The 72,089-nt window shown below is 38.2% G+C and overlaps 2 protein-coding genes across 2 annotated transcripts in view; both read right to left on the bottom strand.

Moving 5' to 3' along the window:
• LOC139712737 (scavenger receptor cysteine-rich domain-containing group B protein-like) overlaps positions 1-27,308 on the bottom strand; it is a 27,652-nt gene extending 344 nt beyond the window's left edge. The window contains exons 1-8 of the mRNA XM_071624533.1: positions 27,266-27,308; positions 23,956-24,276; positions 6,852-7,193; positions 6,333-6,641; positions 5,218-5,541; positions 3,127-3,456; positions 2,287-2,417; positions 1,511-1,760 (exon numbers count right to left, since the gene is read on the bottom strand). Of these exons, the coding sequence (XP_071480634.1) occupies positions 1,511-1,760; positions 2,287-2,417; positions 3,127-3,456; positions 5,218-5,541; positions 6,333-6,641; positions 6,852-7,193; positions 23,956-24,276; positions 27,266-27,308 (2,050 nt within the window). The remainder of the gene's footprint in view (positions 1-1,510; positions 1,761-2,286; positions 2,418-3,126; positions 3,457-5,217; positions 5,542-6,332; positions 6,642-6,851; positions 7,194-23,955; positions 24,277-27,265) is intronic.
• Positions 27,309-35,253: 7,945 nt separating this feature from the next.
• On the bottom strand, positions 35,254-67,067 carry LOC139712736 (C2 domain-containing protein 5-like). Its single transcript, XM_071624532.1, has 32 exons — positions 67,015-67,067; positions 65,730-65,931; positions 65,068-65,154; positions 64,653-64,693; positions 63,812-63,857; positions 63,148-63,328; positions 62,522-62,607; positions 61,364-61,494; positions 59,743-59,856; positions 58,852-59,012; positions 58,256-58,356; positions 54,202-54,310; positions 53,442-53,556; positions 52,421-52,588; positions 51,446-51,562; positions 50,915-51,004; positions 49,526-49,583; positions 48,617-48,670; positions 47,726-47,800; positions 46,851-46,913; positions 46,061-46,162; positions 45,378-45,485; positions 44,448-44,508; positions 44,130-44,191; positions 43,366-43,452; positions 42,422-42,511; positions 41,851-41,914; positions 41,150-41,239; positions 39,694-39,734; positions 38,614-38,739; positions 36,724-36,870; positions 35,254-35,382 (listed from the first exon to the last, which is right to left on the bottom strand). The coding sequence occupies exons 2-32, from the start codon at positions 65,817-65,819 to the stop codon at positions 35,254-35,256; spliced, it is 2,994 nt and encodes a 997-aa protein (XP_071480633.1). The 5' UTR covers positions 65,820-65,931; positions 67,015-67,067.
• Between the last annotated feature and the right edge of the window lie 5,022 nt (positions 67,068-72,089).

The raw sequence follows: 72,089 nt of genomic DNA, 5'->3' as shown, positions 1-72,089 counted from the left end.
CGGGTAATCAAGAGACAAAGAATTTTGTAACGACCGTAGTTGAGGGGAAACACGATGATATATCGATAGACTTTGAACTTGAAAATAGATGATTCTTGATAGAACCTTGCCTGGCGCTAGTACCCTTCGTAGACATATCATAGCACTCACTCACCCTTCGTAGACATGTCATTGCACTCACTTTCCACTGGACAAATGCGTGTATGGTTATCTGACCCATATTTTTGTGATGATAAGGAATATACGATTATGTCTTTAACAAAGGAATTTTGATTGTATCCTTCCTGGTGCTGAAACCTTTGGGAAAACATGTTTGCTCTCATTATGTGCCACTGGACAAAAGCGCACATGCGTGTATCTGTAATGTCCCACTGAGCATAGGTGAATGCATGGGTGTCCACTGGGCAAAGGCGTATGTATGGGTATAAGCCTCCAATAATTATGCTGGGGTAATCACAAATGAAAACACTCTCTGGAAAAATAATCATAATACTGCAGAGGAAGATTAAACCAAAGGAATAATAATTTCTTATCTCACTGATAAAAATTATAGTCTTCTTTTCCATTGTATAGCCTCTACAGTGTTGACATTATTCTACTAGGACATGTCATTATCATTACCCTAAGGTTGCCAGGAATTAATCTATTCATGTTGGTGTAGTGGGTCATAGTGATTGGTAGAACTTATTGTGCAAGGACGTATACTAAGCTGGACTGAATTTCAACTTGGATCATCCGACCGGTAGTCAGGAGTCTTATCCACCATGCAACATTCAATGCCAGCAATCCATCATTTTCTTTTTATTCTCTCGTTCTCTCCACTTAATCATTATCTCAGGCCTGTTTCAACATTTTGAAGTCATGTTCATTGCAATTGTCTTCTTTGACTTCGTTCCCATACTGTTTAAAAGAAACGAGATTTTTACAACTGCAGTTAAAGCAGAGTGAAAATCACATAACATTAATTTATGTCTGTCATTGTGTGAAATTGGTCTTTTGTCATCATTGTTATCTTGAAGGGAATTTGCAAATTCTGCAATTTTTACTTTGCGCTTTGAAAGACAAAAACGAACGTGGTCAATAATGATCAAAATTTCCCTTTGTATTAACCTTTCCGGTCGGTTGAATAACATTTAATATGGTATATGACACAAAGATTTTTGTCAAAATCTTCTGTGAAAAATATGCACTGGAAAAGGCGCTTATTTATCTTTTTTCTGAGTGTAGATTCCCAACTGAAATATCTGTACGTAACTGGCAGTGTTTATAATGTTATCCAATGTTAAACACTGTTAAATAGTTTGGAGATTTCATTTACTTCAATATGTAAGTTTTGATGACCGTTCGTAGATAATGTTGATATTCACCCCTCCCATCCATTCACACTAATATCTTCACAAACATATCGAGCACAACATTTATTAGGAAATCTTAGGTCTTTGCAACCTTATACTGGTCAATAAAACAAGATCTTTTGTACAATTTTTCCCTTGCTATATAGCTTTCATACCTGAGGTAGGATTAGTTACAGGATCAGTGTTGGCAACGCACGTAACGAAGGCTAAGGAGTTGATGTCGGAGCACCCACTGGTGTGGCCCCACGGGTCATGGTAGCATTCGAAAATCTTGTCGACGTTAGATTGGCAATAGGAAAATTCGAACCAAACCCTAGGGTATCGCCACTTCGTTGAGTCGTACTCGTAGCTATAGAGGTACCTCGAGTCATCTGTGTTGAGATGGCCAAGCTCCCTACACAGAACCTAGGATAACAATGCATGATAGATTATGTTTTCATCTGGAACAATAATGATAATTGATTAACATGTCTGACATGGTACAGACGTCCAGGATACGGAGGGTATTTTATCTTCTAAACATTTTCATTTCATTACATTTTATATATTTTCATTTTCAACAAAGAGTATCAGTGTACATAACATAGCATGGAACAGAGCAAGATGCATGTATACACAATCTACATAGATCGAAATATAATGCAAATACAATCAAATGAGAAGGCTATAGATACATGTTATTTGATGAAAATGATGAAAATGGACAGTGATGGAGGGGAAGCATTATTGAATTATTGAAGTGTGGAGGGATTTGTTCGACCGTCATGTAGTTATAATATTATGTTATATATATATATATATATATATGTGTGTGTGTGCGTGTGTGTGTGTGTGTGTGTGTGTGTGTGTGTGTGTATGATATCATCATTTTAGCATAGATAGATTAGGTTTCCGCTTATGAAAACAATAGGCCAGTCTAATACATGCTCACATCTGTTCCGGTGAAAGTGGAGTCACATACAGCACCCCAGTGGCCATCATTAAATATTTGAACCATTCCGAAGTTTTCATTACTGTTTCCATCGGCGTCAATCAATCTCACAGGATGATTTGCAACAGACTCTACCACAGGGAACAATGAAACGGAATGGGAAGAAAGAGAGGACCATATCATTCTTCATGTTTTGTTATCTTACTTTCAATTTATATGACATTCTTATTGTTTATATTGTATGCTTTCATTCTAGTTTGTATAATTGATTGATACATGTGCATGTGTTTCTGAGACACGGACATATACTTGAATAAGCCACAGGCTCATGTTAGTAATTGTCAGTAAATAGAATGACAAGTAAAAACATGAATTGTTATACTATAGTATTTGTAGAGTGCACTCCCGTCATAACAAACGCGGTTATAGCAAAATTCAAGTTACAATGAAGTAAAAATTCAGGTTCCAACATTCTTATCTATATACACCTTTATTTCTTTTGCTGTTGTGGCACAACGAAAATTTGATATAACGAAAGAAATCTGCCGGACCCCGTTGATTAGACGGGACGACTGATGACGTGTTAATTATCATTAAAAAATGAGTAAACGATTATTAATGTGCCTTTCAGCACGTGGCTGAGAGTTTGTGCGAGCCCGCACTTGTGCACATATTTGTGTAAGTAGCTTATTGATGGAGAATAACACGATAACACATTGGTCATTCATAACATACAAGATACCTCTGCATACTTATGCATGAACCTACATTCCCACCCGCAATGGGTAGACATATACACAGGAGTATCAAGTTGAATGGTATACTGCTTCATATACTCACCATATGGATAGCATACCACTTCGATGGCGTCATCAGGGGTAGTAAACCCAAAGCCGTCACTAACCAGATCCACCCTATAGCAATCCTGGATGCGTTTTTCGGAGCCCAAACATCCCATGTTTCTGATAAGAATATTGCCAACTCCTCGCTGAAAAGCGTTTTCGTCAAGATATCGAACAGTAGATCCGGCGTAGCCCAGATGACGGCAACAAACTTCGCGGATGCTGGCACTCAAAGACCAAGAGGTGAGCAAGCCCCACTCTCCGTCCAGAAAGACGTCCACACGACCCTGCTCGGGAAACTCGCTGCCGTCCAGTCGAATATCGAAATCTAGACATCATTCATCGTGAAATACAGTAAAGATTATTATTATTAGAATTCGAAGGCCTTTTGGAGTTGTGTCTGAGATCATCTTCTTTCAACATAATACATATCTTTATAAGTTTGAGGCTCATTCGTAATTTCATCACTTCAACCGTGGAACAAATAAGACAAATAGAATCACCTCATGAGATCGTTAACAACCACTTCGTCTTTTTGATTTTGCTCTAACATGACCTCCACGATAGCGACTTTGAGTAGCTCGGTTTGAAGTCGACAACTTAATACCTATGAGCAGTAGAAATGAAAATCACGAACTATCGACAAATGTCTTGAATGAGAACCTGTTCCATTCTGTTTACTTTCTCCATGGACCTAATATACATGGACTGTTCTTTCTTTGATGTAAGAATCGTCGCCGACACCTGATTATGTGCATCTTAATGAGTACATTCAGGCGTTTGGACAGTAACAATTGTGTGATCATGTATCGTCACTAACACAAGAATATTTTTCCTCATTTCAGTCTTGTTTCGATGATGTGCCGTTTTCAGACCGAAATGTCTTTGAATAAATACAGATGATGAGGAGTAGCAAACTTGAAATCATTACAAATTTTGTGTCAAAAGATGGGTAATTGCTGATTCGCACATTTTCGTACACGCATAAGACGTTGCCTAATGGCATATCTGTTCTCTACCATTACCGTCCCTTTTTGCTCTGGAATTAGCCGGAGAAAAGTTAGATATTGAGATAACAAATGACAATCATTCTGCCAAAATGTTAGCTTTCTTTTTAACACTGCCTGCTTCTCCCAAGCGAAATTGTTTGAGGTATGATTTCCTAACATGCACCACAACTGCACGTTCACTTTACTTATTTTTTTTTGTGAGTTATTTTCTTCTGCGCATATAGTTTTAGATTTGTCGAATCTCCGTCTTGTTCTTCTCCCGGCTTGCTGGCGGTGACGATCATGGGATCAAAGCAGCGAAGCATGCTAAAAATGTCTTTGTGGCGCTTTTGAGATGGACGGGTGCATGAATTAATTAACGATACCATGAATGTCCATGTGTATTAGGTCCATGCTTTCTCCCAACCTGTCTGATCCTCCATGGCGGTTTTATTTGTAGATTACGGGAATCTGGAATCGTGTGAGTAAAACGCATTTCATAGCTATGAAGTGACTGTATTGATCCTGGCTGCGTGCGCAACTCCGGCTTTAGATACTGTATTGGATACGGAATTATCCAATTGCCAAATTTGACAAATAGACTTCCGGTATAAAAGGGACTAGACAATCACGGATTCAGTGATAGAAGACGCAAATTGGAACGTGATGTATTATGGGATATCCACCGGTACGAACAACATTGTTATAACATGGTCCCTGAGTCAGCGTGTATATCCGAAACAAATATTTGATTCCAATAGAGAATATAGTAGTCATGCCGAAAATGAATCACTTCAATGACTTAAACAGAACGGTCATTGCAGGTAATGAAATTTGTGCATTTTTGGGTGATTGTTGCAGCATTAAGATGAGGTTCGATTTTGCCATGGTTGTGCTATAAGAGTTAAGAAAACGGCAAGTTAATAGATGAACTACTTTGCAGCCAGGTGTGCTGATTTACATACAGCTGTGTACGATGTTTCGACACAAGCAGTATGAACATAGGCACACCATTTATGGCTTACCAAAGACCAAAAAAGCAATAGAAGACTGGTTGATTAAGTTATTATTGTCACTTAAATAGGGAGACTGGATTTTACCTTTTGGAGGTCCACACGTGATTTGTGCAATGTGATCAGAATCACACTCCGCGAAATTTAAAGTCCTGTAGGCGCACTCGCTTAATTGAGATTCCGTTCCCTCACATTGGTAATCCCTGTAAAAGATCGTCCCCTTCACAGTCCCAAGCGAGACTGGTTTCGAGCTGGCAGCTTCCGTGTATCCCAGCTGGCGACAGACAACGGTTGCTTCCCTGTCCCCCCAGTCCTCGTCACAGATCAAACCGCTAGTAGTGTCTTCTCGATATCTCACGACCCCTTCAAAGGAGCTCGATCCACTGAGTAAGTCTATGACAATTGTTGGCACTGGGGATAAAAAGGTAAACCAAACAAAGCAACGCTAAAAATTGTTATAGGACACGTATAGATAGATAAGTCCCTAATAAGACTTAAAGAGATGGTATACTTTTGGTTAAGACGGGGATTCAGATTTTAACTTTTTGCGAGATGATTAGAAACCACTTATGAAATATTAAAGAACATACAATTTTAAGAGGTAATCAAAGTATTATTTGACGAAAATCTGTTTTGAAAAAGCTGAATCTGAGATATCAAAAAAAGATAAAACAAAATTTCGTTCTCAGATGAGTCTCACCTTTTATTAGGATCTCTCTGTTTCTAGATATCTCAGCCATTTCAAAGCCAATTTTCATCAAATACACTTCCCCCTTACCATGCTTACGATTGTATACACTTTCATATTTCATACCTTTTCACATAAAGCGGTTTCTTATTATCTCACAAAAAGTTAAAACCCGAAGCCCCATCTTAACCAGAACTACACCATTCCAATAGCGGATAGTACATTTAACCCAAACAGGCCAGACGTGAAACAATTATCATTTTGATCTAATTCCTTTAAGTCTTTGCCGCAGGGTTCTTGTGTACCGTAAATTACATTATGTGGCCTACGTCATACAACATGAACTGTTATCGAGGACTGATATACAAAATGAATAGTATTTGTCAGTTCGTCTTTGAATAAAATGTCATTCTCTTTACAGGACGAATACGATATTGAGAGACCTACACATTATTATGCGAATAAAAGGTGTATTGTTTATGATAATGTATAGGGGGAGGTGTGGTCGTCCTACCGTTACATACGACCCCTGCCGACTGAGATGACTCCAGATCACAGTTTTCATTGTTGGCCCATCCACTTGACGGACAGTCGAAAAGACTAGCCTCACTTCCGTTACATTGCAAACCATCTAGTAACACGGGTAAACCATTACTCGGCACAGACTTTATCGAGCGAGCTCCTAGTGGATGTCCCAACTGTTTACAGAATACGTGCGCGTCTTCGATGCTCCACTCGTGTGTGCAGATCGTCCCCCACGTGCCTCCGTAGAAAACTTCTACTCGACCCTCATCCGGGTACTCTCCGTCCACCATACGAATTCCTAAGAACCGATAAATTGAGCGATAAAAGTGACAAAGAAAATATTAGCACAGAACTGTAATTGATATTGAAATAAACGGATGAGGAGACCAACATGAGCAAACGAACATAATTATAACTAAACGACGGACCAATAAATTGTATTGGTAAGCGACTCATTGCGTATCGGAGTTGTGACTGGAGAGGGGTAAGAAACAATTCCCAAGCTTACTTGTGTCGTCGCACACCACTCCTGCGTCTTCTTCGTGAGAACAATCATGGATGCCCCACCCCTTTGCCACAGGACAATCTCTCAGAAGTCTCTGTCGGGTGCCACACGTGACTTCATCAAGCAGAATCGGGCCTGTTCCTTGACCGAAAGGTGGTCCAAAGCGAGATAAAAAAGGATTTGTACGAGCCTCTAGCGCGTCAGGATATCCCAACTCTCGGCATGCGACCCGAGCGTCGGAGATATCCCAGCCGTCGTCACACACAGTTCCCCATTCTCCAGATTCGGTGAGAACTTCTATGCGTCCCTCAGAAGGTGCTGAGCCGTTGACCAGCCGAAGGCTTCCTAGGGATAACATTGGATAAAATTACAACCCACAAATGAAAAAAAAAAATCGTACATGATGGATGATTACAGTATGATGGGAGTGTTGGAAAGATTGAATAAGTTATCGCTTATATCTCTCTCGATATGTAGCATACAAAATACACAACTTAAAAGTCACAGCCCCCCCCCCCCCCAAAAAAAAAAATAAAGGCATCAAGTTACATCATGTATCAAATTCATACTCTACAGATAATCTGCCAAATTAAGATGTCCCATAGGTTTGTGAGAGTCAGTAAGTCTCATTTACCTCTTCACTTTTGGAGTCACACACACACACACACACACATCACTGCAAGATACGAAAATAAGCAGATTCGTGTCCATCATAAGTGGACAGGGGTGCTGGAATAGTAGCGGCGAAAGACCTACTGGCTTCTGTTTACATAATATCATGATTATGCCTTCATAAACTTGGAGACGTAAAATCAATAAGAAGATGACTATGTTCAAGAATTGAGACCCAATTCGCTCTTTACCTCGAGTCGTGCACGTTACGGCGGCTATTTTAGATTCGTGACAACTCTTGACGCCTCCACCGGTATACTGACATGTTGATATGTTTGATTCAAGGCCATTACATTGCACTTTATCCAGGAGTACGGGGTTATTTCCTCGCCCAAATGGCGAAGCTACCAGAGCCAGGTCCGCCCCGACGTAGCCGAGCTGTTTGCAGATGACCTCGGCATCCTCGGGTCCCCACAGGTTGTCACATATCGCGCCCCAAGTATCGTCAAGGAAGACTTCAACACGACCCTCAGAGTCAACACTGCCGTCGACTAGTCGAACCGACCAGGGATCTACAATTCAAGAGAAAAATTAAGGACTACTGTATCCTATGTATCATGTTTACAGAATGAATAGTTATCTTTTTGATTTATCAATTACATTTTTTATGAAGTCAAGTCGGTTTAGATTTGAATTCTTCTCACCATACAGCAACGATTATCCGTGTGTCATGTCGCTGCTTTACAGCAGATAATATAGCAGAAAACATAATCGGGTTCTGGGAACTTAGTTTGGACTGAAATGATATTCCTAGTTTTGAAAATGTTGAAATGAATTGATGTTTAAAAGCGAAAACGGTGGTAGACAAATATAAACGCACATAGCACCCCCCCCCCCCAAAAAAAAAATGACGGATATAAAACGATCTGAACAACCCATCCATTACTTTTGTCATAGCTGCTACTAAAACACTGATCAATACAGTGTTTATCCATATTTACGTTAATGTAGGGCAATTTGTCGATCAGTTGCAGAGGCAAGTTGTTTGTCTTTCTACGGGCTCGCATTACTGTGTGATATACGCATGACCTATTTCGACGCCTCTGAGTTTTAGCTTTGCCTAATTAGGCTTCGTATAAGACAGGAATTTTCTGGAATTAGTTAAACCATAATTAGCTACTACACCTGCTTTCAGGAAATACCTACAACATCAAAATGAAATTAACTCAAAAGACACGTGACATCAATCTGATATCTATAAATTTTGTTTCCGAACAGCACGTGTGCCCAAACAGTCTATATAAATTATATAAAAGGTTAATGGGTCTAACATTTTGTATTAGCTGTATTTCCGAACGACATGAATATATGAATTGAATTGAATTATGGTTGTTACATGACGTAGGCCCATCCATTGATTCATATCATTTATTTCCCCTTCTCTCAGCAACAATGTATTATGAAGATCCAGTAAGCACACGCGAGGACAATCTAAACTGCTTCGTCACGATGTCATTAACTTCAGTCAATATTCTGACATTTATTTCATGTCCCGTCTTTTATTTTACCATAAAAAACCATAGGCATACTGACTATGCATAATATCCACTGGTCATTATAGCGAGGAAATAGAGAGCGGATACAGTGTTGGCTTGCAACCTCTCTAGCGACCAGGTTCACGGTCAAAGTGACACATCGATGAGCAGCGCTCGGAAAATACACACAGACACACAATACCGAATATAAATTGAGTACGTCATCGTGTACCTACGCCTATAGAACTATCATGACACAGAGTCAAGTGCGTTAAGTTCATCACCATTATCTACACCACCGTTTGATATGCATACTGTACATACAATGCGCATGAGTTACTCAGCTAGCGTTCCACTTACTCTTTCCCGTCCGTGCTTTTAACCTATCTGTAAAGGTTTATCTTCCATCAAAAAGCCAGATTTGAATTCAATTCGACACACCATTTACCGTTATTATGATACTCATCATGCTCATTGGACAGATTGAAGGTACATCGTGCGAACATTTTGAAATTTGATACGGACAATGGTTTTCACATAGGATTGTGCATATTGCCTTGTCGACTCCCATACACGAGACGGTTAGTGCCATCGTGCGACTGACTTTCAGAGACATGTGAAGTCTTGACACATGCAGGCATGATTTTTTTTCCGAACGCATCAAAAAAGACTGTTCAAAGTGAATCCTTGCGAGTGTCCATGTTTACTGGAAAGCAAACAGTTGTACTCACAAGTAACCAATATTAAGACACACACATACAGAAGCACATTGCAATAATCTATATCATGTCTGTTTGCATTTATGACTAAACAACATACACTACAGACCTGTGAGGGTGTGTCTGTGTGTGTGTGTGTGTGTGTGTGCGCGCGTGTTAAGTTACTTAACACTATTCCTCGAAAAGGCAATATATAGCAAACCGATATGCATACTATGTAATCATATGATTATATATGTATTTACATAATATGTGTATATTACATGGACGCTTTGGGGGCATGGACTCAAATACGGGCAAAGCGTAGTTTGTTGCTATGTCAGTTGATCGTCATCAAGCTCTGAATACCAGTTCTGTTACTCTTTATGATAGTTCTGCAAAATGTGTCGCCGTCAATCGAAAAAAAAAAACCCTCTTCTAATGACAGTGGAACAAAGTTGATGGGGATATTTATTTTTCGTTTTTAGATGGAGCAGACGAAGCGACGAGAATGTCGAAGGACGGAGAAGGAGAGCATACAATTTTAATCAGGGTTACTTACCTGTTGTATTTTCAGCCTGATTTCCATAGACCGTCAACCACGTCAAGTACATGCAAAAGTAAACCAGCAGCCAAGTCATGTCTCTTGACATAGTTGCTCCTGTCAAGATTTTCGTGTAAGGTAAAATGGCACTCTAAGTAGTGGGCGGCATCACACTAATTCTGATGAAAATAGAACCCGATAACATAAGTCACTCAGCAGACTTTAACACGACTGTGCATGCTCACCTCTTCCAGCCTCAATATCCAAACTCGTTAGTACAGTATTTGATAGCAGTGTTTCTGCGTTGTAAAGGACTTGGTACAGCTCATCACACAAGAATGACCGTGCCTTTTGCCTCGCTGTGACATCGCCATGCATTTCTGGCACCCAACCGCATCAACGTATCAAAAAGGGGGGGAAAAGGGCAAGGGCAAATAATCGCAATATCAGCGTTGTATCCTTGAGGGAGCGTATTATATTTTTATTTGTTGGTTTGCTTTAATTGTTCCGGTTCTATTTTGGCATCCGTTTACAACGTATGAGAGTATGGTCAAACGGTTTGCTATACGTTGGCACACTGCACACCTTGCATGTGTGGCCTGATATATTGAGAGCGGAATAAACTCCGGAGAGGCGAGTTGAGTGGGGCCTTTGAATTACGATTTAGCGTGAGGCGCTATAAAGCGCGATATGAACACTTTTACGCCTTACTTTCCTCTCCCGAAGTATAAATCAACTTCTTTTTTTTTTTCATGTCATGATGGTTCCCGTTTCCTTTTGAGTAAGATATAGAGACACCTTGCATAAAAAGATCTTACCAAATTGACCTAGATCCATGGTACCGGTGCGTTTAGTCAAAGTTAAAGCATTCCTATCATTGTCAAACTTAATCAGCTTACTGCCCTGCTAAGGACAAAATCAAACCCTATCAATACTGACATAAATAGGCGTAGGTGCCTATACCCTAAATTTTATTGTCTTCATTTTCGGTGCGCCGCTATCATTGCACACATGATAATGGGTATAAGGGTATGTATGTATGTGTGTATGTATATGTATATATATATATATATATATATATATATATATATACATTTTTATTCAATTCAATCATAGTTTATTTCCAATCATCGAAAATCAAAAAACATAGTACAAAGTATACATGTGAAGAAATAATATTGTTCAAACGTTTGCAAAAGATTCATGTAATATATATACGAGACAAATTATAGAACAACATATAACATGTACAATATTTAGGAAAAACACTGTATAAATACTTCGTTGGCGAGCGGAAAATAAATTCGATTATGAAAAATAGTGATCCACTAAAAAGCAAAGCTTGTCGGACGTGGATCGCTAGATAACTAATGAGTAAATGATATACTATTCTATAACAATATACATATAATTATTTTGAGATACACCCCGGTTGGGAAAAAAATATAGAATGCCAATGCTAGTGCCCGTATATGTATATAATATGTGTGTGTGTGTGTGTGTGTAATCCTTCATATGCATTCCAGTTTAGTGATTGGTGTATCTATACTTCCTTTCTATAGCACTATATGCGACCAGACATAACGTTTCTATATACGATGTTGAAGATGTTGGAGACTAAATAGCAATGGACTCCAGACAGTGTCATACCGTCACGTAGTATTTATTTTTCATCTTTTTTTATGTTCCATATTCCACATTTCATACAAGTTTTACATTCCATTAGATTTTAGAAAAAGAAATGTATAAGTGTTTGGTACTACAAAACTTGAAAATGGCATACAACACACACATACTGAAGCTTTTCGACATGCACTCATCAGAGTAAAATCGCATGAATGAACAGATTATATATTGTTGTATTATTATTTTGTTTATTATTAACTTAGTTGATGGGGATATTGATTTTATATTTCATTTTATTTTTCATTCATATCACTTAATGAACATATTATACTGTTAAATTATTATATTGTATATTATTATATTGTTTCGTTTCTGGCTTTCTGTTCATTCATGCGATTTTACTCTGATGAGTGCATGTCGAAAAGCTTCAGTATGTGTGTGTTGAATATGCCATTTTCAAAAAGAAATGTTCTAACACAACAGCCATTTTGAAACAAAATTGCACAATTAATGTATAAGGACATATAATTGACGTGTAATATGAGGAACCCACTAAGAAGCACAGCTTGTAGGAAGTAGGTTCCAAAAACATAATAGGCTTTTAGTACAGTATATCAAAGTCAAAAATGACGTAACATGCAAAAATAGAACATGTCGAGAATACTATAAAGTTTTGCGGAATGTACAAGGTATTGTATGATGTTCATGATTAAACTTAAGGTATCAATGCTAAGAAAAGTAGCAAATTGATCAAACAAATAAAGTCAACGGAGCGAGGCATCATTGTGAGTATGCAGAAATTTTTCACGTGATCACGGCAAAATAATTAAACGTAGGATTTTAGAAAATTGGCTTCAAGGAACTTAGAGAAATTTATTGCAACCGAACAGAATACAACTCATCAGAAAGAAGGGCCGGTCGAAGTAATTGTCTTAAGGGCTAAAACTGTACGAACGTGGAAAATGATAGGATTCACTGTGTCTTGTAGGGTAAGTATGGATATTACCGTTTTAAACAAACCATGAGGAAAGTATACTAGGAAGATCGTCAATATTCAACTTATACATAAAAATTCCAACATGATACAATAACAAATCAGAAATTTTTAACAATGTACTTGAAACAAACAATTCATTAGTGTGATTTTAAAAAAAAATGTGCACGATTTATAACCTGCAAGGCCTTTTTTTTTACTCAGCCATCTTCGATTCTCTGTTATGCTGTTCACAGTTGGGTTGTATAAGAGCATAGCAGTTACATGAAAGACTTTTCAGAAAACACAAATTATGGATGGTCGTTTTTACGGAGTTACACATCCTCATGGATAGATGAGGTGTATTCTGTTATAGAACTATGTAAAATTACCGGTACTAATATATTATGCACTGTATATCAAAAAAATATTCAATTAAACCACGGTGGGGACACTAGTGAAAACGTGATGACAATACCTGTTGGAATATAATGTTATGCTCATGACGTATTACTTTTAACATCTATTTAACATTTCTATAATCACCAATTAACTACTACTTGACCTGAAATACTAAATATATGTAACTAGAACGTAGACTCACACGCATAATTAAGACACGTTTCTCTTTAAATTGGAGTCTCCTGGAGTCCTGACACAGTTCTGTTAGTCCGTTTATTATTCCCGAGGTATACAATGTAGGCCTAATGCTAGAGTCACACACGGCCGGATTTCGTACCGGGTCCATAAGGAATTAAAACTGTATCGTCCCGGTTCTAGCCGTTGAGACCCTAGCATTGACCCGCATCGTAACCCGTGTCAAATCCAGGTGGATTCCGGGGGCTACGATACGGCGGAGAAAAATTTTTGGTCATGTTCAAAATTTTCTCACGAATTTCAATTCCGTATTGATATCCGAATTGACCCGGTTCGAACCGCATTGACTCGCATCGACCCGCTGCAACACGCAGCGTAAAACCGTATGGACCCTTGCAAAATACCGCATTGCCTTCATGCTACGGATGATGACAAGGTTTACATCCGGGTCGGTACGGGTCGAAGCGGGTTGACACGGGTCGATAGGAGTCTGTTTGTTTGCTTGTTCATTTTCCATCTGAGAAGATGGCTGGATGGCCCATATTCAGCTACGTTAAGCTGGTCTTCCATGGGGTCCAGTTGGATTTGAGGTGGGACCACTTCACCGGGTTAAACACCCTGCTCTTTACGATGAATGAATGAAGCGGGATCTTTTACGTGCATGAGTTGTTACTCTCTCATACACGGGACCTCCATTTTATGTCCCATCCGAGGGACAGAGTGTTTTGCCTCTTGCTAGAGGGGACGGTATGCTTACAAACAACATTGCTCAGTCCAGACTCGGGTTCGAACCCGGGCCGCATGATCGTGAGGCAGACGCGCTACCGACTGAGCCAACTCATCCTTTCTTTTACTTTGCTGCTTGACCCTTCGCCCATATTATAACATATTCAATCATTTTCTTAGAAGTGCTGACCATCAACACTTTCGCGCTTCATCACCTGCACACGCACTCACAGGCACCACTCCTGTTTACCAAGTAATTGTATAAAACTGGATTTACACGCATTTTAACATGGCCCATCCGTATTAGTGTTCAAGTACTACAATAAAAAATGGTAATTTAACTCTGGCTGTCCGTCTGTTCAAGCACGGCTTATAACGGCGGCCCTCTGCATTATATGTATATATTATATATTGTACTGTGAATCAAGTCATTATTGGCCATATAAACATTTTGTATGTTATTTAACGTTTCATTTGTCTTTATATACAAAATATGACTTACTATGTAATATGTCAATAATTTTCAGAATTGTATTTGTGTAATTGAACCTGCCTTTGTTATTTTTGTATTCTGAAAGAAAATATGAAATGCAGAAAATAAAATCTTTTCAAACAAAACTCAGATTAAGTTAAGGATTTTAACGCGGATTTTTATACGGTTTGATACGGGTCAATACGGCTCATTTTCACCCGGATCAAATCCGTATACATATTATTTCATCACGTGACGTTCCATTGATAACTACACAATATGAATATAATATGATTAAACAGATACAGACACAGAAACAGATACAGATTGTGCAATTACATAGCGGGTTATCTCATGATATAATGAATGAAAAACAAAAGTTTTTGAGAGATTGCCATATAGCACAATTATTGTGGAAAGGGTATTTATAAGCCAACAGTAGAATATCGGTCATAGTTTTCGCTTGTTGTAAATATCAATTCGCACCGTCAAAACTCATTTGCTCATAATCAGTAGTAAAGCGTTTGAATAACTCTCAAACCAAGATTGTTGAAGTGGTTGATAAAACGTATGAAAGATCTGATGTAAATCGATTTTGGTCTGATTTGTTATTTAAGCGAATTTTTTTTTTTTTTTGCTACAAAAGTTGCGACATAATAATCTACACCATATTGCTTAAAAATAAGTTGTCAAGGCCGAAGCAGTTTTGCATACAATACTATGACTATAGTCAAATTTGCCCTTTCGAATAGGGTCCGCTGACGGATATTTCCTTCACTGACCATACCTTGTTAGAGGCAGTGGACAGAGTTTCGTTGTCTTTGTGAGAAAAAAAAAAAACAATTCCATCATTTTGTGTTGTCATGCAGATAAGATCAATCGCATTATTTCTTAAAGCATGCGAAAATTTCGTGAACAAAAATGGTTACGCAGTTAACGACATACCAAATCTGTCACGAAATTTTTTTTTTCAGTCTCAAAAAATGAATTACAGTCTGCATGCATGTTAGGGTATGTGGTGTGTGTGTGTGTGTGTGTGTGTGTATGTGCGTGTGTGTGTGCGTGTGTGTGCGTGCGTGGGTGTGTGTATGGCTCGCTTTGGGGATTTTAACCCTATTCCTCGTGCTTAGAAATATAAGCTTACCGGATACAGTACTTCAAATTACAATAACTGCATTGCATTTCATCTATTATCATGACACACAAAAACATCATCTGGTCTCGAGTGATGTTTATTACTTTTTTATACTATATGAACGAATATAGGCCTATAGCACTCTTTCAGAACCAATCTTACTAAAAGTTATATATATTTTTTTATATAATCAAAATATCTACATGTAGATGCTACGCGTCTTCAGACCCATTTACGGCGTCTCTGGACACACTGTCCGGGGTCACCGATTCGTACGATGGTGGCGCTTCAACCGCTTCCGGTGAGGGCGGCACGTAGGGTGGCGGAGAACAGGCTTCCGGCGGCGATACCACCTCAAGGTGTGTTGAATTCGTCGAGTGCACGTATGTAGCGTTGGCGGTGCCGTCTACAGCAGAGGGAGATAGCTTTGACTTTCCATCTCGGCAGCAACAGTAAGCGATGAAGAAGAGCGTCACAAAAGCCGCAAGAGTGATGATGATTATCTGCCACGCCTCCAGACTGATACTTGAATTTTCAGGACAAGGATCTAAGATAGAGGTAATCGAGAATCATAGAGACGTAAAATAGGACTATAAACGAGCGGGAATGTCATCTTATGGTATATACATGATGGGATAAGGCTCTTGACTTTAAAGCAGTTGCTTCTTGGTTCGAACATTGCTTTGTATTAGTTAGTTGGTGCTCATATCCTCGGTGAACATTTCCCACTCATGTCCCACTGGACAACGGTGACGGGTACTTGTTATTTCCCACTGGACAAAATGTGTATGTATGAGAACCCAGCAATGCTTGAGGTAATCACAATAAAAGTATATACCCTCCTGGAGAATAGTGATTACTCTTCAGAGAGATACCATCAATAGATTAGACCTGGGTAATAATATATTGTTATCACATTCATCACTTTTCTAGGTATTATAGTAGTACCTTGTAATTCTAATTGGGCCGAATGCATGAAACAAGCAATTGCTTGTAAGCAATTGCTTCAAGCAAAAGCACAAGCTCGTCTAGCAAAAGGTCTATCTCAGGCACTTGCTTAAATCCGTATGCATAACATTTTGCTTGTGTCTATACCTTTTGCTTGTCCCGCACAAGCAATTGCTTGCGTTTTCAACAAAAGGGACGTCACGCCTGTGCGAACACAAGAACAAAGGCGAGTGTGACAGCATGTCTTTGAAAGGGTATGTGTGTGCGGAAACATTTCCTGACATAGCAGAAGAGTTACGAAATGACAATCATAAATGCACACACAGACTCACACACATCTATACACACATGTACCGGTTGATACCCATCACTGCTTATAGTAAGTAGCCCGGATCTGCCAGATCGCACGTAGAGAGAGAGGTCTCCTTGCCATGCTTGCTCTCCACCGAAGTCAGACATCCTACCTGTTTCTCATCAAATTTTGCATGCTAACCACTGGACATTCCCGTTGTTGAAACGAAAAAGTTTCTTACACTACTTAGGAATAACTTCCTGTAGATTTTTACCACTCCTGCACAAGTGTGGTCTTTCTTGTATGAATACGAAAATGATACCTAAAAGGGAACGTCCCAGTTAAGCAAAAGCTCAAGCTCATTTTACAGAGCTTGGAAAATCGCAAGCAATTGCTTGCAAGAACAAGCAAAAGGTATGTTTTATGCATAAGTTTTTAAGCAATGTTTGGTCTCTAAGCAATTGCTTGCGGGCAGCAGGCAATTGCTTGTGCTTGCTAACAAAAGCTTCTGCTCGCAAACAATTGCTTGTTTTTATGCATACCGATTCGAGTAAAAGGCTAGCACAAGCAATTGCTAGCGTTTATGCATCCGGCCCATTGTTTATTCTGTTAGAATTTTTCCTTTTCTTGAGCACTTTATAACAATACGCTATGTGTTATGTGCTTTAACCTGTTGTTTATTTTTGCTCAAAATTCGTCGGTCAATATAGATTAACCACGTTCCTATTAGTAAGCTGTTTAAAGGGAAGGGAAGAGGAATTTTCCATTATAACTGCAATCAGTAAAGTACACAGTGCAAATTGCATACAGATGATATTATATAGAATTCTGACTCAAGTACAATGTATAAGTGCGATGCGGTGTGTTCTCTGGCACTGGTTCTTTTTTTTTTTTAATCGTAATGCACAAGTACTGTTGATACTTTTAGTGTTAGTGTTGATATTTATTTATCCTCCAGCATTTTCTTCATATTTATGTATCTTCACAGACACATCCAGCATAACATCAGGGTAAATAAATATGTTTAGCTCGGAGCTTTTGCCCTTGTACTGCAACGTGATACATGTCAATTAGTTTGACAAAATATTCTCTTCGCTATCTCACCCGTAGTTGTATAAGTTATCACAGGATCATAGGGAACGCACGTAACGAAGGCTAAGGAGTTGATGTCGGAGCAGCCACTGGTGTGGCCCCACGGCTCATGGTAGCATTCGAAAATCTTGTCGACGTCAGACGGGCAATAGGAAAACTCGAACCAAACCTTGGGGTACTCCCACGCAGTTCCGTCGTACTCGTAGCTGTAGAGGTACCTCGAGTCAATCACGTTGGAGTGGCCAAGCTCCCTACACAGAACCTAGACAAGTTTAGGAAATAATTTGAATAATCTTAACACAGGGGGAAAAAAACAATAGCGGCTCGTTTCTAAATCGTGGCAACATCCCTATACCACCTACAATACATGTAGAAAGTTCCCGGATATGAAGTATCATTGCAGTCGACATACTCACGTAATTTCCGGTGAAAGTGGAGTCACATACAGCGCCCCATTGACCGTCTTTGAATATTTGAACCATTCCGAAGTCTTGATTGCTGTTCCCGTTGGCGTCAATCAATCTCACAGGATGATTCGCAACAGACTCTGCCTCAGCCACCACCAAAGGAAAAAAAAAATTCAGGTTGGAGAAAAAAAAAGATGTGCACAATTTCATACAACCAAAGTGCTACTATAGTCGAGCTCGCCCGTACCTCCTTGTTTTATCCTACGCATACTCTGTTTACAATTCGGTTTCAATTAGATTTGCCAGTACTAACGTATGAACGTTCATGCTTAATGTATAATTATATGGTTATGTTGTTATGACACATGGACCTGCTTAAATCAGAGCCATAGCACTGTTATGTAGGATGAATTTATTCATGAATACATTAGCATTATTTTGAACTTGTGTTATAATGTCTTACATGATAATATGAAAATGGAAATTGTTGCAATAACCATATCAGCTCAAATGAACACTCGATACATGGAAATACAAAGTTGTAAGTACTCTAATAATTATACGGATTTCAATGTATCCTCATGTGACTATGTGTGATACGTGTGTGTAGACGTAGTATGAAATTATGTATACATAAAAGTGATAAGGATCAGCCTACTCTATACCCACCCGTAATGTAGGGACACATACAGAAGTGTCAGGTTAAAAGGTAAGTGGTACACTATAATGCTTCCTACTCACCATATGGATAGCACACCACTTCGGCAGCGTCATCAGGGGTATTATACGTATCGCCGTCACTCACCAGATCCACTCTATAGCAATCCTGGATTCGTTTCTCTGAGCCCAAACAATCCATGTTGTCGATAAGGATATCGCTCACGCCTCGCTGAAAAATAAGTTGGCTAGGATATCCAATAGTGGTTCCGGCGTAACCCAGTTGACGGCAACAAACTTCTTGCACCTCAGAAGACACAAACGAATCGGTCAGCAAACCCCATTCTCCGTTCAAGAAGACGTCCACTCGACCCTGCTCGGGAAACTGGCTGCCGTCTAGTCGAATATCGAAATCTAGCCATCATTCATCATAGAATACAAATAGAATTATAATCGTTAGAATTTGAAGACCTTTTTGAGTTGTGTTTGCAATCATCTTCTTTGAACGAGCGTACGTAGGCCTACATATCTTTACAAGTCTGAGGCTCATTCGTAATCTGATCACTTTACTGTGTAACATATTAGACAAAATACTAGGTTTTACAAAAAACATTTCCCACTTTTGATCCTTAAAGGACAAGTTCACCTTCATAAACATAAGGATTGAGAAAATGCAACAATATTAGTAGAACACATCAGTGAAAGTTTGAGGAAAATTGGACAATCGATGCAAAAGTTATGAATTTTTTAAATTTTTGTGTTGGAACCGCTGGATGAGGACATTCTCTCAATCCTTATGTTTATGAAGGTGGACTTGTCCTTTAATAGTTCAAAAACTATATGTCAAATAGCACTAACATTGATATGAGCAATAGCTGAGTAGTGTACAATTTTGTTTAAGGTAATTTGAAAATGCAAGCATGATTCAGTTTCATTAAATCCAACATTATTTTTTTAGTTAGGTTTCAGATTTTGCTTTATTTTCAACCCCCCGTACAAAACTTTAAGTTTGTACAGGGGTTACTAGTATTGGTGTGTATAGTCTGTAGTTGACACCCAGGGGCCCGTTGTATAAAAGTGACTATTTATGGTAACTCTGCCATCCAATGGTAACTTCCATGCAATTCTTGATTTTGATTGCCTGTTGAGTATTGTTACCATGGTAGTTACCGTTGGATGGCAAAGTTACCATAATTGTAACTTTTATGCAATGGGCTCCATGACAATGGTCCTGGACAATGGCCTGGATGGGAATGATCTATTACATATTCATGAAGAGTTCCATTATCACAACTAGTCTTTATTCATTCTGAAATGTGGTGTATGCAAGCACATGGAAACATGTGTTTACTTTTTTTAATATGCATGCATTTCACCCTTTGTCATGAATTCAGACGAGCACTGCTCAGGGCAACCCACATGAATAATTAATAAATCATTCATGTGCCTTTGAGCAAAGCTCTGAACAGGTGGTAGCCATGTCCATTGTTCAGGTTCATTGTAAGTACACACTCACATACACATCATTGGTTCCTGTGTCAAGTTAAAGTTTTGTGCAGAGGGTTAAAATATGATCAAAATCTGGAACCAAACATTGAAATAAATCATGGATTTCATGAAACTAATATTGGCTTTGATATTCATATCACCTCCAACTAAATTAAACACTTTTCAGCTATTACTCATATCAATGACAGTGTTATCTGCTATATAGTTTTCGAACTATTAAGAATCAAAAGCGTGAAATGTTTTTTGTAACACCTAGTAGAATCGCATCATAAGTTATACCAGTTAACATCCACTTCGCTTATTTGATTTTGACGTGGCATGCGACAATGCGACTTAAAGTTGCACTGTTTGAAGACGATAAGTTAACATAGGTTTTCCCGGTCATTTTCACACTTCTGTCATTCAAATTCATTAATGTGCATTCAAATTCACACAGCGCACGCACGCGAAAATATTCGGGCATTCAAATTCAGAATCAGAGCGATCAATTTCATTTATGGGCGTTCTACTTCGTTTTCGTGAAATCAAATTCACGATTGGGCATTCAATCTCAAAATGCGAGCACCGACTTTCTTACTTGTGCATTCAAATTCATGCGATAGTCATGTGATAGTCCCAATGAGCTTGTTTGGAGCGTTCAATTTCATTTTTAGGCGATCAAGTTCATACTTCGTGCAATCAATTTAACGAGGAAAATGGAGTAGACTTTTAAGAAAGGAAATAGGGCCAACATAACCAATAAAGGCTTGCATATAGTGTAATTATGATTGGTTACAGGTTCTACATTGTTCTCTGTTCATGTATTATTTGTATCTCATCTCAATAAATTTGAAATTGTGATGTCCAATCAGCAGTGCATCCAAACAACACAACGACAATTTAATTATATTTCTTGATGATACTGCATGCTTACGCCCCAACACCAACCACATGATGACAATTCATCAATTTAAAGACGAACTGACACACATGATCTCACATAGTCCAGCAAAAGTAAACCAATAAGACAGCAATACACAAGAAACAAGACGTATAAAATGTTCATATATCAGTTTCAATATAGTCGTAATTGTTTGTTTGTTTGTTTTCCTCGAAGGTGTCCAACCAACCCTCCGTATTATGCTCGTCTGTAGGACTATACAGTGCCTAATGTTTGTTTGTTTGTTTCATTTACATTCATGGCTGGATAACCCATATTCAGCTGCAATAGCTGGTCTTCCATATGGGGTCCAGTTGGATGTAAGCCTTAAACACCCTGCTCTTTGCTATGAATAAATGAAGTGGGATTTTGTACGTGCATGAGTTGTGACTCTCTCACACAATCATGGGACCTCCATTTTATGTCCAATCCGAGGGATATGTGCCTGTATATTCCTTTTCGCTAAGCGCGAGTTCAAAATTTTCAATGAACAGGACACGTGGACCTTTACTGCAAAATAAATAATCATCATAAATCCCAATATATTCAAAGCCAAATGAAAAACACATTCAGGATTTCTTTTAAATTAAATTGAATTGAATAACTGAAACTGCACTGGTCTTGCACTCGAGACACCGTGAATACTTCCAGCACGTTTATTTTCATATTTCACTTGACATCAAAATGCATCCAAAAAAAGAATACAAACCAAGCAAGATACAAAATATGTTATAAGTCGGGTCATGAAGAGAAAGTGTGTCAGCATACATAATGTACATAAGACAATTCTCTATGACTTGTGAAATATAATGGAACCGCAAAAGCAAGGCTTGTAAACGCAGGTTCCATGAAAAAATACCGGTGTAAATTTGCAATGCAATCAATGGAGATAGACACAAAGTAATAATGACGAAACGATATGAAAGCTAAAATATCAAAGTACAAAGGGAAAAAGAAATTGAATGCAGTTATTTGGAACATGGTTGCCTATGCACGAATTTGAATGACCAGCGATGAGATTCCGTCGCCAGCTTGACATGATTTTGAATGCTCATTGATGAAATGCGTGCTCCTGTCTTAAATTTGAATGCTCCGATAGTAAATTTGAATGTTCCGATAGTGAATTTGAATGTTCTGATAGTGAATTTGAATGCTCCGACAATGAATTTGAATGCTCGGATAGTGAATTCGAATGACCGGGTTTTGAATTTGATTGCTGATTCATTGCTGCGAGCGTGGAATGCGTGAAATCGAATGCTCAGAATAGGAACTTGAATGACAAAAGTATGAAATTGACCGGGAAAACCTATACTAGTATAACTATCCATAGCAAAACGGAAATCACAACCTCGGACGCAGGTCGTTTTAATGAGAACCAATCACCCTGTGTGTACTTTCCAGTCAAATCGTCTGATCCTCCATACCCCCTTTGTGGACGATGGGAATCAGGAATCATGTTTTAAAAACATTAATCTTGGCCTGCGCAACTCCGGCTTATATAGATTACTTCATCGGATACGGAAATGATATTGCCAAGTTTGACAAACCGACTTTCGGTATAAAAACGACTGGGCAATAAACCTGCATTGTAACGTGATTTTGTGGATATATCCACCAATACGAACAACTTACCATGGTCCCTGAGTCAGCGTGTATACTGGCCACAAACGATTGATCTTTACAGAGAAAATTCTATCATGCTGGATCTGTGTCAATCCAATGACTCAAACACGATGGTTATTACAGGAAATTATTTTTTTTTTACATTTTTAGTTGGCTTTCATAGCATTTAGATGAGGTTCCGAAACCTTCACTTTCTATGGCTGTGCAATAAAAGTGAACAGCATCGCGAATTTGATTGGATGAATTAATAAGGGCTTACATCATTTACGTAGACAAACCCCTTGGCAACCAGTTGGCCTACGTAGCCTACAGCTATACTTTTTCCTTGTAACGGCATGATGGTTCTACATAATATTATAAGAAGAGTGAAGGAGGGCTGCCGTACGTGATGTAGTGTGTATCAAAGAGAAACGATATTGATTAGTAAGAGTAGATCCTATATATGCCGGAGGCCTAAACCATGGATAATATCATCGTAGAATTTTCACGAGAATGCAAGTGTAATAGCAATATTGATCACAGGTCTCTTCCAGGTTGGAATGATTTGATCTTACCTTTGGGAGGTCCACATGTGACTTGAGCAATGTGATCAGAATCACACTCCGCGAAATTTAAAGTCCTGTAGGCGCATTCGCTTAACTGAGATTCCGTCCCCTCACATTGGTAATCCCTGTAAAATATATTTCCCTTCACACTCTCGAGCGAGACCGGTTTCGAGCTGGCAGCTTAAATGGCTCTTTACCTTGAGTTGTGCACGTTACGGCAGCAATTTTTGATTCGTGGCAACTCTTGACGCCTACACCGGCATGCTGACAGGTTGATATGTTTGATTCAAGGCCATTACATTGTACTTTATCCAGGAGTACGGGGTTATTTCCTCGCCCAAATGGCGAAGCTAACAGAGCCAGGTCCGCCCCGACGTAGCCGAGCTGTTTGCAGACAACCTCGGCATCCTCGGGTCCCCACAGGTTGTCACATATCGCGCCCCAAGTATCGTCAAGGAAGACCTCAACACGACCCTCAGAGTCAACGCTGCCGTCGACGAGTCGAACCGACCAGGGAACTGCAATTCAGCCGAAGAGAGAACCAAATATACGACTGTACTCAGGCTATTATGTTCAGGGCATTAAAAAGCACACATGATATCTTTAACAGCTGATCAGAGTTCCTCAAGCTGGCAACGATATCTGTATGATTATCTGCATGTAGCTGCTTTTTTATCAGCAAGCAAATCAAGGTCTGTGAACCCACTTTTTCAGTAGTTGTGAAACTATTAAAATGAATTGGGCTCATTTTTTGATCGAAAACGGTTGTAGACTCGTGCTTCGAAGAGTTTTGTAACCTCATACAATAATTTTCTGAGGTAGTGATAGTGGTTGTAGGGTAATCACGATAGAAAAACTGATGGTTACGCTTATACAAAAGTACACAGCGTTAACAAAAAACGACTAGGAGAATGAATGCACCATAGATGCACTGTAATCCATTCTGCTGGACCGATTGCGGAATGTTCACAACTTATTTTAATTTGCAAAATATTGTTCTGCGTTTATTAAACCCTAGTAACTTGTTCACGTTACTTTGATGCCTCGTTACAATGTGTGACGAAACAAAAATTCAAACGCTGGTTATCCCCTGTGTTAAGAATCGAGTCGTTTTCTGTATGAACCCGGTGAAAATGAGTTATGTTTTCCTTTGCTTTTCTGATAATTTCATGAGTAATTCATGACGATGAATAGCGTGTGTTGGCCCTTCAAAAGAATATTGCAGGCCTATTAAGACGGTGTTCACCACTTGCACCTAGCTTGCTTGTACGTTGCATCGGGTCTAATTCCTACATTGTATCAACGTCCGTTATCAAAATGGGTTTATTGTAATTCTTTGTCTTAATGTTGCGATTTGCAGGCCACTTGCACCTTGCTAGCATTATACGTTAAATCAGGTCGAATTCCAACATGTATCAACGTCATCACCTTTTATCAATAGACAGATCCGTAAGGGGGGGGGGGGGGTGTTCAGGCTGGGGTCCCCCCCCCCCCCACCCCGCCCCTTTTTACTTCTTGGTATTGCTCGGTATGCGTAAAATAACGGAACTGAACATAAACTTAAACTACTAAAAGGTCCACTTTTTACATTCTGAAACCCCATAAAATCCCTAATTACGGGCCTGATAAAGGTTTAATAGCTATTCTTTATTGCTCATCATTACGAAGGGACGGCGGACCAAAGGTCTTTACGGTCGTTAGATTACATGTCCTTTTATCTATATTAGTCACTCTTCAGTCTCTCTGCGAGAGAAGCACCAGCAGGAGATGAGCAAACACGAGACCAATGTAATTGCTTTCTCACTATAAAAAAAAATGACGTTAAATGAGTCAATATTCTGATATATGTATCTCTTTTGAAGCCTTCAGTCCCTCGCATTGAAATTATAGTGTGGTGTCTTGTTCACCTGTCTTTTTACTCTCAGACCATAGACATACTGGTTATGACAGATAAAATCAACGAGGAATCGGGTACCGTACGTACAATGTTGTCTTGCAACCATTCGCGCGTTGGTCTAATCAAAATGAGACCTCTGCGAATAAAGCTCAGAAAACACACACAAGCACGCCACAGAGATATGAACTTGCAGGTCGCCATCTTATCATGTTATCTCATTTTCATTTTCATTTGTTAATCTATACGTTTTTGCAATTGTTACAAAATATGTTCAGCTTATACATTGTATATAATTTCTCTGTTTATTTGATGGAAAAATAGATTTGAATTTGAATTTGAATCTATTGCATGACATGACAACACATGATTTCTTTATCTACCACTGTTTGATGTAATACGTGTAGTGATTCTACCTTCCTCTTACACTTACCAGTCCATTTCACCTATTATGTATTATAAGGGTTTATCATTCCATATAAAACCCAACGTTAAATTCAATTCCACACAGTTATCTAGTGTAATGATCGTGCATGAATACTGATTGGGTAGGCCCTACATTGTGTACAATTTAAAGCTCCAAGTAAATGACGTTCTTGCGTCGAGATATTTTTATTGTAGTGATTAGTAATCAGTTGCTTATTCTACATCTATGTATAGGGCAACTGGCAATCAGTTTCAATCAAACCAACGCGATTTCATTAACTTTGAATGAATACCCGCTGCACACCATAAAAATTATAACCAGCATTTTGCTGTCGGGCTGAAGCTCGGTGGTCCCGTGGGCAAGACGCCTGAACAGGAGGTCGTTGGTTTGAATCCAGCCCGAGTATCATTGCCCATGAAGTTGTTATCATGGCTAATACTAAAACATTGATTAATTTGGTTTTTACGTGGATGTAAGGCAACTTGTTAATTAAATTTAGGTTAGATGCAGGTAACAATCTTTTCACGGAAGACTGTGAATATTGCCATGTCGACTTCCATACACAGGACTTTTAATGATGGTGTCTTACGCAACTGACTTTCAGAGACATCTGAAATCGTGACACAGGCATGATTTTACCGAACGCATCAAAGACTTTTCAAAGTGAATCCTTGCCAGAGGGTCAATCATGTTTCATAGAAAACAAACAATCATATTCACAAATAATCAAAGCACGCACATACACGCACAAATAATGTTCCAAAGCATATTAGTATACACACATACACGCATAATATATACACATGGATATCTGCGTGTGTGTCAAGTTTTACATTACACCTTTAAGAAGCAATATGGCATAATTATGAATAGGGCCTACTCTGTATGTGTGTATACATACATTGTATAAATAAATGTAAACACATGTAAAAAAATAAATGAATAGATAAATAAAGATGCACATGTGTATGTATATATATGTATATGTATATGCATATATATATATATATATATATACATATATATATATATATATATAGAGAGAGAGAGAGAGGGGGGGGGGGGGGGGAGAGAGAGTATAAAATTCTGTCGTTCTGCATTTTTTTATTTCATTCAGACGAAGCTACAGCGATTAAATGTAATGGAAGGGGGAGGGGAGGGGAATCAAACAATAATTGCTACTCACCCGTTGTGTTTTCAGCCTGACTTCCACTGACCTTCAACCACATCATGTACATGGATAAGTAAACCAAGAGGCATGTCGTGTCTCTTGACATAGTTATTCCTTTATATAAGATTTTCGCGTAAGGTAAAATGGCACTCTAAGTAGTAGTTTGCATTATACGACGCTATGATAAAGACAGACCCTTACAAAATTAATAACTCACTCTTAGGACGACTGCATATGCTCTCTGAATCAAGCCTCGAATTCAACTTGACTCTTATCCAAAACTGGTTCCGGGTGTTCGTACATGATCATAGTCCGAGAACATGCGTGTTATTTGCCTCGTTGTTACTCCCCTATGCAGTTCTGGCACACAACACCCAACATGGTATCATAAGCATGATAAAGAAACACGGGTAAGAGCAAATAATCGTTATAAATTTCGGCATCCCGAGTGAGCGTAAGAGTGCCATTTTATTACTTCACTCCCCCTTCCCCCCCCCCCCCCCCCGCCCGTTCTATTTTTTGCAGCCCTTAACGGTGTGTTCGGTACCTCTCATAAGCCTTATGCTCCGTTGGCATATTCCACATCTGGCGTGTATTTGGCTCGTGATACATTCGTGGGGGAATAAAATCCGGCATAGGGTTTATGTATGTACATTATGATGAATCGCTCTTCTATGTTATCACATATCATTCTTATATAATGCACCTATAGACCAATGGTACCCGCACAAGGGGCGGATCCAGGAATTCTGTAAAGGGGGGGGGGGCGTGACTAGTATTTCTGGTGCCACTTCCGGGTTTCATTTCAGTGTTTTTCTTTTTATTTCTTTTGTTTTTTACGAAAAATAAAGGGGGCGAGCGCCGGTTGCGCCCCCTCTGGATCCGCCACTGCGCACACTTGGTCAAAGTTAAGACTTTATATCACTGTTGCGCTTAGACGAGATAACTAGAAACGCTCTGCTCAGGACAAAATGACACCCGGTCAATTACACACAAATATGCTTAATATATCCCGTGTTAAATGAACGGTACAATTTTGGTTGAGCTGGGCTTTAGGTTTCTAACGTTTGTTTTTCATGATATTTTTTGAGATAATGAGAAACCTCTTATGAAATATAAAAGAGCACATAATTCTAAGGGGAATTCAAAGTTTATTTGATGAAATGAACTGGCTGAGATAGCCAAAACAAAGCGATCATAATAAAAGGTGGGACCCGCATTTTACAAGGCTCGATTTGTACTACCTTGTTTTAGGGTATCTCAGCCATTTCCAAACATTCTTCTTAGAAACGTATGCTTTTTAACATTCCATAAAGTGGTTTCTAAGTGTCTTAACAAAAGATAAAAAGCTGAATTCTCACCTCAAGCAATATATTCCTTTAAATGTAATCTGTATTTGGTGCAACGCTTTCATTGCTCACGCGTGTAGGACTACATACATACACTTTTTACACACACACACACACACACACACACACACACACACACACACATATATATATATATATATATATATATATATACATACATACATATATATAATATCTACATTTCCACTTGTAAATATGTATAATAATTATGTGTGTGTGTGTGTGTGTGAGTGTTTGTGTATGTGCGTGTGCGTATTAATGCTCCTCGCATTATCAAACAGAGAATGAATTCTTGATATAGGGCCTACACATTTCAACGGAATAATTCAAATACCGACTTATCGAATACCACATATCGAATCGACAAAAAAATCCCTCTACTCTACTCTCACAAGGGGATTAAATGTTTCTACGCCATGCTCTGCATTGATCGCAGATTTGGGATGATGGAGAAAAAATCGCAATGATATGGACGTGTTTCGTGCCTGCTACCCCACACACAGGACGTTCGGTCAATACACAGCCAGCTGAAAATTTCTTCTGACTGATCGCGTTCTTTATGCTCTGTTCGTCAAACATTCAATAATCGTCAAAGCAAAAGAAAGCGTAGTCGATTTCGAAAGGTATAAAATATCCACGGCTGAATATTAATGCCATACGTTTTGGTTATTGCTTTCTTCGAAGACTTGAAATTCAAGACGAGTGAGCGAGATGTCAATTAAGATGTAAATCAAGGAAAAAGAAGGGAACAACAACGACGGAATCTTACGACGCCTATAGCATCCGGTTTAACGTTGACGAAGTCGTACGTGGCAGCTGTTCTGGGTTATTTGAGTCTCATAATTTCAGAGCGTCGAGAAGTAATGAAATCGTAATGTATCCTCACACACACATCACTCTCTCGCCGTGTCCGTGGTGTGGAAAGAAGATAGTTCGCCATTCGCCTTGCCTATACACCAAGTAGAGAATGCTACGTGGACAGATTATTATATTGATTTGATATACTGCACATCCCGTCAAAGGAATGGTGCTTAACAATCCATACTCGCGACAAAGTAAGATTGGACGTGATAAGCCCGTCAAAGTTGTATTCCATGGATTCTCCTTTCATAGTGGTCTGACTGATAACCAACAGTGCTCTGAAAGGATTGAGGCTATTACAAAAGCGATCAGATTTTACAGAAGTCATGCTTGGGTCCCCGAAGCAGTAAATGGATGTATTGAGAGCAAAATGTTACCTGATAAGAGTAAAAGCGAGCTGAGTGAAAAGCTCACAGCTTGGCTGATGTATGAAGCGAAAAGATGCAGACATTTTCCTGCAGGTTTTGCTGCGGATTGCATCGTCAAGTTCACATCAGAGTTAGATGGTGAATTAACACAATGTCCCAAAGCTGATTTTATCCACTAAATATTTCTCAACGATGACATGGAAATAAAAATGTGGTCTGTTGTGTAAACAAAAACCTTTTTGGAGGACAAAACGTGTCGCATTCTTGTCAAAGGAAACAAACATGAAACTATCCGCTCTTCACGATATATTGAAATTTGAGTAGATTTTCAGTAAATACACCAAAATCTCGGAGGCAAAACAGACAAAGACTTTAAGGAAATGTGTGTTTGTTAACAATTTGACCACTTGTTGACAACTGGAATACGTCATGGATAAGCTGCTAGAATGTCGCACTCATCGCTTGAACGCGATGACAAGGGCGGAGATCATGCCTGCCACCATGCTACAAGCCAGCAGCGTCAACGAACTCCAGACGATGCGGAGCAACGAGGCAGCACGAAAGCGGCTCGACTTCGATCTCGATGCCCTGTCGCGCCAGGAGAGCCGCCGGCTAGAGGGCATGGTCGCTGAGCAGCAGCGCACTCGAGAAGAGATCCATCGCGTACGAACTACGAAGAGTAGGAGCGTGGAAGAGTGGTTTCAGGCTTGCAGGGGCCGGGCAGAGAGGGAGAGGGAAGCCGACCGGAAAAGGATCAGGGAGACAATGATACTCGCCAAGAGACAGTCCATTGCCTTGGGATTAGCTGGAGAAGCCGCGCTCAGACGATCGGAGCGATCCTCTGGGATAATGGCGCCAAACCATCGCCTGGGCAGGTCGTCTGCTCTGTCGAATTCTCCATCGGAAAGTGACAAAGACAGCTGTGAATCCCAAAGGACAAACATTCATCAGAATGACACCATTCGGCAGCGCCTCATGAAAAATACTATCGATGATGAGTTTCGGTCGAAAGAACATCGGCCTCGTCGACATCGCCTCCGTTCTCGCTTTCCACCCATTACTGGCTCTTGACTCGGAAGAATAAATTAAAAGACGATACGTCTCGACTCGGACAGCGTACGGTGTTCCCTGCATGCAGTTCAGTATCTTGCCTAATATCTCATATCGTGTCCCTTGATTATAAGTTGTGAAAACAGATAAAAACTATCCGGTCCCTCGTAAGTGGAGAGAAATTATGATTTCCTTCAATCATATTAACTTCGAAGCTTACTCAGGATGGTGCTGAATCTAATTGCTGGTAACATGTAAGACGGGTCACAGATATTAAAGTACAACTGGTATAATGTAGGACCTACACCTTGAGTTATTGCTTTGTCCATGGCGTTCTTATCTGATATTATTGTAATTTATTATGCAACATCCAGACTTAAATGGCAGAATGTGATGTCATAGGTGATGTGAGCTGGGTGGAAGCCAGCCAAGAAAATACCACTGTATCGATATGCAACATCAAATAGCATAAATACAATAATCAAATACATAGAGTTGTGTACTCATTTACATGTATGTTCTGTAAGTTAAAGAGTACACCCATTTAAGATATGTTTTGCATACTATCTTGTACTTGGGCTTGTGATGTTTATCTGTATATCCTCCCTTCGTTAATCACATATTTTGTACCATGGCTCAATCAACCCCAGATGAAAAACGTAAACACTGACATGTAACGACATGTACATAAATATGAAAGGAGTATAATCTGGGTGAAGATCAATATGCTAGCTCAGTCTATACTTGCAACTTTGCGCTACCTTCCTTCTGTGAGAGTAGGCATCATAAAGTCGAGAAAATGGCTAATTCAGATTATCAACCTTCTTGAAAACTAAGAAATCTGATGTTTATCAAAAAAGAACCAGTTCATAGCTCATCGACCTCTGGCCTGAGCTTCAAAGTCCAAGAATGTTCACAAATTGAAAACCTTGTTTGTTAACTTGTTTGTATGTTTGTTTTTAGTAATATGGCGTTCAAGCATTTTCATTGGTACATTCGTTTTAAAACTAGCAATCTCCTGTTTGCTTGATGGCATCTAAACTTCAATAATGTGTTGATCAGGTAACCAGCTCTCATGGACGCTTCTGTAGTAGGACTTTTGGCTCTAAGGTGGGACAAACACCACTAATAGGCCTACATCATAACAAACATGAACCGAGTGTTGTAGTTAATGGGCTCTGCTTCCTACAGTGTTCTTGATCACATTTATAGCTATAAGAAGCTATTGTAGCATGCTATTGGGATGCCTTCTAACACAAGTACAAATAAACACAAACACACATACAGGCACACACACACACGCACACACTGATCAAATCTTCTCGCAGTGATTATGCATGCAGTCATTGAAACCATCCTAAACCCTCACATTTTTTCTTGTAAGAAAAGGATACAGACACAGTCACTGTCAAGCATACATGAATACTGATAATTACTTTATTGTTATACTGCACAATACTGCTCTGCATTCACTAAATGAACTGCCAAATCATTTTTCTGGATACGTTATCAAAGTATACACAATATATATAATACACGTACATTAATATTTCCCTTCAAATCAATGCATGTATGCCGAGAAACAGCTGCCAAAGTAACAGCAATATACATCGCCTCCATCTCATGACTTACTGTTCGCCTTATGGAAATAAACTGGCCTGCATATTATATTTCACCTTAATATACACTAATCAAATAATGGTAAAGGTTTCTGACCAAATTCAACGAGTTGGATTTTCATTGAATACTGATATGTAAGCATTTAATAGGCAAGACACTAACAGACAATACAAAATGTTTTTCCTTTTAACGTATATCTGATAAACATATTCTTCTTCTTCTTTTTATTTTGGGGGGGGGGGGGGCTGGACAATCAATATTCAATGTCCCATAACACAATTATCCGTTATTAATGGTGAATCAAATTTATTGAATGCTTTAGATTGCTAACTTGGTCAATCAAACTGAAGTACAATGTACTAGGACACAATCCTATGAGAATGTAATAGATGGATTTTTTTTACTGCATGCTAGATGTACTGTGGAGAGTTTGTTTGTTTGTTTGATTGTTTGTTTTTTGGGGGGATCTTCAGAATTAATGCATTCATTAGTACAGCATAGAATGTGTACATACACTTCATGGCAAGAATGCTATATTGTTCTCTTACACAGACACCTACCATAATAGAAAAGCATAAAAACAAAGCACATCATCCTGAACTGTGACGAAAGAAAATACAATGGTATTGAATCACTGAATCTAGGAGTGCTATTAAAATCATCAGTGTGAGAGTCCTCAGGAATGCGCACGTCTTCCTGTAAGACACTGACGTATATTTAATTTTGCTCTTGGAGGCGATAATCTCTCTGAAAATTTGGTGCAACAACACACCAATGCATTACTGTACATGCCATCCAGAAGACTTCTCTCTCTTTCCATCTACATACAACACTGTAGTGGAGTTGAACACGGCTCTCTCAAAACTGGTATTGCACACACATTCACACATCTTGCCAGCATAATGGAGTAGTGGAGTGGCTCCAACATGTTTGACGATATAATATTGGTGACAGAAAAAGCCAGGAAATGGTAGGTGAAAAGAAAGTGGAAAAATAACAAGAGTTGACCCTTTTTTATGTTTAAGGGCTTATTGTATCCTGTATGTACAAGGTACAACGTATTGTGCACTTCTCGAGTGACGTACTCTCCTTTGATACATGTCACTCCAAACCAGCACACATGTGTTCTAAGGTTACCAATCTCCATGGACAAAAAAAAACCTAAACAATTAAATGACACACTATGGAAAAAAAAAAATTGAAGACAAAATCATACTCTGGTTGAAAAGTGGGGAATTTCATTTACTTTGCATGTAAAATCAAATTTCAGAGAAAAAAAGAAGAAGAACACACTACATACCATAAACAACACACGAATTGAGCAGTGCTGGTATTTATAAGATTGCTGATAGAGCCATGCTAACATTTGTAGTTCTCCAGTGGCATGCTCTTTGTGGGACTACTTACAGTTGTTATAGGGTAGCGCCATGCTGGTGATTATTATTGTGCTGCAAATGCTCACATTCACTGAAGTCAACTTTGTCATCATGTGATTCTCAAAAATCCCCATCGGCTGATTTCAGCACGAGTGAAGACAGTCGCCCTTCTGAGTGTACAAATATTTGGCCTTCATCCCGGCAAATGTCCCTGTCCTTGTCTACTCTCCCCCTTTCCATGACAGTGTGCATGTGTATATTATTGTGGGCAAATTTGCATAGGTCAATATGGGCAGGAGAGTAAATATATTGTAAGTTTGTTCTTACTAACATCTGAGAAAATGCAGGATATTGCTGCAATCACAGCATAACAACATACTTGTCTCTCTGTAAAGTACCTCTAGAACAGTACTACCGCTAGACATGAAATTTTGAATACTGTAAAAGTGGATATTTTCGTGCTCGGCCTGGTTAGAAGAGTTTCGCATGTTTTTAATTCCGTGGAATCAAGACATCAACTACTGGAGCATGTGGCAAGAAAAAAAAAATTGTGAGCTTTTATTTTCGCCCTAGTTTCTGGTTGCGTGAAATGCGTGAAAATTTCAACACCGCGCAAATTTCCACTTTTACAGTAAGTGTTGTTTTGAAACATACATTTACTGCTGCCTGTTTCAGGTTATAAAAAGAAAAATTGAGTGTTCATTTCACAAACTGAATATCTACACTATGTAGCCATTACAATGTTCTCTGCACGTATTAAAGTGTTCACACAGTGAAAGAAGGGGAGTCATAGTAAGCATTAGGAGATTATGAGTTGAAACGTGTATAAGTTCTGGCAGACATAAACATGTGGCAAACTGCATGTCATCTTGAGTTCAGCGTTTACATAGCACTAGGCTTTGTGGAATTGCATAAAGTACTAATGCCTTGAATATCGATGCTTTTGTCCTAGATTTGAATACCATTAGCTTTGTTGAATTCTTGACTTCTTGGTTACATTTTGTGCCTTTCCAGCAAAACTTTATTTGGTCATACCTACACAACTATTGCTGGAAATATTCTCTGAATTCTATTCCTGGATTCCTCACAGCTTCCTTCAGTCCTGAAGAAAATAAACTTGAATTCCTCCTTCGGGTTCATTCACTTGGTCAAATATATGCTCTCAGCTGGAAATGTGCTTTACAATTCTTTCATAATTCATGGTTTTCTGAAGTGCTTTGGGAAAGAAATACAGAGGTATTCTCTAGATCCTTTCCATTGTCCATATCTAATAGTTCTGGATATAACCTTAGCGTTGATCCCAAGCACTATTACACAAGATCTACGCTGGTTGGGGAAATGATGAAGTTGGAACTGGTCTAGCTTCTGGTCCCGGAGGCGGATGAAATCTTTGGCGAGTTGCTGCCGCTGGTTTCATCTGGCAGTGAGAGAAGGTCGTCGTATTGTATGTGGACCGCATCACCGCAGACATTGATCAAGCACTGGCACTGTGCACAAACATCCATTCCAAGAAAAGTGAGTCTTCATTACCACACATCACAAGCAAGGTTTAACATTGGAAATGTTATCTGGTTTGGAAACAGACTCTTAGAACTATTAAATCAGCAGAAACCGAAAGGATATTGCCAATGAACAAACTCTTCACAGACTTACACATTGAATGAGGAGTTAAAACCAATATGTACACCATTACTTCATGCACCAGTTAGAGTAGTTTCTTTGCTGGCATCAGCAGTGAACAAGAAAGCTTGTACAATGTATTGTCAACTGAAGTAATAATTTTCAAGAATTATTTTCATTTTCAGGGAATGACGCAGGTTGCATTATGCAATGATATCTACTCCTGGAATTGAGATGGGTCCAATCAATATAATTATGGTTTTTATATCATCTGGCTTTACTTAAATGGCATTTCAGATTTGGATGTTAAACGGTGAAACTGTCTTCCATTATTCTGATGACATGACTCTATGTGACATTGATATGACAACATGGCATTTCTCCTCCAAGCAGATGAAATATATGTATGGATAAATATTAAAAACTAACAAATACAAAAACAGACAAACAAATAAATGAAATATACAAATAAATACATAAGTGATTAGAATTACAGAGAACATCTCTTGGCTAAAATTCTGGATGAATATCTTCTTTTGCTTTATAAAAATTTGGATGGTTATACACAGACTTTGTGTATTCACAGAAAGGCTTAAAGCCAAAATATAGTTCTCAGATGGGTTAAAATTTTGTGTTCCACCATTTCAAATTTGCTTACAATACATTAACGGGTATACCACAAAACTTGTCTGGCTGACAAGATTTGCCAAGATAATGAGTTGTGTTGAAGTATTTTGAGATCAAAAGTGTACAGTAATTTTGATCGTACGCATACACACACTGTATGACTTTTATTCCTGGAGCACCCTTTCCCTTCAGCAGTGGGTAGGTAGAACATTATGTGATTATTGATTGTGACCTAGCAATCATATTTTCTTGACAAGCTCCATGCGTTTCGCTCTAGCGTGGAATAAATTGGTGAATTCTGCTGTGGCCAGATTTGTCGATCATCAAAAATAATTTTAGGAAAGTACATACTGCTGTAGTAACCACGATCGGGTGTGCTCTGAGACTGTAATACTTCTGGTGAACTTTTTGGTTAACATTTTGCATTTTGTCATTAATTAACTGAAATTATTTTACCATAGCATATTTTTACACATTTATAATGCATATATATACATTTCAGAGAAAAAATCAACAGTTTTGCAAGCATCTAAGAATGACGTTTTCCCTTTAACTTGTGAATGAGGCAAAGTGGTTCTGACCTGGTTCTTGTGAGGGTTGTCCTCCATAAGACAGTCCACCAGAGTGTAGGTGACCAAGGCGTTGCCACCAAGAGCCGCCACGTGGCGTCTCACGATGGCGTTCACCTCGGCGATGAAGCTCCTCATGAATCCGCTCACTCCACCAGACTGGGGAAGGGATGGGGATGTTGGCGGGAATTGTGAAATTATAAAAACATGAGATATTCTGTGATCAAAGTTACGAAAGTTAAAATCTAGTACAATTATGATGTTCTATAGGTGTTGCTAGTAATATGTCATCACACTGGTAGAATCATACCAATCACATGCACCAGAGATTGTCTTTTTGCTATGATATGTACTAATACACAAACAGACACATGCAAAACAAAATATATTGTCCACAAAAGATCTTAGATGAGAATGGTATGCCACCTTAACCCTAATCAGCCTGGGGGGGCGGAATCCTCCCTCCCCCCTCGACGTTTTGCGCAATATCTTCGCAGCGCGATAAGCTCCACCGCGATGTTTCATGACTTTTTTCTTTCAAGTATCGCGCAACTTTTGAGACCAAAATTGTTGCGCCCATTTTGATGCGACACCCGTTCGAAAAAAATGTGTCAACCCCAAAATTGCCCCAAAACGTGATTTTGTGTACAAATCCCATGCAAATTGTGTTTTTTTCAATCAATTCACATAAAAATTCATATCTTGACTTAGAATTGACGAAATTAATTTATTTTAACATAATAAAGCTTCGAAAAATGTCTGTGACATATTCCTCCCCCTCCCTCGACGTTTTGCGCAATATCTTCGCAGCGCGATAAGCTCCGCCGCGATGTTTCATGACTTTTTTCTTTCAAGTATCGCGCAACTTTTGAGACCAAAATTGTTGCACCCGTTTTGACGTGACGTCCGTTCGAAAAAAATTTGTCAACCCCAAAATTGCTCCAAAACATGATTTTGTGTACAAATCCAATGCAAATTGTGTTTTTTCAATCAATTCACATAAAAATTCATATCTTGACTTAGAATAGACGAAATTAATTTATTTTAACATAATAAAGCTTCGAAAAATGTCTGTGACATATTTTACCCAAAAAACAAACAAAAACAAAAGGTCGAAAAACAAAAAAATACATAAGAAATTAAAAAAACAATCAATACATAAGAAATTAATTTCGATACAGATTTTTTTTTTAATCCTATGTCTCAGGAGAATGATACAAGAAACATTTTTAAAAAGAAATTAGCTTAATAAGAGCATTAATAAGTGATTTAGAGCCCAAAACTGATTTTATGCATAAATTACAATAATTAATTAATATAAAATATAAGAGAAATTTTTCGGAGAAAGCAACCATACATTTTGATAGTATATGTCGCGGGCGTTGCGTGTGCCGATTTTCGGCGCGATCACGCGTTCCATAGGCGAGATCTGAAGGGGGGGCGGAATCCCCCCCCCCCCCCCAGATATAGGATAGCCAAAAAAGCCCAGCCTGATTAGGGTTAAGTGGTAAGCAGCAAAGAGCAAAATTGTTGAATACCAAAGGTCCACTGTCTTGAACACTGGTCTGATGAGAAATGGTCTTTACTCTTGTTACACTGTGAGACAAGACAATGCTGCATCACATTTTCAGATTCTTTATATGAAAACAATCATCCATGGCAAACACTCTCTATTGTGTGATATGTTTGAGAAGTATTATCCAGAAACTAGTTCTCCATTTAAAGAACCATGTTCCAGTAATAAATGAAACCCATTTACAGGGGCACTGTGAATGTCTCTATTATCTGCCTAGCTCTTGCAAACAAGTGATGTTTATCAAGTCGATGACAACTTAATCAATTCTACCATCCTTCACATCAAGATTCGAATTGATTTGAATTGTGGTCAATTGCAATACTCACCTCTCTGACTGATGTTGTCTCACGGATGAAGAAGAGGTTGAGGTTGCCGAGGTAACGGTCTATGGTTGCTCCCGGTATGATGGACAGTGGCGTTATGAGAACTTCAGGTCGCCATGACAACTTACCCTGTACAGCAGGAAGAGTTATGACTGGGTAATAACATATAGATTCTGCATGCATTTTTAATATGTCTGACTGACAGGATGAACATTTACAGTACCATGATGATGTATTGCATTGATAATCAAAGATTCAAGTGGGGATATTTCACAAATGTCGAGGAATACTGTAAAAGTGGACACTTTTGCGAGAGTAATTTTTCGTGCTCAGTTAGGTAAATGGAATTTTGTGAGTTTTTAATTCCACAGAATCATAAATATTGTACGAGCAAAAACTTCTGCATGCTTTAATTTTTCGGGCCAGTGTCTGGTGGCACAAAAATTTCTACATAGCGAAAATTTCCACTTTTATGGCATGAATTCATTTTTCATTGTCAATTATAACATCATCGTAACTGCACAAGATCTCTGCAAGTCAGTGTGATAACATACATTATTCAAATATACATACAAATATACCTTCAACTGAGATAAAATGCAAGGATATCACTACAGAAATTAGAAGAAAATAATTATGTCGGTTAGATTTACTGATATTCTGCCTACAGAAGTGCAGAATGCATGATAAAAGGGCCATCATATTAATTTAAGTGGACTTCTTCATTAATTGCTTTGCTCTTATATGTGTTCTCAAAATCTCTAATTTGTCCATGAGCCAAATATGTTACCAACTAATTAGGGCCTGTAAGGGATGATTTGAACAAAACTGCATTATGTAAATTTCAAGAATACAGTGCATACATGGATAGAAATAACTTTCAATGGCCAATCATGTGAACATTTGTGACTGCAATTGTATATGGAAAGTAGTTGTACTTTAATCAGGCTCCACACAATTATAAGAACCACATAATTCTGTACCTATGTAATGTAACAAGTACACGTAGCATACCGTATAACAATCTGTTATTATCCTTTTTTATCAAAACAAATAACACTAGTTTTGATTTCAATGACTTACCCCTAGCTGAATTCTCCTTTCCAGTCGCATTGGCTCAGATTCTATGGTGTATGATGGATGGAAACGAAAATGCTTGCATTATATCAGTGAGTTTATATAATATACTAGCATAAATCTTACTGTGCATAGTAAGCTATCATGCTATATACCAAGAGCTATTTTGACAGAGAGAATTAACCAAACATTTCTAAACTGCATGGAATCTAACATTCATGGCAAGGAAATTCAAACTGCTGCCTATACAGACCCATGAAGAACCAAGTATACACAAACAAAATAAGAAATGTTATACTGGGTCAACGACTGCATATCTTACGAGGACATCTTGGTTTTTTTATTATCTCTTTAGATGACAAACCAACCATGAGGACGATGATTCACCTTTGAATAGATACTACACCACATCAGAGTGACAGGAGATACAATATTAACACCTGACTACCCTGAAATTCAGTTTAAAAAAATAAGAATGAATAGGAATAAATATTGCACCAAAAAAAAAAAACCAATTTACTCAAGTAACATACATCACTATTGGCAGGTATTAGCAAAAATAGGAATACAAGGCTGGATAAAGCCTTGCTTTTTCAGGTCAAAAAAAGAAAAAAAAAAGAAAAACAAATAGGAATTAACTGTTAGATAAAAATAGCGGGCAGGTGTGAATTCATAAGTCACAATCGGACAGGTTTATGATGACGAACCCATGATCTGCCAGTAAACTGAGAAATTTGTAGCTATGTTTACAACATTACTGCTTAAATACAAAAGCCGCAAGTAGCATGAATTGGTAGCAAAGGAATCTATCCCATAATGAGCTCCATTCTCTTGATCTGCAAAAACAGGCGCACCTTTCCTCCTGACACTGCATGTGATCATGCATTTATATTGTGAGGTTTAATATACAGTTATAAATACACTGCAATTCGGTTCGCAATGAAGTGACCAATGTATTCTACACATACAGTTCTATAAAGTGTACCACTGTTTGAAAGTGTGTTCTTGGAGCATGTCAAACTCTATCACGTACTGGTACAAAACAACTTTCATGTGTATATTCACACACAAGGACAACAAATAGCTTAACTTTTGGTTTGATATTAAAACAGTCTCCTCCCCTTCGACACAGATCAAAACTCTTCCTTCTTCTTTTTTTCCTTCATCAAAATTACTAAAAAATAGAAAGATGCAAGACAATTGTTGTGCACATGGCAGAATGTTGTTAACACCTTCCCTGCACATGGCAGAACGTTGTTAACCCTATGCGCACTCCCACTGCCTAGCGACTATCTGCCATGCACAGAGAAGTGTGCTAACGACAAAATGCCATGCGCACAATGAAATATCCTACCTATCTACACACTGTGATCATGTATCACATTCTGCAACAGCTATGTTTTTTACAGTGTAAAACCCGATAAAACCCAAACAAATTGAGCAGAAAGTCATGTCAAACTACCTTTGGATGTTGGTTGTTGTTGCGAGTTTGTCTCCGACACTTCGTCCATGGAGAACATCATTTCTGAATCCATTGATGGCTTTGCAGATCCTGGGTCAGATGTAATCAAACACAACAGGAATTAACCATTGAGGACGGGCTGATTTTGCTACAAGAAGCATTTCTTATAGACACGTTCCCCGAGTATATTCGGGACTCGTCCTCGACAGGTTAAGATTTTTTTTCCCTCTCAGTCTGTCTGTCTGTCTGTCTCTTTCTCTATCTTTCTCTCTTTGCATATCTGTTTAATTCTTTGTTCAATCTGCACAGAATTCACAGAAGACTACCGTAAAACCACAAATTTTAGTGTGCACAAAACTTTCACAAATTTTGCAAGGTGTCAAGATCTGCGAAAGGAAAGTCCACGCACAAGTGTTTTGTCCACACGATATGTTGAGTGTAAATATTGAGTGCATTTCAAGTTGATTTCTCAATTCCAACATTTTTTTTTTCTAATTATTGTGCTAACATATCTTGCATTTTGTTTGAATACTTTTTTTTTGTTAAGTTTTGTCATGCATGTATATCTGGTAAACATTGCGATGTGAATGCCATTTCTTCACCTATGTTGCTCATCTATAAGTTGTGTAAGCATTATGATACGTTTTCTTCATTGAAAAGAAGATTTGCTGAATTGGATTGGATTGAATGATTTACTTTACCTTTTTGCACTGGAACATTTTTTGCAATGGGCTTCATGCCAACCACAGCTGTAGTCAACCATATCTGAATGCAAAAAACAGATAAGTTATCAATGTAAACAACTACATACAAACATTGTATAGAAGAGAAAGATGTGAACAAAAGTGAATATGTTTTCATATTGATGCTAAAATATTTGTCAATATATTTCTTTGGTTTCAATTAGTTTCTTGTTTTCCACAACCACAGTACATAGTTAGACACATTATAAATGTCATAACATGGTAATACGAAAGAAATCAGGCTTCAATCAACTTTGAACAACTTGTGGACAGGCCAAGTAATAGTCATGCTGTTATCTCCTTGATGTTTGCTTGTCTTGCAATTACTGGATGAAAGCATGACCACAAATTCTTAGAGGTTGGTAGCAGTCTAACTTCCATTGTATGATCACCCCCAACCAAGGAAAGGTTTCTGTGTCATAACATGCCAACAACTTGTATGAATTGAAAACATCGATGTATATGAAGCATTCTACATCCGACAACATGTACAACATTCACAGAACAATCAGCATCTGGTTTGTCATACCTGTATGATTTCATCTTCATCCAGGATGAATTCTATGTCCATGTTACAGAGACAGCATGGTGTCAGGTTCCGAAGCTTGAAGCAAATCCCCTGAGGGTGAAAAATGGAAAAATAAAACAGCGCCATAACATAATAAAATAAAAAGATAAAAAGAAAAATATAAGAACACAGGAATGATTACTCAGCATGCCAAGTCAGAAAGATGGCCAGATTCTTATCATGCAATCATCTACAATCTTGCTGGGGAGTTGCACATGCAAAACCAAGTTTGGGCCAGCTGTCCACATATCTCATTCCTTCTTCAAAGATACAGAGAGGTCACTATCAGGACTGCGACCACCACATCTTCAGAAGATACAATAATAATGCTTCCTACTACTGTAAAACATGATATATTTGCGGCATGAAATTTTCCCAAATTGGAGCTGACGGCCTCTTTTGTGGCATGAAATTTTCGTGAATTAACACTGGCGTGCAATGCATACAGCGTAGACGAGAATTTTTGCGTACATTTTATTTTCGCCAATCTTGGTGCTCGCAAAATTAAAATGCATGTGAACATTCCTCGTTTTACAGTATATATTACCATTTATTCAGCTTGGAAGTGACATCTTTAGCCTCAGTGAGTTTGGTGATCTTTAACCTTTGATCTTTGACCAAGCAGATTTGGCCTAAAATCTATTCAGTACCTCTACGCCGTATACACCACGCTTTGGCCACATATCATTAAAATCCACCCAAGGGCATTTCCTACATAATGGTACATGTATGTGATAACGGGTCTGGAACAAATGGATAGACAGAAAGACAACCTGAATTAAACATATCTCTAGCAGCCTCTGGGTCAGAAGCACAAAAATGACTGTGTGCAGCCAAGCTGGACTTTAGAGAGGATTTACCTCTACTAGTGCTTTACCACATGGTCAACTGATCACTGGACCAACCTGTATCATTTCTTGGATGAGTCCCGTCACAACTTTGGTGGTTCCACAGGTATCAGAAAGGGATGACCTGCGCATCATGGTGATGGTCTGTAAGATCAACATACACACACAAAGATTAATCTATACAAAATTGAGGGTTGTTTGTCCCCCGTAAACTACAAAGATTTGCAAGAATGTATTTTACTTTCTTCCTCTATGCGTGCCCTTATCATTTCAGCTTACCTATGTCAGTGTTCACTTCAATTGTTGAAAATATATGAAATTGAAGTGAACACTGAAATAAAGTTAATTAACAGTTGTAAAAGACAACACACACACACACACACACACACACACACACACACACACACACACACACAAAAATGATGTCCCAACACTTTCTTCCAAATTCATGCCTTGCAAACTTAAATTTGAAATGAAGTAGATCCATGGACATACAATTGCAGTCTCTCAGGTTTCAACACTGAGGTTCAGAATTAGACTTTCGACATTCTGACATTTCAACATGTAGGTTGAGGAGGAAATCCTCAATGAGGGAGCAAAGTATTTCAAAGGTGTCAGATCATAGAGTCAGCAAGCGTCTGAGGAAAAGACTAATCCCACAAATTGAAATGCCCCGTTTGTTGATTAAACTGCTGTGTGCATAATCACTGACATCCGTGAATGGGAAAAAAAAACACACACAAACAAAGCAGCAACTGTATGGTGATTGTTTCACACTTGAATTTTGCAATGGCTTCATAATCATTCTCAGGCAAACTTACCTGTAGATGTTGGGTAGGCTCCATGTTCCCTGGAAACACCTCTGTTCTGCAACTCAGAAAACCTGTTAAACAATGATGAAGCGGAGAAATTAAGAAAGGGGAAGCAAGTACGCACATCAATAAAAACAAAACCAAAGACACAAATTAAAAAGAATAGCCATTGCTATCACAATTTGCAATGACAGTTTATTTGTCTCTGAGTCGGCTAAAATTCTCTATGATGCATGGGTCTTCTTTGCTGCAACAAACTAAAGTAAACAATGCAGACTACATGAATAAATAACATACATTAATCAGTTAAAGAATTAGAAGACATACCTTGGGGTAGGTCCTGCTCAAAGAGCTCAATCACAGATTCTGTGTCCTCAATGTCATCAATCTAATCAGAGCAAAAAGACAACAACATTGAACAACACAAACACATTGATCTTTCAAAGTGCAAAGAGAGTGTTTTAACACGATGGAATTTGCTTTCATCCAAACGACATGACAATTTTTGTTATTCCACATTTTTGTGTATTCTGGTAAAGTGGATTCAGCATCATCCCCATCAAAAACTTTTGGAGTTTCATTAATAGCCTAATTCACTGATGTTCTCAAATTCACAGGAATGGGTATCATAATGTCACAGCATCCATGCAACTTTGACCTGCAACATTCAGTGACTGTTTTACTTGTCATAGTCTCACAATGCAGTAAGAAAAATGAAGTCTTGAATTTGAAAGATACAAAAGGGCAAAAAACACCAAAGAACAATATCACTGAAAGAATTCATGTTACTAATGGATAGAATGAAAGCATGAGTAAGATGATGATGAGGATGATGATGATGATGATGATGAAAGAAAGTGCATAAATTTGAAAGGAAGACAGTTATACATCAACCCACCATGTATCAGGTATTGTTAAACCAAAAATGTTTGCATGAATCAAGCTTCCGTGAATTTTGCAAGGAGCCACAATTTGCCTTAGTAAAATGCACATGAAAGTTTTGTCCACAAGATGCACTGAATGCCAGTCACCAATTTGCAAAATGTTTCTGGTTTTACAGTACAAACAGAAGAAGGATTGAAAGGAGAACATCCAGTCAAGAGCAAAATTTCAAAGACAGACAGAGACACGAAACACATTTAAGAGAAGCAGCAGAAGAAGAAGAAGAAAAAACAACAACAACAACAACAAGGAGATGAGGACGCAGGAGGAGAGGGAGATAATCAAGGTGGCTGAGATTTGACTTGTATGACTGACCTCTATGACAAAAGTCTCCCTGTGACCAGACGAAAGTTGGGGATCCGGCAGCTCCTCTGCGCTGGTGTGGCCTGTGGGTGCCCCATCAACTTCTGCACCGCTGCTCTCCTGTCAAGAAGTCAAACAAAAGTTGAATGCTGTGTTTCTTACTCACACACAGACTGAACTTCATCCTTATTCCCTTTTTTTCTTTCAAACATACTTTCTCTTGCAACTGATTGATGAATTTGAATACTTTCTCTTTGTAATAATTCTCTGCGTTTTTATATATTTCTATGTTGCAACATTCTTTGTACACCAAGGTTCCATATTGCATTCTGGCTAGACTAGCCTGACATATGCAAGATGTATGGAAGGAGGTACAGAAGCATACATGTGTAGTACTGTACTAACATTCATATTAAAAAACACACACACAGTCAATACACACAGTCAAGACAATACACACTCACGCACATATGAAAGGTACACACAAGCACATATGCAAATAAAACAGGAATGCACCAACAGTGTGAAGGTTCAACTTCACAAACCAAAGCAAACAATGCAAATCAAAATCTTGCCATCTTGCTGCAGTTACCATGTAGGCCAATAGAGAAAAATGATACGTTGCTGAGACTACATAATTTCCCTCGCTAACCTTCCTTCCAAGACTGCTTACACTTGTAAGAACACTTTTTTACCTGTGGATGATTGAGACCATAGGTCTCTTTATTTCTGGAGGTGATTGCATCCAATTTCTCCTGGAAAATCTGCACCTGTTTGTCCGTTGTGCCACTTGTGTCCTGCAAAGTGTAACGACACAGAACATGGTATCTCTGATAACCAATCTCTGGTAGACATACATTGAGTACATGCATTAATCTTCCTCTCACTTTACTGTGTACAATACATAATGGAAGAACAAGAGTCCAACATATCGTTATTGCAGTGTATTAGAATTTATGGATATTTCTTCTCCTACTGCCTCGTAACAAAGAAATTAATTCACCTACACCTTCCCATTATGTTCCATAGGCGTAAATTCGCTTAGGAAGTGTTGGTGCTGAACTTTTCGAGGCCAGAATCAGCATTCTGACACATGATTAAATTTGTGCATTTACGATCAGCATTTTGCTCTTATCGCGTTTTTACAGGGGAAGCATTATCGCAAATTAAACTGGGCCCTGTTGCATAAAACCCTTACCGCTGGACTTACCGCTCCATTCTAGCGGTAAGTCTTCAAATTAGCGGTAAACTTTATAATCCTTGATGCTGATTGGCTGTGATGCCTAATTTTGACGGTAGTTACCATTGAAATTCAACGGTAAGTTTTATGCAACGGGCCCCAGATTTAAGACATTTACAATGATGTCATCTCAATGCCTTTCCAGTCTGTGTGTATACGCAGAAACTGATTCTTCCACTAAATTCCATGGTCTACATGGCCGCAATTATCACGATCCACTGACTCAATACGAGCTTACGTCTCACCTGTCTTGAAATTCGAAGGGATGAAGGAGGGGGTAGGGCTGAGACAAAGACAGCTGTGGCAGTCTGCAGATAGAAAGATTCAGATTCCATGGCATGCTGTCAAAGTGGAAATTTTTGCGGTGTTGAAATTTTCGCGCATTTCGCGCAACAAGAAACTAGCGCGAAAACAAAAGCATGCAAATATTGTTGCATGCCACATGTTCCAGTATTTGATGTCTTGATTTCGCGGAATTAAAAACATGCAAAACTCTTTTTACCCGGCTGAGCGCGAAAAATTAGTCGCGCGAAAATATCCACTTTTCCAGTAATGCTAGTGGGAAACTGGCAAGACTTTTTTTTGAAAGTCTTTGTCAATATTATGCATGTCTTATCACTGCTTGTTGGTGGACTGAAAGGAAAACTCTACCCAAGAGATATATATGTGGAGTCAGTAATTCAGAAGTGTAAGTAGATCAAATCAGTAAAGTGCAAGAAATATCAAACAATACATTCAAAATCAATGAATTTTTGTCGTCTTCTTATCTATAGCAAGGGTGGCATGCAGATTTTAACGAAACATAAAAATTCATAGAGGTATTTTGGGGATAAATTCCCTTTCAAGTGCCCTATCAGCATGCTTTACAAATCAAAAGACCACCATGCATATCAAAGATATTTTGAATTCACAGAGTATGAGTTATAAAGGAGTCTCACATATTCATGTCTTTTCTATACATGGCAACATGAAATGACATCCTGCAAGATACAAGTCACTATGGAATGCTAATTCAGTTCTCTAACTTTCAACAAAAGCACTCTCTGGCTCCCTCTCCAGATAGTCAGTTCTCAATCTGCTAGCTGGGTATTTTAGAATGCAAAGGATTTCAAATACTCACCGCTGTCCCCACCAGCAGAGTCTCTCCAACACTGACCTGGACTTTCAGACCAAACAGGCAGTTCATTCCTTTCACCTTAAACACAAAGAGAAAACAAATGTCATGCAGGCATGGAGACAAGTTACGACTAGTAAGGTCTTGATGAGAGTTACTGTGTTACACACAAACTATGTAGGAACAGAACGACCCCTGGTTGATATCGAAACCTAACACAGTGCCTGTAGATATGTTTGTGGATTAAACATATGTTTATGATTTCACCAAGCATGCGATACCACAGAGCGACCCCTGGTTGATATCGAAACCTAACACAGTGCCTGTAGATATGTTTGTGGATTAAACATATGTTTATGATTTCACCAAGCATGCGATACCACAGAGCAAAGAGATCAATGGGAGTTTAAAATGATCACTACATTTGATTCATATTCCTTTGAGACACTGTAGGATACTATGCCTATGAAATGAATTGAGTAACTTTCGACAATGAGACAATGTTAACCAGTTGGAGAATGAGCACTGCTCCCGAGTATATGCAGGGAGGTGTCTATGGGAAATGTGTGTTTAGCAAAATCACCTTGTCCTCAATGGGTTAATGTAACTCCTGCAAAGTTGTACACTAATCGTAACGTGCAGTTGTCTACACAAAACATAATGGCCCATACACACTATTTGTGGCCAATCGGCTGGTATGCGACAAATAGATTTGTAAAAATAATAGCATAGATAAACTCCACACATTACTTTATACGTATGACAACTTACAAAACAATAATCTAAAACTGAAGAAGCAATCGTTTTTCATCAGTCATAAAAAAAAGACTTCCTCCATTAATGTCATTCTATCCTTGCAGCTACAACACTGTATCTTCATGGTCTAGCAATGTCTACCTTGAGTTTGTTGATCATCTGTCTATGAAGTTCATACTCCATGAAGGGGAGAGCCTGGAAAAAAAGATGAATTTAAACAAAACCATCACTGCTGTACATCAAACAGAATGCATTCAAATGTTAGGAATCTTTAATAGCATAAGGATTTACTGAAGTAACCAAACAATCATTTTACCCACTCATCATTGTTTGGGCTGGCTTCTGATTGTACATTTCCCAGTCATTTCATTGAGGCCTGCGTTTGCATATGTGTATAGTAAGAAAATGTCACCAAGTATTAAAAAGAAGCTTTCCTTAGCTGGACAAATATACATGCAGTTTTGGAACAGAAAGATAACAGATATTAATATAAGAAACTGCAATCTTTCCATCAAATTCATTTTTCCATCAGCATATCACAAATAAATATGAATTTAGATCACAAATGCAGACACTCTTGTCTACATTTTGGGAACCGGGGTCCTGTTTCATAAAGCTGTTCGTAAAGTTACGAACAACTTACGAGCGACTGGTGATCAGTTCTGATGTGCTATACTTATCAGAATTTCCATAATTCAGCACAAGAACTGATCACCAGTCGCTCGTAAGTCACTCGTAACTTTACGAGCAGCTTTATGAAACACCCCTGGTATACCAGGTTCCCATAAGGAACTGATTAACTGCCACACATGCTCGGCAACTGTTCCCCCTTACTGTTTTTTTTCCAGACATATAACTTTGGACACATCATTCATCCCCTATTTTCTGAATGAATAACAACAATTTGTACATCACAGTTCTACATTACAACCATTTTTACACAAAATGAATACATTTTCATTTTTGAATGCACTGAGTCATACATCCTGAAACATAGAGCAAGAGGTGATATAAATTGGTCATGCATGAGAATAGTGAGATGCAACTTACGTCACTTATGAGAGCTGCATTAGCTTCCCCAGTGGTCTTCTTTTTGCTTCGACAAACTCTGGAAAACAGACGGAAATAGATGAAGTTTTGCTCTAAATCTACTCTTTGACAATTATTCACACAGTTCTATTAGAAGCAAGTTTAGTTTTGGTTTCTGCTGACTTCTTTTTCATTTTCTTTCTCAGCAGTCTAAATGAAAAGAAAAATAGGACTGTAGAGTAATTATGAGAAGAACAGGAATTTACACCACCAGAACTCTGACTTCACTATGGCACTGCAATATGTTTATAAATTTCCAATCTATTTCACACACACACAAAAAAAAATCATTAAAAAACTATAGATATATTTTACATAAAGATGCTTTTTAAAACATTTAAATTCCATGATATCAAAGTGTCATATCTGCCTATATCATGGTCATAATTAATTCATAATTTCTTTTGTACATTTATCGTTTACTTTTTTTTTCTGAAAGGTCAGTTGCCATTGTTCGAACTTGAAAAAAGCCATCACGCCATTCCATTTGATGTCTTTTTCGTGCACATGCTCAAAGAATATGGTGATACATTTCACTGTTCACACAAACATAAAGCATGTACCTATATGAGTACTGGAGGCCCCTGTGAACAGTATATATATACTACTTTTGTTTATTGTGCACTGCTCATTGAGCTACACACTATCTTGTCTACTTCAGAATAAGAATGAGAGTTAGAATCAGGTGTGCTGGCTGCATGTTCTCAACTTTAATCTTAGCTCACTGTAAATCAAATGGATTTAACAGTGTGATTGACAGTTTGTTCACAGTGAGTGATCATTTTGAGCAAATATCATTATTCAATACTGATCTTATCCTCATGATTTTCTTCAATTAAAAAAAAAAATCTGGACTGCAATACCACCACTACATACTTGTCTATCTCTTTTTTAGTCTATTCCTATAAAGGGAAATTCTGGACCAATCAAAACCTACAGGTAGTATGATTTAAAGCAAAAGTATAATTTTATAAATACAACTGAGAAACTTTGATTAGATTTGAAGAAAGAAAAATAAGGAAGTTATAAAATTGTGAAGTTTCACTGACTTTCACCAAAAAAAAAGAAAAAGAAGTTCTTGAACAGTCAATATGACCATGCAAATAGTTGAGTTGATAAAGTCACTGTAAGTTCCCTACATTTAATCTGATTTTCATCAACTTTTCACAATTGTGCTTCAACATTTTACTCTTTCTTTTCAGACTAACTTTTAATTGGTCCAGAATTTCTCGTTAAGCGAGACATTGCTGTCTCAAGATTTGTACAAGACAGCCCTATTAGTCAGACAGCATCGGCAAATTTAAAAAAAAAGAAAGAAAGTGGGTGTCAACAGTCAAGACTGAAACTCACCTTGCCTGAATGCAGCAGCCATGCCCTGTATACTGCAGGTTGGGTGGCGGTTCGATGGTGGTGAACAGGACATCTGGAACTTTGTTACGCCTGGGGAAATAAAAATCAGCCATGAATGTGAATGCAAATTAAAACATCATCAACTGCAATATGCAGATATAAGATAAATTAGTGCACATCAGCACATGTATAATGAACAACTGGTGGCTGGCTGTATTACACATTGGAGGATGTGGTAATTCTAAATATGTCAATTGACTTTTTGGAGCAACAGTTCTGTAAAACAAACAATACTTGACTTTCGAGACAAAAATTCACATCATCACAGTGAAGCACAGGATGCTATTCATATCCATTGCTCTAGGAGCTCCAGAAAAAAAAAAGTGGGCGGAAAAAATTTACGTTCATATGAATTCTGAGATATTTTATGGCATTTGCGGTTCGGAATGTGTACGGCACATATGCAACATCCCTCTTCACCCAATCCATCTCCAGCATCTGTGTAACAGTTCAATCTCATTCGACGCATACCTGCATATTGCACACTTTGTGATTTGAACGGGAAAAGGAAGAGCTGACTCGTTGTACGGGAGGTGACACATGGAGCAGTGTGGGTATGAGTCAAGGCCAGGGATTCCAGCATCATTCCTGTCAAAAAAAAAAAGCCATTTAAACATTCTAAAAGAAGAATAAAAACCAACACATAAGTAAACAAATCAACAGACAAACTTCTAAACTAACCATACCTTTTAACATCCTTGTTTTATATCTGAATTGCGCAAGTTCCAGCATTACAAGGAGCAGTTTAGCTAAAGTGTAGTTACTGTTACTTTTATGCATTGTATAAACAGTAAGTCCCTGATATTATTTTCCAAATCTAATGTTATTAGATATATTCCTCAATGCATCTACCTTTATCTTTATATCTGTTTTCTACATGAAATAACAGCAACAATACTAGGATTGCATATAAATGTACTTTCAAAGTTGGGACAGCTTGCTTTAAATTTACAAAATGTTCATAGTGTATACAATATCAAGAATCTTGAACTCTCCTACTTTTGTGCCACATCACACTAATTGCAAATATGATCTTAGACACTCTGGAGTACATATTTATTGAACTTTTATTGAGCTAGAACTGGTCATGTTCACTTTAGACATGCACTGTGACACAAGGTCCATTCAAAGAATACTGAGAATTAAGTTTTTGAAGGTCCACTTCTATCAAATGTGAAGTACACCTTAGAGTTATAAACATACATGAAATTATACATATAAATAAATACATACATATAGATAGATAGATAGATAGATAGATAGATACATAGATACATAGATACATAGATAGATAGATAGATAGATAGATAGATAGATAGATAGATAGAGATAGAGAGAGGGGGAGAGGGCTGGCTAGCTGTATAGTTTGACACAGACATTCAATAGAGACAGACAAAAAGAAAAAGAGAGAAATAAAGATTAGCCACAGGTGTAGCAGTTATCTACTTTTCTATGATTGGGGGCGTTGTTGCCTGCTGCTCCTTGTAAAACTCAGTCCTATCCAGAGACATGGTGAGGACTGGACTGTTCTGCTGATTGAGGGCGCTCTGTTGGACAGCCTCCAAGTTCACAATCGCAGCAGTGCCAGAGGCAGACAGCAAACAGATTTCTTCACTAAGTAGGTGAGGGACAACAAAAAGAGGAAAAACAATAAATTAGATGATGAAATACATATGACACAATCTTACTTGCATTGTGCATTAATGTCAGTAAAATCAAAAATCAAAATTAATTTCTCTATCAAGGAATCCAGTGGCATCTTTTCCACTATATCAGAGACTCAAACTCTCCTGCTTTTGACGGGAAACCTCCCGCCAAAAGCCCAATTTTGCAAAATCTCCTGTTCTCCCGTGTGATAATTAATTTCTACCCCCCTGGCTCTGTGTCTCCCACTGGATATGATTTCTTATTTAGTGTCATTGTATGTTGAAAAATAAGCCAGAGATAGCGCAAGATAGCATCTAGAACCCCCGAGCTTCCAGAGCCCTTAAGCGGCCCCTGGACCCCGGCTGCAAGGAGCTTCGCGCACATCAAGTTGGAGTCTCCCGTTTGCTAGGGGTTTCAGGCGGGAATCTCCAAATCAGAAGGTGCTTGGGGTTGGAGTCTCTGCTATATCAACCCGTTGAGGACGGACTGATTTTGCTACAACACGCATTTCCCATAGACACTCGCCCTCAATGGGTTAAGAGGGAAATTCCATGCTGATATTATGTTGCTTTGTGTGAAAACAGAAAAATCATAGAAGTAGATCAGTGGACATTTTCGGGGGGGAAAAAAAAACTTCTACATGTATCTTCCATCTTTTGACACTAAGAACTAGCATTCTCAGCAGCGCAATTTCTATAATGACATTCTTGAAGAAATTGCTGAGATGTCATACACTGGTATCAGCGCATAGAATATTCAAACATAGTCGATGCATACAAGAAATAAAAAAAACGAAGGTCTGACTGGAAGAATCAATTACCAAATGCTGGTGGTCTCCTTGTATCCAACCACAGCATGGCATCCCATGGCAACGGCATGGGAGCGAATCTCAGTTCTGAGCTCCCTCCACCAAGCATCCCTCGTCTCCGGTTCATCTGTCCAGGAAGTATGAGAAAGAGAGAGCAAGATTGTGACGACTCATTCAAGAGTCCCCATATGATGCAATAGTCATTAGACCAATGCAAATAGTAACAACAATTACGATACTGATAAAAACATGTATAATGATAATGATGATAATATGAATCATAATTATCACGGAGAGTCAGTCATCAGACATTGTGATTCTTTGATTGCATTGGTCTTGGTTCACTACCCTCCACGTTACATTCAATAATCACAACTAGCACAAGAATGCTAAAATACAATTTCCTGTCAGCAAATGTGTGCACCGAAGCGGAAGCTTATTTATAACTGTTAACTTTAGTCAAGCAAGATTCTTTGGTTGCGTGTGTGCTGTATACAAAACAGTACACAATGCACTACACTGATGATGAGCCAAGTGCTCAAAATGTACATACAATGCTTAGGATCCAACCAAGCAAACTGCACATCAGGTACAGGCAGTCAGAAACTGACAGTGAATTATTCCTTGTTCCCAATGAGCTTTGCACAGATATGCACTCCCATGTTCTACTAAAGTGTGAACAAGCATGGCCATGCATATACTGTAACATTTATGACTGTCAGCTATTTATAAAATGACAACTACTAGGAGATTTTGCCGAGTGAAAAGCTACCTGGGTTGTGGATTCTGTCCAAGAGTTTGACAGATCTAGCCGAGACCATCCCACCAAGGTGGACCAGAAAACCGGCGGGAAATGACGAGATAGTGAAGAAGGGATATTCCTGGAGAAAGAAATAGAGGAAAGCAGGGCACTTACTAGTGGCAGATTGCTTAATACTGCACTGACTTTGACTCTAATGTCATATCACATAGGTTTCACTGAGCAAGGGACAAGCAGATTCACACGATATCTCTCTTGTATCATCACCATGCTTAATTTTCTGTTGTATGCAGAACAATATTGTTAAAAATCCCTACAGGCACAGCATTCTATGGGTTACCATGGGATTATGATTGGAGATTTTTGGCATGCAAAGTGTTAAGTCTTTGTAAGCAGGGGGAAAACAAAAGTTGTTTCAACTTTGCAATGGCAAGCAGTGGCATTGGATGTTAAGAATGAACTGCTGCAGAATGGCACACAAACTCAGGATGATGTAGTGCACTCAAAAAATAATAGGATTGTAAAAAGGATAATATCAATAGTATACAAAGGGGGAGAGAGAGAAGACACCTGTTTAACCCTTCCTTTGTCTTATTGTCGAATTGGCATGATGACTTGCATGTACACTAGAATGCTTTCCTCACCAACTAGCACCAAAGTTTGAAAACTAATCATCAAGAGATAAAGTTTTTGATACACAGTCCTCCTACTACCCCATTGCATCACCACAGCCTACCAGTTGGACTAAAGTACATTGCTACAGCTGAGTAGACTCACAAATTTGCAACTCGGTCAATATGTGACCGTGCAACACAAAATCAACAAAAAAGTTGCACTTACTGATTTTGTGTGAGGACTAAAAATAGGTAAAATTGGTCAACCCAGCCAATCTTGAGTTTTTGAAATATTTTCTGAAAGAGCAAGTCTTCTTTTACATTATACTAAAGTTTGGGATCATAAAATGAACAGGAAATTGTGCTTTTAGGATTTTTTTCTTGAACACTTTTTGGTGGAATAGTGTGATTAGGTGTGTCTTATACAGTCCCATTTTCATTTCTTGAAAACCCTATCCATACTCTTCACTTCCATCTCTAATAACTTTAAAAAGATAGTGCTACTGCTTTGAAAGTTGGTATTGATCATCTACAAAAGTGTTAATAAAGGATGCTTAATTTCAACTTAATCTGATAATCCCTCCCGTGGTTCACACCCTGTTTTTGTTCCAGTCATCACACAGCTAGCACCGCTTGGCATAAGATTAAGTGCTTGAACAGACCCTGTACTTTAGAGCCTCTTTTCTCAGTTCACACTTTCCAGAGTGTGCACTTTCTTTCCAATATTAGGATAGGTTTCATAGGAGAGTCCATTTGAACTGAGTTATGCATCATTTCAAAGCTTAAAGTCTGCTCTTTGAAAATCTGCTCTTAACTAAGAATCCATATCTGGCGACTTTTTGTTAATTTTGTGATGCAGGGTGATATATGGGACGGATTATTGAATGAGGATAAAAAAGCTTGGCAGTTTAACCCTAAGTCTTTGAAGACACAAAAGGTAAACAACTTTCTTTGTGTGTTGTATCACTTCATCAGACAAGTTAACCAATCAAATGCTGGGGAAATTTTCCTGTATAAAATAATTATCATCATCTTTTCAGAACTACAGTACATTGGTGCCTCTGAATATCACTACAAATCCAATTTTGATGAAAGAAGAGATCAGAACTAGATAAATTAAATCTGCACAAAATCTGAAAGAAATTTACAAACAATTGTCAATATGAGGGAGAAAGTTGAAAATAAACTTCGGAAATTGTTTCAAATGGAAGAATCAGCAATAAATCAATTGTTAAGTCTTAGAAGCTTCTTAAAACTCAGCAAACAAAACAAACAATTTTACATGAATCATGAAGGCTGAACTCGAAAGAGATTTGCTTGACTGTACTTTTGTGAAATACTATACAGAATAAATGAAAAAATCATAATAAAAAAGATACAGCTCAAAACACTCCGAAATGTGGTTTTTATACCACAATGGGTAAATTTATCATAGCATAATGATAGCTGGTAATTCAAAAGCAACACAAAATCTTGCAGGTTTCAGCAAAGTAGCAGCAAACTAACATTGCCATTGTGAATCCTGATTGCATACACTTGAAGGTGAAATGAATATAAGGTTATGGTTATCTGGCTGTCTGATTACTACTGTAGCAATGTTATCATAATGGAGAAAAGAGCAAACATAAATCTTGTACATTATGTTCTGTTCTTAATGAAATAAAACTGTGCAGTTTATACGAACTGAAAACATTTCATTCACAGCACACACACACACACACACACACACACACACACACACACACACACATACACACACACCACCACCTTGGGTTTTGTTGGGTTTTTATTTGGGGGGGGGGGTAGGCAAGGGGGCAGGGTCAGAATGGAGGGTATTTTATCTGTGTTGTTTCTTTGTTTTAACAATTCTGAAACAGATTCTTCACATTTTGGAGCTAATCAATCAAAAAGTATTTTAAGTTTAATTTCAGCAAAAAATGAAAATAAAAAACACCACTTACAACACAAATTTTCATAACAAGTGCCAAACAAATTCACCTTTCCTACTCCTGATTATTATGACCAAAATCACTTCAAGCCATCATTGATTTCCTCTGATTTCCATGGCACTTGGTTGTGTCAATGATCTGCAAATTGTCACAAAGTTATCTTGAGACTGACTCCACAGAGACCCTTCATCTGCTTTGTGTTTACAGGAATGACTTCTCCAAGTGAATTAGTTTTATGTAAGCCCCAAAAAATGGTTCACACAGAGAAAAGGTCATTACATCTTTTTCATGAACATGACAGAAAGTCAATTAAACTCAATATTAAACAGAAAGGCCCTCCACCATTTATAGTCAAGATGATTTGAACAATTTGATGTCATAGAATCCAGGGGATGTGAGATGTCAGATTTGATATTAGCTAAGGTTCAACCTCAGAAAATAACACTTGTTTTTCATTTCAGATTGAAATGTTGAGGACAGGAGAAAAACAAATCCTTTTGAAACCACACACACACACTGGGTAGAGTGGCAACAAGTTAGTAACACACTGAATCTAATGAAAACTTATAATCTAACCAAAAGGGTCAAACAAAGTTGAGTTGGTGCACAAACACAGACCCATGTAAGACCTACAAGTAAGAATAAGCTATCGTGTTGTATCATGGGAAAAGCTCACCGTATCACCATGTTGCATCTTTCAAAGGCAATTGAACATACATCAATACGTAGCGTTAATTATCAGGACACTGAAAGGCTAATCAAACACTGAATACATCAAAGGGGCATTTTTTTTTCTTTTTCCCATTTTAGCCGTTTCAATCACTTCAACTGCCTCAAATTATGTGCAACAACAAAAAGTGGCAATTTCTGGATACTATGTCAACACGAATTTCAATATCATAATAATGTTTGAGAGAATTATGGGTACTAAATATAAAACTGCTCATTTAAGTTCAGTATGACATTACAGTTTCAAAATCGTATATTCATGATCTGAAAATTGATGTAATCTGTGTCATACTTTCAAAATAATTACATTTCTGCATAATTTGATTACAATTTTTATTGGTAACTATTCAACACTTCTACATAATATTCTCCCAATGTAGGCATTTGGTATAGAACATAAGACATACCACGGCTAAAACTACAAAAGAATTTGCACTACGAAATGGAAACTTTCAGAAGAGATGATCAAAACCAGCGAATAAACTACATTGTAACAAAGCCATAAAGATTTGCAATAGGTACTGTGTCATGATATTTTGCAGACAAGATTCACTACATTTTAAGAGTGATTGGCATGTCATTAAATCTCGTGGCATGAATTGCCATATGGGAAGACGTATACGATACGATAGTTCTATCTATGACCTCTGAACTTGTTTTTACCAGTGAAACTGACAGACTAATCATTGTACAAGTTTTTCATCAAAGAGTGACACCAATGATTTTGGGGTATATCATCTAAAGAATTGTATGTGTGACTAGAGAAGCGCTTACCAGCATGTCGATGTTATTTTGAGGCAGTATTGTTCTGGGAAGACCAACCCTGTGCGGTCCACTGCCACTTCCACTGCTGCCTGCTGTACCATGGCTGCCAGCTGTTATAACAACAAAGCAAGGAATGAGTACGCCTCAATTTTTTTGACAAAACTCAATTATATACCTCAAAACTAGGAATATGAGGGAGAAATAAGGTGGATACCTCAGTTAATAACACCACATCACAATGATATAAAATGAATTTTTTTTATCACACTGCTGAATCAAAATAAGTTTGATGATGTTCTGGCAAAAATAATCTCAAGCTCTGGCAGTACCTATTACAAACATAAAAGTGACGGTTTTTCAAAGGGGGTAATTTTGGCTGCATTGTAAGCTTTTCTTTCCTGAGATAGCTTACTATACAGGGTTTGCTCCATAAATGCCCACTAAATTTATGTACCCATCAAACCCAACATCGATGATTCTTAGAGTGACATTGCTTTTTGGGAACATTACACAAATCATATGACTTTGAAGTGGAACACTCAGCTGAACTTATTATGAAAGAGAGAACTTTGATTACATTCACACAGCCACAATTACTCTCCTACCTTGCCCTGCAAGATCGGAGTCTGAGGCATATCTCGGGGGGACTGGGTTCTTTGTCGGTGAGTGAGGCATGGCAACCGGCTTAGCAACTCCGACTGCGGTCCCCGGTGATCCACAGGGAACTTGGGTCTCTTCTGGAACCTGCTCCTCTACTGTGTTCAGTCTGCAGTAATTGGAAATTAGATTGTTTGCTGGAAAATTTTCATTCGTTTCATAATTTGCCTGTGACACCTTCAGATCACTTGGCAGCAAAATTCCTCCATCTCACATAAAGATTTTATTTTTAACTATTAATGAGTTTTCACACTATAGGCTTCCCCCAGGGTATTCACAGATATCACATAAGGTACAAACTTGTCCCTGAGCATTTTATGCAACAGATTGCATTAATAGCAAACAGTAAGAGATCAAAAAAATTTATACATTATCACCATTTTCAAATATCAACATTTACAAAATTGGTAACACAGGTATCATGATCAAGGTCTAGACCTTGAGCCATCACTGACTTCAGTGGCTTTTAAATCAATTTCTATCAAACACTGTGAAATTTGAGAAAACTTAGTCATAAGAATGTAAATTCATGTTTGTTCCTAACTTTCATCAATACTCCCCTTTGCTGTGGATGTAAGGTAATATACAGTTTGTTGCATCGGTCCACATGTCATCTCCTCCAATTATGTATCATAACTTTAAAATTTACACAGTGTGTGGTTTAAAACTACATGAATGATTTGGGCTCATCACATTCGACAGGTGGATCATACAATGTCTCCTTCGGTTTGTCATTTTTTTCATAATGCTGTAAAATTTGAAGCCTCCTGAACAGATTATTGAAAAACAGTTTCATATCTCTGAGAATTCTTAAAACACAGCAATCATCATTGGCTTACTCTTTTTGAGGAGTTGTTGGGGGCGGGGACTTTGCTATCTGTATGGTTGCCATGGTACCAATTCCCCTGACGACCACTCCGGATTCTCCTTCCAGGTCGAAGCACTGCCAGTATCTGCCAATATGCGCATATAGTTCATCTAAGATTAATATCTGGTACTATGTGAATAGGGAAAAACTGCACTGAAAAAAAATATTCAGTTAAATGAATTAATTTCCAAACATTACCAGCAATGACTGTTGGTCTTTTTTCTCTGTATTGCTATGTTTGAGTTAAACCACTGGTCAGGTCTTCTAATATCAATAAGTTTGTGGCTTGCTAATGGACTCGTGTATATAACCTTTAACTGTACAATCATACCTCCCTCTCCAAACATAGTAAAAAGTTTGTAGCAAAGTGGGTTTATGTTGTTGTCTTAATTGCTGTAGTAACAGTCTCTGTGGTTGGCACTCTGCGGAATAGTATTATCATGAATAACATCAGGACTACTACAAGTAGCAGCAGTAGAAACAGTAGTAGTAACAGTGATTACAGTACAGTTGTAGTAGCAGTAGTAGTAGCAGCAGCAGTAGCAGTAGGAGAAGAAGTAGTAGCAGTAGCAGTAGTAGTATTTGTTGTTCTTCAAGTAGTAATAGTAGTAGTAGTAGTAGTAGTAGTAGTAGCAGCAGCAGCAGCAGCAGTAGTAGTGGTAGTAGTAGTAGTAATAGTAGTAGTAGCAGTAGCAGTAGTAATAGTAGTAGTTGTTGTTGTTGTACTATTACTTATTAAATATTAGGGACAAACAGCAACAGTCGTACTAACAATGCATTATAGTAGTAGGTGTGGTAGTTATGGTTAGAGTAGTTGTGAGATATTCATCTATTATTAACTGAGATTTGGGTCTGAATCTCAAGACTAAGAATTTCACTCCTCTTTCTTGACCTTGCTCTCTTGGCCCACATCTCTCCCTTCTCCAGTTGAAATAATAGCTTGTTTATATTTCTCCAGTTGAAATAATAGCTTGTTTATATCAATGTTTATGTTACCACATTCCAAGCCTGAATGTTACCTTGCAAACTGTGGCTGTGCAAGGTAAATAAAATCAGTCCTATTCCTGCAACCACTGAGTGAGCAAGTACTCTCTACACCTGAATATTATGGCCTGCAACCTTTGGCAACCATACAAACACAACAGTATTGGTAAAATCAGTGATATTAGTTCTAGGCAGTAGTAGTAGTAGTAGTAGTAGTAGTAGTAGTAGTAGTAGTAGTAGTAGTAGTAGTAGTAGTAGTAGTAGTAGTAGTAGTAGTCTCAGTGGGGGTAGTTTTATTAGTAGCAACAGAAGTAGCAATTTTACAAGTAGTAGCATACTGCATACGCCGAATATTTTGCGATGTTTTTATTTTCGTGAATTTTGCAAGTCGGGTGCTATTCATGAATTTACAAACACACGGAAATATTAACTCTGATCCCGACATGAATGTAACGTGCATACATACATTTCTGTGACCAGCGCTGTACTCCACAACTACGAATTCAACCACTCGCCAAATTGTCGGGAAGTCCCAATTCGCAAAAATTTAGACTCGCTAAATATATGGCGTTTACAGTAGGCTAATCATAAGGAACACAAATCTGTACCCCAGCACAGCATTGCCTTCTGCCTCCAAGACTTTGAGTCCGATCTTCCTCTGCAGCTCCCCAGACAGCTTAGAGAAGAGCCTCTGACGCGCCTCGTTGGAGGCTCGTGGGGAGCGGATCATGTCTATCCACTGGGAGAGGGAGGCATTGGATGTCAGTATCAACAACAAAACGTATATTCTTTGATTGAGGCAGTCTGTGGTATGCAATAATATTCAGTTTAAAGTTAATGCCAACTCCTCCAAAGAGAGTATTTATACCAAGACACTTCCATGGGTGCAAAATCATCACTTGAGCATTCATACCATGATTTGCAATGCTACTACCCTTCCCCCCCCCTAAAAAGGCTCTTGTGATAACAGAATTTATCAACACCAGAACAATTGCTCTTGTCTAGAAATATTATTCATCAGCAGCGAATGTGTTCAAGTACATATGTCAAGCATGTGAGCAATGGGTACTTGATTCATTAACTGCATTTCATCTTTATTTTTGCTTTGCAATTATCTTTCACTCTGGGGACATTTCAAAAGGTGTTACATCTACTAGTACAAGACAGAAGGAAAAATATCAACTCTGTAAAAGTATGCAGCAACTACTTAGTCTACCGCAGCCATTTTCATGACAGTTTTTGCTGAATTCTTTGAGCTTTTCTAGCTGACCTGGACTATATGATCAAGAATGTGTTGGTATTTGCATTATCAGCTCCTTGGCATTAAAGTTTTACACAGAAATGTATATATGATAAAGGACCTCCTCTTATTATCAGTACTGGTATACAAAGACTATGAATGTAAAGATTCCTTCATATCTCTATTTCCAGCTAAAAATTATCTGACAACAAATATCAGGTATCAAAATAGCATGCGAAGAATTGAAAAGAAACGAGAATGTGTTAAAGTGTCTTCCTGTCAACACAAGATGGAATTGTTCAGCTCATCATTTTAATTTTGCAGTGTAATTACCACTTCATTGCTGCTTCACATCAGACAAAGAAGCCACCATACCACACTACTAATAGCTATTTGACAGTCACTACTTACATAACAAACAAAAAATTGCATGCAGATATGATTACATCCTTGAAATAAAGAAACTGAAAAATATATGAGAAAGTGATGATATAACATATTTCATACACTTCCTGTAATCCTTTACCTGATGCTCTGGGTCATCATTCACCACAAGTTCCTCTACGAAGCCGTGGATAGCTGTGACTATGTAGCCTGATGGCATGGTGCTTGCTGTTGAATGAATTTAGATAAAAACATCAAAAGAATCTCAATCTGAAGGCAAACATAATTTAATGAGTTGAAACTAAACTCCCCCAAATAATTAGGTTGAGTAGGAAATGTTCATCCAATTATGAAAGTGGTACACCTGTTTTGACAAGGGCATGTCTTGACAGTGACTTCTTTAATGAAAACATGTTAAATTCTGCAATTCCATAACTTTCATTCTCATGAAACATCCATTTGGTTCATCTGACTTTATTCTGTTTATCATAGCTTAAATGGTGTTGAAATTGTACTTTACAACTAGCCATGAATTTCACTGATACTTTATATTGTCCAAAAAAGTTAATAGTTTGCACATTCACAGATATGAATTATAATTAGTCTAACCCTTTCTGTGCCAGGGACATTGCACACTAGTGTGCGCAATATTATGGGTTTCCTGTGCCAATTGGCACCCAAAGCAAAAACAGGATTAGGTAATAGTTAAAAAAAACAAAACAAGAGCACACACAGGAATAGGTGATCCATTCCTGGAGAAGCACTCACCATTGAAGAAGTGCACTCCAACAGAGGACTGCCTGAACCTGTTGACATCCTCAATGAGATCCACCTTAACAATAATGTAGATCTCCCCACGAATGCCATGCATGGTGTCATAGATGGGAAGCCAGCCAGCAATGTCTGAGACGCCATCTTTCCACAGGAGGGGATTTAGATCTATATACACCTGAAGGAGTTAAATTGATGTAAAATTTTCATCCTAATTATTTGCATCCTACAGTACACATTTCGTTAAGATTTTGATAGCTATATAAAATCAGTACTGTGAGGCATTTAATTTCATTCTTTTACTTCTTTGAATTATAATCTCTTCAATTTTGATATCAATTTATTATTTTTTCTGGAAGTATACTCCTTAGGCTGATAAATGATTACTTACACAAATTTGCTTGCCAGTTCTGTGTAATACTTGTATGTCAGTCAGCATAATGTCAAACGTTGTAAACTTTCCAACCTCAATGAAGCACTTTAACTACTCTCATCCTGTTCACATCTTCTCGATTAGCTTGCATATGAAGTTGTTTAAGTGAGCCACTTATGAAAACATTGAAGAAAATACAAACCTGGATACAGATGATGATGAATGACAAAGTGAACACAAGCACCTCTGGCACATATCACATCAACAAAGACAATGAGTAATACTCACTTTTCCAATGGCATCATGAGCACTGTACGTATCATGATCCATTACCCTGCAAAGAAACACACAAACGTATGCATGAAGTCATACGTCACTCAATGTGTTAGATAAATGCTCCTCCTCAAAGATCCTGATGGCATGAAGCTTCAGCTCCCTGCTGGGGAAAGTGAGCCATATTCTCAGGCCAACCCAGTGCCTGTCATTTTTCCAACTTTGTTTTCTGATGTACAGATTTGACCAAAAAAAAGTATCCTTGCCTACATTCCCGTAAACCACTGGCAATGCCATAGTTTGTCGGGAGACTGCTCATGAAGTTAAGCATCTTACACTGAAGTATTACGACTTAAACAGAACTGCAAGTCACAACCATTATTGTCATTGTCACATAGAACAATCATGTCATATATTATCACATCACATCACATCACAATCACATCACATCACATCACATCACATCACATCACATCACATCACATCACATCACATCACATCACATCACATCACATCACATCACATCACATCACATCACATCACATCACATCACATCACATCACATCACATCACATCACATCACATCACATCACATCACATCACATCACATCACATCACATCACATCACATCACATCACATCACATCACATCACATCACATCACATCACATCACATCACATCACATCACAATCACATCACACACCACACCACACCACACCACACCACACCACACCACACCACACACCACACCACACCACACCACACCACACCACACCACACCACACCACACCACATCACATCCCATCACATCACATCAAAGAAAATTCTCATGCATTTTGTAGGAATTTTAACTTACCGAATTTGCAAAGGCTCATCTTGTAGCTCTTCATCATCAACCTATACCAAAATATAAAACTGAATCACTGAACATTTCATCAAAAAGAAAGAAAGAAAGAAAGAAAGAAGTAAATTGCAGTCATGGGCTATGAAATGCAAAACAACATATCAAACAACAAAGAAAACCGCACATCGCCTGACCTTCTGCTTTTAAAAACAGAAATATTGACCTTAGTAGAGATTAAACAATTCAACAAGATGACACAGATGACTGAAATGTGGAAAAATGTGAAAGCATGACCCTCGAGTTTAAATCGACTCAAAACATCTCCAGCAGTGTGGCTTCACAGGAGAGAATACGAATTGAGTTCATGAAATGGCAACGTTGTCTCTAAGCTGCTTTCAAATGACTTCGATATCAACAGGTTACATACCTCAAACTTGAACCATTCTGAATTCCACTGAGGGTTGAGTGACTTCCCATAGACTTCAGTTTTGTGAGTGACTTGACCAAAGCGCACCTGTTGATGTCATGATATTCAACAGGAAAAAAAAAAAAATAAAATCTTAGAACAGGTTAGGGTGGCATATCTACATAGACAAGCTCTTTTTGTATGTAAATGTACACCATAATAACATGCTTCCATTCTCTATCATTTCATAATGAATCTTGTCTCTCAATTGTTCTCTTTATTTTTATAAGACTATAAAGGCATTAGAACAAGGCTCATACAAAATATCTTATCTTTCTTAGTTTCTGGACATACAGAATATCATGGACTTATGAACAAGTGCCATTCCACATTCAGAGAACCCTCCCTAGATCAAACCAAGACCAAGCAGACAAACAAAGCTATGAAAAAAAAAGGAGATGATCAAGGTGGTTCTTTATGAAGAACAACAACACCCAAAAAAAAAAAAAAAAACCCATATATATGATTAAGAAAAATTAGAGTTAAAAAAAAAAAATATATATATATATATATATATATAAAGGCACTGGCTGGCCTTCCATTCCATGATAATGTCAGACTCCATTTGATGAACAAATAGAGCGAATTTGATGGTGGGATAACTTGTGTATTTTACTACATACCTCAGCGAAGGCATCTGCCAGGTCACTAGCCCTGTCCATCACAGGCAAGTCCCTGGCTGCCACCACTCGCACTTTCAATTTGCCAGGCATCCTGAGTCATCACTTGGGGCAATGAACACCTGAGATTTCCTTCACTTCAGCTTCAGTATACAATATACATCTTGACTTGCTGGATCCGACTAGGCTAAACTCAGTGTGTGTACTGGAGTAGTGGATATACATCGGTATCAGAGATGCTACGGGGTGTAGCGTTACGAACAATAACAATTAAACCTTCCCTAGACATCTGATTAATAATCATAATGACTAGTACAGTAGGTCTTTTTAAATTTTATTCAGATATTTGTTACTGCATGAGTAGTGTCAGAAGCATTAAAAATATCTTCAATGAATTTTGACCCTGCTGTTTACAGATATACTTTGTACACTAGACAGAGTCTATATTGTCTCCCATAACGGTGCAATCAATACAGAATCCTAGATATTTAGATCAAGATCTATCTAAACCTTACCTAGCCAGATTAAAAAAATAATAATTAAAAAAAAAATAGACTACAAATTTTATAGATTTTGAAAATAGAAATGCTTCAAGTTTAATCTACAAATTTTAACTTTTATTACAATTACCCCAGTTAGTGTACGGCCCACGGGTCTGCACTCTGTTTAAATAATATTACCGAGATGTGGTGTCCTCCTGGAGCGGGAGTCCTGCCCTACCACCACTATTCACTAACTGTTACCGTAGACCTACCGTGTAAGGGGATGGACGGATGCCTAGTACTAACAAATGGTCTAGTACTACTACCACTACACTAGTCTACCTGGCCTATCACTACAAAATTGTAGTAGTAGTAGTATAGTATCGAGTATCGTTAGAGTCGACTTGCCGAGCGTCGTCTACAGTAACCAGTACTGAATGGATCATCCTTGCCGTCATCCAACATTGATGGCTTACACTCTGTTCACGAATTTTCACGCAAAGTTAACTAATCGATCTTTCAAAATGTGATTGCCAAATCATCCTCTATGATCTAGTTTCTATGAGTAGGCTAATTTACTGCTGGTACGAACACAACACAGCCACACAGCAAGGACACTCTCACCCACACGGAAAGCAATATGTGGGACAACGTTAATCCAGCTTGTGTCCGCAGAATGGAAATGTAACGCGGTAATGACAAGTCTGTCTTCAATGAAAAACCATAATCCTCAGTCAGATGTTAACAAAGACTCTGTTCCTAAGTAATATCGAGAGAAAGAGTAAAATAATGGTTTGTCAACTTACTAAATAAAGAATTACGTTTCCTCCTTTGCACCCTGCGTGCGGGTGTGCGTACGACGGTACGTTGTTATTGTTGTTGTTTACGTTTATTCGAAGTCGTGCGCTTGTCTTGTGTTTCGTTCTGCCTGAAAAAAAATGTCGGACTTCAATTCCACGGTATACATTACGCCAGCGACACGGATAAAAAAAAGTTTAAAGCTGTTTTGAATATTCAAGTTGCAAGTTCGATACTCTATATTTCCCTTTTGCAAATTTTGCCGGCCTTTGGGAGCAGTGATTTTAAATAATGTATTATGTTCAAGATATCACCTTTGATGCATTATGTGTAGGTCAGATCACAAAACATCCTACCATATAACATTTTTGCAATAAAGCCTACAATATAAGGATATATCACTATTTTTCTCATTAAACCGTAACTGTAAACAGTTTTGTCCGGAATCATTTTTTATTATAACTATTGTTCAAATTTTGTATGTTCAACAATACCGGTACTCATCATCGACTACACTGCTTCAAATTTTTACTTTGTTGTTTCTATTCCTAACTCACATTTTAGAACTATTTTGAAACACTAAATGCTAGGTTTTTGTTTCATCTGCAAATGGTAAATTATGCCTTTAGGGCCTAATGTAGGCCCTAGTAGCTGTTGATCTAGTTTTCGTCCGATTAATAATTGTTTGTGGTGATGTAGGCCTGCGGCTGTAAGGCACCTATAAGTTAATTTTGTGGAGTAATTTTGATAATTGAGTGAACAACATTAAGTATTTACTCTCTAAAAAAATCGAGTGAAAATTTTCACTCTAAAAAGAGTGAATACAAAAAAGAGTGAATTTCGAGTGAGATTGGAGTGAATTTTGAGTGAAAATGAACATTTTCACTCATTTTGGAGTGACGTCAGGGATCACTCCAAAATCTTCGAGTGATCCCTGACGTCACTCCAAAATGAGTGAAAATGAGCATTTTCACTCAGAATTCACTCCAATTTCACTCGAAATTCACTCTTTTTTGTATTCACTCTTTTTAGAGTGAAAATTTTCACTCGATTTTTTTTAGAGAGTAAAACAAACGAATAAAATGACAAACACTCAGGGCCTCGGAACGTTCATGGGGGAGGGGGGTCATGCAGCAGTCATTATACCGGATACTCCATAACAACCCTCCAGCCACCCCACCCCTTCATTAGACGAGAGGAATCTAAGAGCGGAACCTTCAGTCAGATAGTCATGGGTGTTGTTATTTCTCTTCTCCACTAGGCCTATTTTTTCCATCTTTTTTTAAAGACACCAATAAAAAAAAGGGGGAGGTAATAAGGCCTACAGCCTCACTGTAGAGTCAGTGCCTAGTGTCGGACTCATGGGCCTGATTTGACTCGTGGGCCGTATGACTCGTGGGATGACCCCGGCCTACATACTCAGTTAACTATCTCACAACAAACAGTGACAAATCTAGATATTATTACTATTTGAGGGTTTTTTGTTGTTGTTGTTGTTGTAGTTTTTTCCGCCCTCCGCCGAGAGCAGAGTTGTCATGTAATTTATATTTGTCAAAAGATGATTTCTGTATACGATATAGTTTTAGTTTGAAAAAGAAACAGACTTATATTTTCACATGAACAATTCATAAGATATTTAATCTTGAATAATTCTCTTTATTGTCTTTCATTTTCTTTGTACTGCAACCTCCTGTGACATCCCCCATCAGACTTGTCTTTTATTTGTTTATTTATTTTTACTGTTCCCACATGCTGTGACGTCACGGATTGCTGCAGCTTTCTTTATCCCGTGATGATGCCACATGGATCTAACCAAACATCAAAAATTCATAACTTTTGAATGAATTGTTCGATTTTTCCTTAAACTTCAATGACGTGCTCTTCTTATGAATATTCTGCTTCACCTCCAGCCACCAAGTATATCTGCTAGTCCATGTGGATGTTCAAGCCATCCACAGCTATATATACAAAATTCTTTCACTTTCTCCCCAAAAACCACATCCTAATTACAAACCTTTTCGCATTCATCAGTGTTTACCATCCATAAATAAAACCGCCATTCTTTTAAAGATTAGAACAAGTCAGTGACAAATGGACTTATCCCTCCCCGAAACACACACCCTTCAGTTTTGGACGTTTTGACAAATTATGATCAGGCTTGTATCTATGATAGGGCTTGTATCTATGATAGACAGGTTTAGGCCTAGTTTTTGCGAATAAAATTGGCACTTCACAATAAATTCGCTGCGTTATTGATATAGAAGAAAGGTTAGATGCAACTGGTTAAGTTGACTGAATCTGCAAACAAACAAAAAAATCAAAATATACATAACTTTCAACAGGTTCATGAGTTCGCCAGCTTTCAAGGAACAAATCCATGCCGAGTTACAGATTCTACAATGAAAGTAAATTTGCACAGAATGCAGTGGCGTATCTAGATGGGGGGGGGGGGGGGGGCAAGGGGGGCACGTGCCCCGGGCGCCACTCCTAGGGGGCGAAAAAAAAACCGAAAAAACCGAAGAAGGAGAAGAAAAAAAGGAAAAAAACGAAGAAGAAGAAAAAAAAAGAACAAAGAAAAGAAGAAGAAGAAAAAGAAGAAGGAAAAAAAAAAAACCTGGCCCGGAAAGGGGGGGGGGGGAGGGAGAATGGTGGGGAGGGGGGCAGAAAACCAAATCAAACAAGATAAAAACAAAACATGATGATGACGCGGACAAAATGACAATGTTTATTGTATTCACACAAGAATTCCATGTTCTGTAAGCTGAAATACAAAAATTTTCGGCTCGATCGCCAAACTTTATATCAAAAAAGAAGGTAAGAACAAAACGTGATGATGACGCGGACAAAGTGACAATGTCTATTGTGTTCACACGTGTCATTTTATATTTAGCAGGAAAAATGTTTCACGGAGCAGAGGCTGCAATTTCTTTCGTTCTTAAGCGATCGCCAATTGGATCAAAAGAAGGCGCCGACGGTTTTGAACATGGGGGGGGGGGGGGAGGGGCGCAAAAAAAAACCCCAACAAATCAAACAAGATAAGAACAAAACGTAATGATGACGCGGAAATACACAAATTTAGGCTCACTCGCTCGTACAATTTAGAGTATTTTTTCAAGTCCTCAGTTTGTTGGTATAAATCGTTATCTATACGGCCGTCACTATACATCTTGATTAGAATTGCAAGATTTAATAAGCAAAAAATGACAAGAGTTCCATGTTTTGTAAGCTGAAATACAAAAATTTCGGCTCGCTCGCTGCGCTCGCTCGCCAAAATTTATCAAAAAAAAAACAACAAACAAACAAACGTGACGATGACGCGGACAAAATGACAATGTCTATTGTGTCCACACATGTCATTTTATATTTAGCAGGAAAAATGTTACTCGGAACGCGGTTGCAATTTCATTCGTTCTGAAGCGATCGCCGATTGGATCAAAAGAAGACGCCAACGGACGCCAACGGACGCCAACGGACGCCAACGGTTTCGAACATAGGGGGCGCAAAAAAAAAACCCAAAACAAGTCAAACAAGATAAGAAGAAAACGTAATCATGACGGGAAAATATACAAATTTCGGCTCACTCGCTCGTACTATAAAACAGACTTATTTTTTCAAGTCCTCAGTTTGTTAGTATAAATCGTTATCTATAAGGTCGTCACTATATCTTGATTTTAAGATTTAATAAGCAAAAAATGACAGGAATTCCATGTTTTGTAAGCTGAAATACAAGAATTTTCGGCTCGCTCGCTGCGCTTGCTCGCCAAAATTTATCAGAAAAAAAAAGAGACAAGAACAAAACGTGATGATGACGCGGAAATATACAAATCCGGCTCACTCGCGAGTACTAATCTAGATTATTTTCTAAAGTCCTCAGTTTGTTGGTAGAAATCGTTATCTGTAAGGCCGTCACTATATCTTGATTAGAATTGTAAGATTTGATAAGCACAAAATGACAAGAATTCCATGTTTTGGAAGCTGAAATACAAAGATTTTCGGCTCGCTCGCTGCGCTCGCTCGCCAAAATTTATCAAAATTCATTACATTTAAATCACTCTGAAAAGACCCCTTTTAAGTGCTTGAAAAAGCATATCATGTGCACTTTGTTTAAAGTCCCTGCCGGGATGGGGTTGGGGTTGAACACTTTTTCAGTAATTAGGGGCGCAATTTTCGCGCTTGCCCCGGGCGCCGTTTTCCCTAGATACGCCACTGACAGAATGCTAGACTTTGGACTCAAATGTAGATGTAGGTCATGGAATTTCAAATTCAGCTATCTTACAATCAACTTTGCTATACTCAATGTATACATTACCGAAATGGTTAGCATTCCACATCAAATGAATCTTTCGGTGTCCTGTTTATTGACGCTTGTTGCTGTTGGAGGCACGCTATGACGAACAGAAGAAAAGGAGAACACAAGAGACAATGCTTACCCACAGAATAATATGTATCCCATGCATTGCCATGCGCAGAACAGAGCCGTCGGCGACTTGAAGGGATAATTGCGCTCATTCAATCCAAATGACGACAAGCAAAAAGAGTGCATAAAATGGCACAAGTGCAGTAGGACCTAAATGCAGTAAGAGCAGATCGGTATAGCAGTTTTGTCAAAGTCAGCTTTGTCAAAGTAGGGTGTATGTAAAAGGCTAGCTTCGAGAAATATCATGCATATTTGTCTAGAAAAATGTGTCATCATCACCCATCACATTGTTATTATTGGACAGGTTTGTTCGTTAAAGCAGTGACAGAAATCAATCTTTTATCAGTGCAAGTCTTACCTTCTTTCCTTCACAAAGTCACCATTAATTACTCAAGGTATAAGGCTTTGCATCTTGTGACAATGTCAGCTTAAAGAATGTTCATTCCCGAGATACGTGCCAAAATGAGACAATGATTATTCATCTTTGTCGCGAAAATTTGGTTTTGAGCGAATCGGAGACAAGTGAGGTCATGATATTGTCTCCTCATCTATAATCAGTATTCTGGATATGTGATTATGTCCGATGTTACGTTCCACCACGAGAGATAAAGGAAAAACAAAAACAAAGCAGACATGCGACTCCTAAATTATCATTAACCCCGACTT

The sequence above is a fragment of the Diadema antillarum genome, unplaced genomic scaffold (assembly GCF_040938485.1).
Source record: "Diadema antillarum isolate AM-2024a unplaced genomic scaffold, OU_Dant_1.0 seq00001849_RagTag, whole genome shotgun sequence".
In the NCBI taxonomy this organism is placed as follows: domain Eukaryota; kingdom Metazoa; phylum Echinodermata; class Echinoidea; order Diadematoida; family Diadematidae; genus Diadema; species Diadema antillarum.
The sequence above is the reverse complement of the archived record's forward strand: the minus strand, read 5'-3'. Positions and strand labels throughout refer to the sequence as shown.

Bases quoted from the DNA above. Each gene is read 5' to 3' on its own strand.
- LOC139712736 (XM_071624532.1), bottom strand. From the start codon at position 65,819: ATGCCTGGCAAATTGAAAGTGCGAGTGGTGGCAGCCAGGGACTTGCCT. The intron at 51,563-52,420 runs GTAGATAACTGC...TTTTTTTGACAG, and splicing joins ACGCCCCCAATCATAGAAAA to GAATGATGCTGGAATCCCTG. The intron at 44,192-44,447 runs GTATGTCTTCTA...ATTGTTTAACAG, and splicing joins TGAGCAGGACCTACCCCAAG to GTTTTCTGAGTTGCAGAACA.